This window comes from Bufo bufo, chromosome 9, assembly GCF_905171765.1.
Source record: "Bufo bufo chromosome 9, aBufBuf1.1, whole genome shotgun sequence".
Taxonomy (NCBI): domain Eukaryota; kingdom Metazoa; phylum Chordata; class Amphibia; order Anura; family Bufonidae; genus Bufo; species Bufo bufo.
In genome coordinates, this window is record NC_053397.1 from 18,717,361 (window position 1) to 18,789,449 (window position 72,089).

The following is a 72,089-nucleotide window of genomic DNA, read 5'->3' on the forward strand; positions in this document are numbered from 1 at the left end:
GAATGATGTTTGGACCCTTTAAGTTGGCAGTGTAAGGTCTTCTAGGTTTCGTTGATGTTTATCAGCCTGGAATAGCGCTACTTTTGAATTATCAATAAATTCAATTTATAAGAGTAATGTAAAGTTCAACAGTGTGTCTTGAAGTAGGCTCCTAGTTATGATACATTTCCCTGGTTGGCACGCTTATACACTCAACTAAAGAATTATTAGTGCCCCCATACTAATACGGTGTTGGACCCCCTTTTGCCTTCAGAACTGCCTTAATTCTACGTGGCATTGATTCAACAAGGTGCTGATAGCATTCTTTAGAAATGTTGGCTCATATTGATAGGATAGCATCTTGCAGTTGATGGAGATTTGAGGGATGCACATCCAGGGCACGAAGCTCCCGTTCCACCACATCCCAAAGATGCTCTATTGGGTTGAGATCTGGTGACTGTGGGGGCCATTTTAGTACAGTGAACTCATTGTCATGTTCAAGAAACCAATGTGAAATGATTCGAGCTTTGTGACATGGTGCATTATCCTGCTGGAAGTAGCCATCAGAGGATGGGTACATGTTCTCATTCTGTTTACGCCAAATTCGGACTCTACCATTTGAATGTCTCAACAGAAATCGAGACTCATCAGACCAGGCAACATTTTTCTAGTCTTCAACAGTCCAATTTTGGTGAGCTCGTGCAAATTGTAGCCTCTTTTTCCTATTTGTAGTGGAGATGAGTGGTACCCGGTGGGGTCTTCTGCTGTTGTAGCCCATCCTCCTCAAGGTTGTGCGTGTTGTGGCTTCACAAATGCTTTGCTGCATACCTCGGACTGTTATTTCAGTCAACGTTGCTCTTCTATCAGCTTGAATCAGTCGGCCCATTCTCCTCTGACCTCTAGCATCCACAAGGCATTTTTGCCCACAGGACGGCCGCATACTGGATGTTTTTCCCTTTTCACACCATTCTTTGTAAACCCTAGAAATGGTTGTGCGTGAAAATCCCAGTAACTGAGCAGATTGTGAAATACTCAGACCGGCCCGTCTGGCACCAACAACCATGCCACGCTCAAAATTGCTTAAATCACCTTTCTTTCCCATTCTGACATTCAGTTTGGAGTTCAGGAGATTGTCTTGACCAGGAGCACCCCCCTAAATGCATTGAAGCAACTGCCATGTGATTGGTTGACTAGCTAATTGCATTAATGAGAAATAGAACAGGTGTTCCTAATAATTCTTTAGATGAGTGTATATAAGTGCTTGGTATTTCAAATCACATTCATGCAAAGAGCTTTTCATTCAGTGTCTATATAGCACTTCCTTTTAGCATCTCCTTTTAGCACTAGAGGTTGATTCAGATGCTAAAAGGAAGTGCTATATATATATACTAAATGAAAAGCTCTTTGCATGAATACTTAGAAACTGGACTCTTTGTGAAATAGAAACACATCAACCATGCTATGTCACCCTTGCCACCTCTCCCACAATATCCAGTAGGCTTCTGAAAAAAAGGGTAGATCTCCTAGACTCCCTGAAGAGCTGTCAGATCTTGCCCGCAGCTTGTGGAGGGATGATATCTCAACAGTATTCAGTGAGCTCCCCCTAGTGGTGGCTGCAGACAGGCAGAATTTTATCATTGAACTCTATATCTATACATGTGATTTATGTTCAAAGGTAAACATCAGTTGTATGAATGCGAAAAGAAACACATCACAATGTAGATTTTAATTTTTTTTATTCTTTTTTTATTCTCATTTGTAAAAATGAACGGTTGAGAAAATACAGCAGATACTTTATTTTAAAATCACGAATGCCGTCTCCAATCCCATCCCCATTTGTTCATTTCATAGAACATTAGGTGTGAATACTTATACACTGGATATCTACAGCAGCATACTGCGGCCAGGAGGAAGCAAGATAGATGCTGCGTCGTCAGGTTCACAGACCAATGAAAGAAATGCTACAATCTTCTTGTTGCTGATTGTATTGGCAAGTTTGTTAATGGGGGACTAGAAATAAAAAAAATTTTTTGCTTCCACAAACAGCTCCGTCCTCTTCTACCACCCGTTAAACAGAGGCATGCTACAGTGATACAGAAGGTGTTTCCTTTCTCCTGTGGCAGGCATCAACTGACTGGTCAGAAACAGCGCCACTCTTGTCCACAGGCTGTGTGTGGTATTACCAGAAACATCCAGTAGAGAAATGGACCACTGTTTTAGGCATATAAATAGGCAGACCCCTTGTCTAATGAGAAAACATGGCGTAGCATAGCCACTTGTTATGTGCAACATGGTGCCCTCCAGGGCTTCACAGTACTTGTACTTGCTCTTAACATCCCTTTTGCATATTTTTCCAAAATCATAGCACAGCCAAGTTCAAGTACAGAAATATGTACACAGTTCAGGGATCCAAACTGAGTCCTGTATAATAGCAGCAGTAAGACCTCTAAGCCCTCTGAATCCGCCGTGCTCCCCCCCTCAGACCCTGAGCATAAGTTTTACCTGGACTGTTCCTTTAAAGGGAACCTGTCACCTGGATTTTGTGTATAGAGCTGAGGACATGGGTTGCTAGATGGCCGCTAGCACATCCGCAATACCCAGTCCCCATAGCTCTGTGTGCTTTTATTATGTAAAAAAACCCGATTTGATACATATGTAAATTAACCTGAGATGAGTCCTGTCCCTGACTCATCTCACGTACAGGACTCATCTCAGGTTAATTTACATATGTATCAAATCGTTGTTTTTTTTACACAATAAAAGCACACAGAGCTATGGGGACTGGGTATTGCGGATGTGCTAGCGGCCATCTAGCAACACATGGCCTCAGCTCTGTACACAAAATCCCGGTGACAGGTTCCCTTTAAGGTGACCTTTAGTGTTGAGCGAATCAAAGTTCACAAAGTAGACTTCGTTCCAAATTTCATGGAAAATTTCATTCGCTGCAAAGCCGAATTTCCTAGTGCTTCGTGGTAACAAATCCCTAAAATGTCGGTAAAACAAATAAAAAAATCTTACTCACCGCATCCATTTGCACGTGAAGAGTCCTCCGCGGCCATCTTGATTGAAGATCCCATGCAAAATATCATGCACGATGACGTATGACGTCATCACGCACCGCGCAAGATTTCGCGCTGGATCTTCAAGCGAGATGGCCACGGCGGCCTCTTCGTGATCAAATAGATATGGTGGGTATTTTTTTTATTATAATTTTTATTAACAGATTAACCCCTGATAGCCCTCAATGGTCATCTCAGATGCCACGATCAGCGAGGAACGCGACATTTAAGGGGTTTAATGACAGAGGAGGCACAATTGCCGTTCGCCCGCTACTCACAAGGAAATGTGCTTTGTGACGAAGCAATTTGACGTTTTTTTTTCTCTGCCACTAATTGTCTTAGTGTTAATCAAGACTCAAGAATTTCCTATGTTGGGTAAAGCATCCGTTGCTCCGTTCCGTGGCCCTGCAAAAAAAAATATATAACATGTCCTATTCTTGTCCGTTTTGCAGACAAGAATAGGCATTTCTACAATGGGCTGCCTGTTCCGTTCCCCAAATTGTGGAAGGCACACTGGAGGCTTCCGTGTTTTGCGTATCCGAAATTTGCGGATCGCAAAAAACGGAACGGTCGTGTGCATGAGGCCTTATGCGGCTGTGCTGATGTGAACCTAGCATTACCAGGTCTTGTCGAAATCAGCATAAATCTAATGCAGGTAAAAAAGCAAAATGAAAAGTCAGTCCTGTGTCCCAACACCGACAAATTACTTGCGCTGCTGCTGGTCCCGGAGTAGTGTGGTAGGTCATACACACTGGTGAATACAATATGAAGGGTTTTGGAACCGCGCTGCTCTGGACCAAGTCTCCCGATAAACGTGGATGGCAGAGGATGAGCCCCTTTCTCCCAACACCCAAAGGATCCAATCTTCAAAAGATCTCCTCCTCTAAGGGTTTAAATGGGATAGGCAGAATAGTGAAGCACCCTTTGCAATTTTTTCTTAAAAGGTTTTATTATACTCACAAGAGTTGGTAGACAAAAAGCATATAATACAAGATATCAGAACGTCAGGTTCCTGCCCGACCCGGGTTTCGCTGTCTCGCTTCCTCAGGGGCATCTGCAGATGCCCCTGAGGAAGCGAGACAGCGAAACCCGGGTCGGGCAGGAACCTGACGTTCTGATATCTTGTATTATATGCTTTTTGTCTACCAACTCTTGTGAGTATAATAAAACCTTTTAAGAAAAAATTGCAAAGGGTGCTTCACTATTCTGCCTATCCCATTTAAACCCTTAGAGGAGGAGATCTTTTGAAGATTGGATCCTTTGGGTGTTGGGAGAAAGGGGCTCATCCTCTGCCATCCACGTTTATCGGGAGACTTGGTCCAGAGCAGCGCGGTTCCAAAACCCTTCATAAATCTAATGCAGATGGCTGATGCCAAGGTTTAGTGGCACTTGCACGGATTTCAGTCACATCTTATCTCCCGCCCCCCATTTACCTCTGAAACTGGTTTCAAAATTTTGGGACAAGCTGCTTTTTCTCAAAAACTTGTCACGTGATTACTAGATCTGTAACTTTTACAAATATTTGTACTGATTTTGAGTTATATTATGTATTATACTCTAGTCACATACAGAGCTGCTTGCAAATTGCTTGCTCCGTGAAAGAGAATGCACTTGCGACCTAACAGAGTAAAGTCTGCGGCACATGCGCCAGGTGAAGGCTGACATCACCGGAACTTACACTGTACAGTCAGGCTCTACTGCGCATGCACGTTGTCTAATCACGATTGCACTAGAAGTCAGAACCCAGCAAGGTGATGGCCCTGTAAATCAAATTTGCATATTTTTAAAAAGTCACACTTTTGCACAATGTAGGCCCGGACTTTTCAGATATATACAAGGTCTCATTCAAGTGAATAAAGCCTATTTGCCCATGGCCCTTGGTTTATTACAGCCCCTGCTGATGACAGACTCCCTTTAAATCAGTCGTCTGAACTCTCGCAATCCACTAGGCGCTGGTAAGAATAAACCAACAGAATTTTGAATGCAGCTTTGGATGTGACTGGAGTATAACACGCTTGCATGTAAAACCATTCGAACAGTAGGAAGTTGTTTTTCTTTGCGCCTAGACGCAGCAGCTGTTTACCAGGCTGAGATCAGACTCAGCCCAGCAATCCGCCCTGAAGACAGCTGACACTGGTGCCACTAAAGCCATTTCATCTCAGTAACGGCCGTCCCTCGCCAGCGTCTTGTTTTCCCTATAAAGAGTCATTGTTTTATGATTTCTTCTGAAGACAGAACAAAGTGGGTCCTAATCCCGTTATTTATATACCCTTTCTCCAGCGGAACGCTCTGGCATTTCCATATTTTGTTAAACAGTTTCCTCCGGCTTTGGACACAATATTTCATGTCATCTGAAAACATCCTCTCACTGATCGTGTGCGGCTCTGGCTATGAAAGCTTCCCAATATCCAAATCCTGGGATTTTTTTTTTAAATTGTATCTGCAGGGATATATACCCCTAGCCCAAATCTGGTTAAAAGGATAAAGAATTCTGCTTGCTTGCAGCCACCACTAGGGGGGGCTAATTGCATATGATTTAAGGACTATTCATATGAGTGTATCCGTTTTGTGGTTCACAAAATACGGATGTGGTGCGTGTGCATCCAGCACTGCAGAAGTGGTAGCTGCAAATACAGTGAAGGAGTTTAAGCATGCATGGGATAGGCATAAGGCCATCCTTCATATAAGATAGGGCCGGGGGCTATCCATAGTATTCAGTATATTGGGCAGACTAGATGGGCTAAATGGTTCTTATCTGCCGACACATTCTATGTTTCTATGTTTCGTGGGCCCCATTGTAACAATTCTTATTCTTGTCTGCAAATAGAAAAGAATAAGACATGTTCTTTTTTGTGGGGCTGCAGAACAGACACACGGATGCGGACAGCACACAGTGTTCTTTCTGCTTTTTTTGCGGCCCCATTAAAATAAATGGGTCTGTGTGTGATCAGCAAAAAATGCGTATCAGACTCAGACCGAAAATATGGTCGTGTGAATAGCTCCTTATACACTGAACTCAGCGGCATACTGACCACAGAGAAAGACCACATCACTGCTATGGCACTAGTCTTCTCCTGTTTACGGCATAAAACCAAGGCATTTTCCAACAACTGCCACCAGGGGGAGCTCAGTGCATATAGATTTTACCTCTCACATTGAATTAAACGGTAACTGTATAACTTCCCATACACTGAGCTCCCCCTAGTGGCGGTTGCAGTCAGTCAGTTTTATTAAATTCTGAGAATGGGGGAGATTTACCAATGTATTTAATGCCAGTTGTTGGGTGTAAATGCATTGAGAAAAATGGTATTCAGAACAAGCACCATATTTATAAAGTACCTGTTTAATTTTTTTCCAACATAGAAGTTATGTAAAGATTAAAAGATCTCATTGGGCTAACCTTACTAAGTTTTGATATTGGGGCCTATGATATCTGTGTGTGCCTCAGTGCCCCCAGTGATTAGGGTTGAGCTGCAATACCAGACACAGCCCATGAACGAAAGTGAAGCTGGTTCTAGAAAAAGCCACCAATGTTTTTCTGATGTCATCCAATCCCTTTAGATTTATGGCCACCTAAGGGATCTGGCACAAAGATGGATCGGTGAATTAGCCAAACTGATTTACTCATCCCGCTTGCTCACTTATCACTCCCCATTGATTAAGACGCTGGAGAGTGAAATTTACTAGTCTTAACTTACAAAATACAACCAAAGGCAACAGACAAGAACTCTCAAAAGGATTTCATTTATAAAGAACAGCCTGTCAAGAAAGTCTTTGTCTTTCAAGATCCAGAACGGCTCGGCAGGCAGCGCTGGACATGTGCAAATTTGAATTCTTACAATTTTTCGGTACAGCCTCCAAACACTGAGCTGCCGGCTATAGTTTATGATCTTGGTTGCGAAGAGTCTCTATAGGTTTGTTGGTCAACATGTCTTCTTCCTCTGAACTGTAGAAATGGTTCCTTGGGTTATAGGAGAACAGTTGAGATTTTGTATGAGATGTCATATCAAGCAGGTCGAAAGAATCGCTGGAAAGAAAACTGTCATCACTGATGACACTTGATGGCCGACTTGGACTTTTCGGAGGATCTGCATTAGGTATTACCAGGTCTTCCACCGAGTCCGAAAGCCTGACAGTCGAGCAGTCACCAGAAATGTCTAAGCTGGTGGAGAACCGTCCATTCTTTTTTAGAATTCCCTTTTTTCTTTTTGAGTGCTTGTCATACTTTGCCTTTTCCTCCGGTACTGTGAGGTAGGTTTTCTGAATTTCTGAGTATATTAACCTCTCCGGAGAAGAAGAATAACCCGATTCCCTCTCAAATGTTTTTTTCAGGATTCCTTTTTTTGGCATGTTGAAAGTGCATTCGATATTGACTGACTTGTGCGACTCATAGGCGGATGTGGTTTGTGCTTCTCTGCTGAGCTCCAAGCGATTTTCAGACAGGTTCTCTGAGAAATTAGAGTTTAGAAAGGAACTGTCAAAGCTGCTCCTTTTCTTCAAGATCCCTTTGGGTATTTGCCTTGGAAGAATAAGTTCAGGTTCCTGCTGAGATTGATTAATGTCATTCTCCTTTTTGGATTTTCTCAGGCATACTTCATATTCATCATCTTCCCTTTGCTGGGGTTTGAAATGTTCCTTCTGTGTTCCTTTGAAACCCGGTGTGTTCTGACACTCGATGTACCGAGCCAGCAGCGGAGACTGGCATTCGGGTACCAGATCACAGTCGCAGACCACGATGTCATAGCCCCAATTAACCCACCAGTGGTTGGCGATGTCTTCAATGGTAGCTCTTCTGGAGGGATTTACTGTTAGCATCCAGTCGATCAGTCCACAGGCTCCTAGCGATAGGGAAACCAATCGTTATTATCACCATTAACATTATAATTTAAAATATTACATCAGAATTTATAATATTGCTTCAAATATCCCAATCCCAATAGTCTAGAAGAAGTTTCAGTATAATGACTTCATGTAATGCGCCATGGGGCTGGGAAGAGCAGTAAAAACATATCTTTTGTGATATGGAGCTTTTGTTATCAGGAGTAGTGTGAATATGAACTTTTATTTTGCCAGATTCTGCTCTATGAAATTCCCTGGAGGTGGAGCTTCACTGTGAAGTGCTCTCTACTGTCTGCATTGAAATGCTTCCCCCTCTGCTCTGAGTGACAGCTGTAGCGTCTATCCAGGATACCGCTACAGCTGTCACTCAGAGCAGAGGGAAGGGACTGCCGTTAAGTGCAGAGAACACCTCACAGTAAAACTCTGCTTGAAAACCAGGCAGAATAAAACTTGATATTCACACTACTCCTGATGATAAAAGCTACCGTAAGGTACCGTATGTTTGTCCTGCTTTCCGCAGTCGTTCCCTAACGCTGTCCCTTTAAGGTGGCCATGCACCTTTGTCAGCTGGATGCTGTATTTCTTCCGAACCTCCATACACACACAGCTCAGCCATGCAATGCGTTCTCAATAAGAGCATCTGTCATCGGGGGACAATTAGGCCCCCATACACCTTATACAGTCACCTGCCCTGCTGAAAATAGCAGGTTCGGACAACATTTGTCTACTGTGTACGGCAATGGTCATGTTTTTTCAGAAATGAGATATCAGCATAGTTCGTGAACAAGTAAGAAAGCAAAGTATTCAGGAGACTTAGAAAAATTTTTGAAAATTCCTTGTGGTTAGAACTTAGAAGGATGGCTTGAACATAAGTTTTCCCACTACTAAGATCGCCAGTGATCAGCTATAATCCAGTGCAGCAAGCATCCAATTTTCCTACAGCACCACCACAGGAGAAAACAGGTATTACACAGTTCCTATTGAAGCCAATGAGTTTACTGTGTGATGCATGCATGTGCTTGGTCCTCCAGAGAGATGCGAGCCATTCTGCTCCGACTAGCAGACGGGATCCACTATGATATATAAAAATGTTTTTTCTACACCTGCCATAATTCAATATTTTATAATTGTCACTTAAAAGAGAGAATGCAAAGTTGATATCTTACCGGACAGATGAGGAGGCTGCCTGTACTGTCCGCTGCCAATATGTTCTGCCAGTGTTTTATAATTACTGTTATCAAATGGCATGCTTCCATAGATCAGTGCGTACAGCAGAACGCCCAGGGCCCAGCAATCAACCTGCGGAGGAAAACAGGTACTAACATGAATAAACTAAAGAAATCAAAGGCAAAGCCACCGAGGCCATGGTCTGATAATACAAAGAAAACAATGAATATGATGATGCCTGGCGGACTGGCGTACAACACAGTTGGAGTCCTATTGTGACATTTAAAACGCTGCGAGCCAAAGATTGTTTGGTTCAATGAGACCGTGACGACACTATGGTGCTGCTAGGACTAACCTTATCTATAGGTGGATTGTCTTGGATGAGAATTAACAATGAATTGCTTTGTAACACCTGACATGCTGTGCAGCAAAGCTACAGGTATGTGCAATGGGCAGCTAGTGTTCAACTTCCCTGCAGCGCCACCTCAGGGCAAATGAAGCATTACAGAGTTCTCATTTGTAGATAATTCAATGGACTGTCCATCTAATGAATGGATATGCCGGGTCCTCCAAAGAAAGAGACGCTCTTTGTAACTTTTCTCCACTGTGATAAGGGTTAGACTGGCCCACTAGAGTACCAGAGGATACCCCGTGGGCCCAGTCTCTAAAATCATAGTGGGCCCCAGGAGACAAATCCCATTTGGAGTTAATAATTTCTTTGATTTAAAACTTTTTAGATAATATAGGGGTTTGCCCCTGAGAATAATATCCTCTGTTGGGTCTGACATCGAATGTGACTATGATGAAAGTTCACAATAGGGACCCTTCCCCTCTATAAACTCAGAATTGAGCAGCATGTTATCTGAAAATGACAACACTTTTTAAAGGTGGATTACTGCACTGAAAAATCTCTATGTGTGAGAAGTGTGCCTTGACAATATCAATTCAAAAAGTCACCCCTGCCTGGACCCCCAGTAATCATCGGTAATCTGTAGAGAAATCTGGTAGTAACTATTTATTTTCCCTGCAGCGCCACCACAGGGGGAACTAAGAATTACACAGTGTCCATTCATATCAATGGATTGTCTGTGTAATACCAGACAGGACAGGTCCTCCAGAGTGAGAAGTGCTCTTTGTAATTGCTCTCCACTCGAGAGATGAGGGTCCTGAGCAGAGGACCACCCCCCCTCTATTAACTCACTAATAGGGTGTATGAAAATGTTTTTTTTTTTCTAAATTGGACAACCCATTTAAGTGGTAACCTTAAAATAGTTGTACAGCATAGCATCACAGCATAGTACACAGTATCTACCTCTGGTCCATGGTATGGAAGACCCTTGACGATCTCCGGAGACGCATACAGAGGGCTGCCGCAGTACGTTTCCAAGACCTGATTTTTGTGGTAGAGATTGGAGAGTCCAAAGTCTGCAAGCTTGAAAGAGAGAGAAAGCAAGTCCATTAATGTATAAGTTTTAAAAGTTGCAAAAATATCACATATTGCATTAAAGGGGTTGTCCCACGAAAAATATTCTACAGTTTTCAAACCGGCACCTGGATCCGAATACTTTTGTAATTGCATGTCATTAAAAATGTGCTAGAGCCACTGAGTTATTCAATAAAATCTACCTGTATAGCGCCACCTGCTGTTCGCGCTTTTCCTAATTTCTCTGTCCTGGTCACCGAGATGGAAGCACATGCTCAGTTCCATCTTTCAACTGCCACCAGACATCATATAGTACATGTCCATCTTTTTCTAACAAAGCTAGAACCAGAGATCTCCCCATTTATTACTCTGCTAGATTTATATCAAGCTGGAGTGAATCAATAAAACATATAATATTAGTAAGGGAGCTCATCGGAGTGAAGCTCAGCCTGCTACGACACTTAGCTATAATATGAGTACTATTTAATTAATGGCTAATTAATGGCTAGCTTCATATAAAAAAAAAAAAAAATTAAAAATACATAGCAATTAATTCTTATTTCTCCCTTTAAAAATAAATATAATCCACATGGATCACAAATACCCCTGCAACCTTCATACACAACCTAAAAACTTTAAAAAACAAACATACATACATAAGCATTTAATAATACACATAGTCCTAGTAATTAATAGAGGGACCGTGACTTTACATAATTTCAACTGAAGGACTATGTGTATTATTATATGGTTATGTCTGTTTTTAAAAGTTTTTTAAGGTTGTGTATGAAGGTTACAGGGGTATTTGTGATCCATGTGGAATTGGATTATATTTTTTTTTAAAGGGAGAAATAAGAATAAATTGCTATGTATTTTTAATTTGTTGTTTTTTATATAAAGCCAGCCATTAATTAAATAGAGCTCAAGGGGAGTGTCTGTTCTGCTGCAGCTCAGGGGGCGTGACCATTCTGCTGCACCTCTCTCCTTATCACAACTCAGGAAGCAGTTGAAGGATGAAACTGAGCATGTGCGGCCATCTCTGTCAACAGGACAAAGAAATAAGAAAAAGCAAACAGCAGGTGGCGCCATACAGATACATTTTATTGGATAACTCAATGGCTATGCTACATTTTTTTATTACATGCAATTACAAAAGTATTCAGATCCAGGTGCTGATTTGAAAACTGTAGAATATTTTTTGTGGGACAATCCCTTTAAGTATTGCAGCTCAAGTCCATTGAAATGAATGTGGAGGAACTACAATACCACTCACCACCTGCGGATGGCGCTGTTTTCTGGAAGAAGGCAGCCATGTTTTTTTAATCTTGTACAATAATCCCTTTCATTGGCTTCCTACTAGATAAGCCCTATTGTGAGATCGGATATCGCGGGCATGGTACAGCGCTGCGGAATATGTTGTCGCTATATAAATAACAGGAAATGAATAGTTTACACAACGCGGCTGCCCATGTGTAATCACGTTCTGCCTCCCCCACATGTCACAACGACGACAACAAGACTTAAGAGCCAGCACCGGAGAAATTACAAAGGATCCGGATTGTTTCCTTGAAAGAGAAATTCCAGGAATGCTAATGCATCCTGCGATATACCGGGAATAGAATGAATTGCTGAAGACGGATCCAATTAAACACTTTTTTCCCCCCGTGCAATAGTAAAACACAGACATTCCCGGCATTCTTCTGCACAATGTTAAACCTGCTATACCTTCCATAAAAGGCGCCTGCACCAGCGGGATGTTAGTCAGTGGCAGATTCAGGATATTTTTAGCTATCCCATGAATCTTTCAGCTATTTCTGCCTGGTTGCACTTGAGCTTTTTAATACATGGAAAATAGGTTGATTTTTGGTTCTGGGTGAAAAATAGGTTCACTTTTTTGGCTCCGGAAAGGTTATTTAGTTCCCACAATTTATCACTGCACTTGGACGTTAAGGAGCTGGCGGGGTGTCCGGCTCGGAGTCCATTAGCATTTCGGCTTGTTGCAAGTAATAGTCCTGTCTGGAGGATGGGAGATTGTGAAGTTTTGGCAGAAGAAAATGTTTTGGGGGAGTGGGGGGTTGCAATATTTCGAAAAGCCTCCTTGATTTAGAAAAAGTCTTGATCCTTCTTGCATTATGACAAGGGCAAGATTTAGGTTGTTGGTGGTGTAGACCCCACCTCTGGGTCTCGGAGTTTACCTAATCATTACTGGAGCAAAGATGTATGAGATGTTGATGCGCATGCTCGTGGTCATCTTCATGGCCGTCTACGGGAGTTATGGACCGTGCATGGTCACTTCGGCACCTGGATAGGATCACTGACTCTCATCAAGGAGGTGGGTGGTGGAGGCCAAAAGGCATGTGTCCTCTCCATAATCCAATCCTGGTTATGCCTAAATGATACCATGAGCATTGCCTGCTGCCAGTGGTGTACATTATACTTGCAAAATGTTTGGGAGAGACATCCAGGGTGAGAGCTGTGAGGTGTGTGCCAACATTTTTTCAAGGCATACTATGTCCTTTCCACCTTTTTTCAGAACACCCTTCCTTTAAGGTACCCACACCATCAATGTGTGTTTGGAGCAGGATCGGACAGGCCCACCAGAGTACCAGAGGATCCTCCAGTGGGCTCAAACTCTGACAATAATGGAGCCCTAATAAAACAGGGCCCTTAAGGTCCTATATACACAAAGGGTGGGCACTCAGAATAATTTCCTCTGGTGGGCCCTAGGGACTTTAGTCCAACACTGGTTTGGAGTTTGGGAGTCCAGGAGGTCGTCCCTTTTTCTGGGAGCCTCCCAGACATTCCCGAAGAGTTTTCAAGTGTGGTGGACATACCATAGTAGCAGAGCATGTAGCTCCTATGGGCCCTTGGAGAGAAGGGGACCAGCTCTGAACTATTAAGTAGTGAGGACCTCTCTTAGTAACCCATGTTCGCAAACGGAGAGTAGAGAATTATCTCAAGGGTTGTGGAAAGAGCATAAGAGGGGAAACAAACACTCTTATGTCCTGGGAGGCAAAATTTTGATCTTTGCTATGGGGCCCCATCTCTTGTATGTTCAACACTTACTACACTTACTACATTTCCATAAAGAACATTTTGCCCACAATTCTCCGGTGTTTGAGTTGATCACAGGTTGTTAAGTGGGTTTCATTCTAAAATGAATTTTCCTCGATTCCTCTAGCTCCCAGTCCTCCTTGGATTTTGGTGGTATTTGGGGAAAGTGATATAACAGTGATATCTGTAGGGTGGGATATATCTACATTAGTGGCAAAATCCTATTCCCAAGTCATCTCCATTTGTAGGGCAGTTGGCCGACAATCGATCAGATTGCAATCTGATTGTCGGTCACATCCAAGTTCCAGGCCCCACATTCGGATGTCCTGGGTCTGATGGTTTTAGTTTATTTTTTTACATTTTTTTCTCAGTTTCTCCACTCACCTTTACATTTAGGTTTTCATCCAAGAGGATATTCTCCAGCTTGATGTCTCTGTGCACAATTCCATTCTGAAAATAAAAATATAAGAAGATTAAGAATAATCCAGTAATAATTTTGAATATTATCAGTGCTGGATTATCAAATATTCTCAGATTATCTGTTTCTCCCATACACAAAGACACATTGATCGTGTCTGGTATTGCATCTTAAATCAATTGCAATGAGTGGGACTGATCTGCAATATCACACTCAACCTATGGACAAGTGTGGCGCTACATTTGATAAGAAAGCAACCATGTTTTTCTAATGATGCCTAACTGAGATCTAAAGCCATAAAAATAAACCTTAAAGGGGTTGTCTCGTCTGAGATATTGGTGGCATTTCACTAGGATGTGCCATTGATGTCATATGGGTGCATGTCCCACCTCTGTGATATCTCTAGAATGGAGAGCGCAAAGCACATGTACGGCGTGCACGCCATTCATTTCTATGGGAGTTCAGAAAATAGCCATAAAAAGGAATGGAGAACGCACTGTGCAAGCGCGGCCACCGCTCCATTCACTACTATGGGACTGCTGGAGATATCCGAGTCAGTGCTCTGCTACTTTCGGCAGGCCCATAGAAAAAAATAGAGGCCGTCTGCGCATGTGCGTCCACTCTCCACTCACTTCGGGGGTCTCATTCTAGAGAGAGGTGGGACCCACACCTATCTGACATTGGTGGCATATCATAGCAATAGGCTACCCATGTCTCAGATGAGGCAACCCCATTTAAAGTAAGGGTATACAACTCATAACAACCCTTAACCAGGTAGGGCATTTTGGGGTAATAGATAGGTTACCCCAGTCAGGGGGGCCCTCTACTAGCCACAGCAAGCACAGTGTCCTGTCCTAGAGGGTTGTTAGTATACACCTACAAAATCAAGTGAGCCAAATAATTAAATACCCATCATAGGGCTTCCCATAATGCTCCTTCCTCTTCCTCCATAAACAGGAAGTTATCTACCAGAACATCTTATGTAACTTCCTCTTCCTGTCCCAGAGACCAGAACAGGAAGTAGTAGTCTATATTGTGGTCAAGTCTGACATTTCCAACAATGAAATCAATGGAACAAGTTAACTCAAGAATAATATATATATATAGATTTTTTTTTTCCTTTTATGATGTTCGGCAGTTTCATAGAAAGTCATAACTGGAGAAGGAGGATTTATCGTCAGTGTCGGACATTTTATTATTTCCAGTGGTCACTGCCAGCAGTAATAATGTATTGATTGAAAGGAGAGGAAGCTGAAATGAAGAGCATCTCGCTGGAGATAAACACACACCGGTTACCCAGGAAACAAAAGCAATGTTTCCCTAGACAGCGGCGTGCCAGAGCGGCAGACGTGTGCTGCAAAAAGTCAACCTTATGATGGAGAAAATTCCAGATAATGTAATAACCGCAAAAATATACATGAGTGTACTAATTAGATAATAAGAGGCAAAACCTGGGCTACAGATGCAGCAGAACTGAATAGGTCACTGCTCTTTTGTGCATCAGGATAATTCACAGAAATGGATTAACAGCAGTTTTGTTTATGTAGGACTGTGTGTCTCCATGGTTACAGACTACAAACAATCCCTGTGTTGTCTGACCCAGCAGACATTGTGTTACTTTTTTCCATCTGGCCCCTCTGCTACAGTCTGTAGGTTATCAAGAAGAGAAGTGACGCATGATTACGGAATCAGAATGCACATTTTTTTTTAGTTTATATCCATGAAGACACATATGGGGTCATTTATTATGCCGAAACACATCTATATTAGGCGTATTTCAGGCGCAGAAGGCGGTGCAATGGTTAGTCAGGCGTAGAAAAAGGTCTAGATGTAAGACAGCTCGGAAGCCGTCTTACATTTAGAACTGGCGGAGGATCCACGGATGTTACGTAGAGGCCGGCGCCTCTTCATGACTTCGGCTTAACCACCGCCTAAAACGCTGGTCTTAATAAATGTGCTCTATAGTTCTGCATAGGAGCTGTATGCACACAATAATTTTTAATCAAAACTATCTGTAAAGTTGCTTCATTTTTGTATTTTAGATGCACATGAGCAACGCAAATTAATTAAAAAGTGCACCCACTTCTCATCAAAGACAAATCCTGTATGTGAAGCTACCCCCTTGCAAACAGCTGGAAAATGGCTTTAACTGCTCATTTTCCCTACAGTGGCCACTACTGGAGAAATGTAGTATTACATCTGGACGCTCAGATGAATGGCCACCTATGTAATGGCGGTTATGGAGCCCATAAACTGAGGGGCCAAAACTATTTGCCCCATAGTTCTTTCAAGTAATGTGAAGACTCCAGCTCTACATTAGCAAATATGGGCAGGGGGGGCAGCGGAGGATGACGATCCATGAGATGATTCACAGGTAAACAACTAGCGATTCAGCAGAACTGCAAAAATAGCGAAGAAGCATAGAAAACATGCTGAAAATCAGGGCCAAGAAAATGTATTTTTAGAAAATCAAATCTCAGCCCCTGGCTTTTTATAGACTTAAGTGGCCAGAGCCGAAACACATCTTAAGAAAACATTTCTGCAAGGAAGAAGTTATCATAAGGATTTAAAAGATTTTATTGGGGGTCATTTATGATTTTGTAATATCCACTCATTGACTTACCTTTCAAATCACCCCACCCCATGCACTGATGGTCTCGTGGTCATTGCTGCGGCCACTTATTGGCCACCTCAGTTACATTTCAAGAATGCCATTCATATTTGCCAACTTTCAACCTGCAGCAGAGGGTATGGTGCGGTAACCAAAAGCGACATTGTGCTACCCCTTTAACAGACCCCATCCACTGCGCCCCTTCTCGTACGGCGCCCTACCCCTTTCTTCACAAAGTGGAGCGAAACCGCAAACCCAGTTTAGACCCATTAAACGGAGCTGGACTGTGAGCAGACACCCACCAAGGTTTCCTTTGGCTTCCATCCAGACACCACACCAAGAAAGGATATGTCCTTTTCTGGGTCTATCGCGGTTATAAACCGTGCCGAATTCCACCTAAGGTGGTTTTCATAAATCTGCCACAATGTCACTATGCTCGTTCAGAGCCTGGGCCTACTGGAGGATCCTCTAGTGCAGGCATGGCCAACCTGCGGCTCTCCAGCTGTTGTAAAACTACAACTCCCACCATGCCCTGCTGTAGGCTGATAGCTGTAGACTGTCCGGGCATGATGGGAGTTGTAGTTTTGCAACAGCTGGAGAGCCTCAGGTTGGCCATCCCTGCTATAGTGCTCCGGTAGGCCAGTCCAGCCCTGCATCTAAATCCAGCCTTGAGTCCAAGCATGCAGATTGGTGGATGATAGGGTTTGTAGTCTGTGTGCAGTATACATATCCTAATCTCTGTGGAGGCGGCCAGTTGCAAATTCCTGACTGGCCAAGTCCTAAAATAAACTCCCCACGGCTGTCATGTTATATAAATCCCCTGTCCGCACGCGGCATAGGTACATTCTATACCACTGAATCACCGCGCAGTATTTAATCGTGAAACGTCTCTTCTATAAACCCAGACTCTATCATGTTTGCTAAACTTAAATCAAGAGATAAAAAAAATCCTAAGGTTTTGGAAGTAAAGCAGACGGCTCCATATACACATCTCCCGGTGGCGAAGAATTAGGCATAAATATACAGTAACCCATAGTAACAAATCAACAGCGGGGCCCCCCTTTACAAGGGCCAAGAGACAGCATGGAAACAAGGAGCTTAACTACATCATACCCTCCGGAAACATCCTAATATCAACTATTTCCCTAGTAGCTCGTTGTGACGTCAAGCTATAGCATCAGCTACGGTATTATTTAGGCACTGTATGGTGGTATTAAAGCATGAAGCATCTGGCATTGCTATATGATCACTGTTTTCATAGTATTATTATTTGTCACTGTATAACTGTCTTGTGCTCACTGTATGGCAGTGTTATGTGCTCACTGTATGGCAGTGTTATGTGTTCACTGTATGGTATTGTATGTGCTCACTGTATGGCAGTGTTATGTGTTCACTGTATGGCAGTGTTATGTGCTCACTGTACGGCAGTGTTATGTGCTCACTGTATGGTATTGTATGTGCTCACTGTATGGCAGTGTTATGTGTTCACTGTATGGTATTGTATGTGTTCACTGTATGGCAGTGTTATGTGCTCACTGTATGGCAGTGTTATGTGTTCACTGTATGGCAGTGTTATGTGTTCACTGTATGGTATTGTATGTGCTCACTGTATGGCAGTGTTATGTGCTCACTGTATGGCAGTGTTATGTGTTCACTGTATGGTATTGTATGTGCTCACTGTATGGCAGTGTTATGTGTTCACTGTATGGCAGTGTTATGTGCTCACTGTACGGCAGTGTTATGTGCTCACTGTATGGTATTGTATGTGCTCACTGTATGGCAGTGTTATGTGTTCACTGTATGGTATTGTATGTGTTCACTGTATGGCAGTGTTATGTGCTCACTGTATGGCAGTGTTATGTGTTCACTGTATGGCAGTGTTATGTGTTCACTGTATGGTATTGTATGTGCTCACTGTATGGCAGTGTTATGTGTTCACTGTATGGCAGTGTTATGTGCTCACTGTATGGCAGTGTTATGTGCTCACTGTATGGCAGTGTTATGTGCTCACTGTATGGCAGTGTTATGTGCTCACTGTATGGCAGTGTTATGTGCTCACTGTATGGCAGTGTTATGTGCTCACTGTATGGCAGTGTTATGTGCTCACTGTACGGCAGTGTTATGTGTTCACTGTATGGTATTGTATGTGCTCACTGTATGGCAGTGTTATGTGCTCACTGTATGGCAGTGTTATGTGCTCACTGTATGGCAGTGTTATGTGTTCACTGTATGGTATTGTATGTGCTCACTGTATGGCAGTGTTATGTGTTCATCGTATGGCAGTGTTATGTGCTCACTGTATGGCAGTGTTATGTGCTCACTGTATGGCAGTGTTATGTGTTCACTGTATGGTATTGTATGTGCTCACTGTATGGCAGTGTTATGTGCTCACTGTATGGCAGTGTTATGTGTTCATCGTATGGCAGTGTTATGTGCTCACTGTATGGCAGTGTTATGTGTTCACTGTATGGTATTGTATGTGTTCACTGTATGGTATTGTATGTGCTCACTGTATGGCAGTCTTATGTGTTCATCGTATGGCAGTGTTATGTGCTCACTGTATGGTATTGTATGTGCTCACTGTATGGCAGTGTTATGTGCTCACTGTATGGCAGTGTTATGTGCTCACTGTATGGCAGTGTTATGTGTTCACTGTATGGTATTGTATGTGCTCACTGTATGGCAGTGTTATTTGTTCACTGTATGGCAGTGTTATGTGCTCACTGTACGGCAGTGTTATGTGCTCACTGTATGGCAGTGTTATGTGCTCACTGTATGGCAGTGTTATGTGTTCACTGTATGGTATTGTATGTGCTCACTGTATGGCAGTGTTATTTGTTCACTGTATGGTATTACAATATGTTAATGTATGGTTTCATTATTTGGCACTGCAGGGTAATGTTTTGTGCTGACAGTTTGGTATTGTTACATATATGGCATTGCAATTTGTTCAGTATATGGTAGTACTATTTGGCATTGTGATGTATTCAGTGTATGGTATTGTTATTTATCACTGTAGTGTATTTTATGTTGCTGTCCAGTTATGTGAAAGGGGGGCTTCTGATTCCCCTCAGGCACCAGGGCCCAGGTGCGCGCTTTGTAGTTGGCACTGAATGGTACTGTTATGTAGTAGTACATGCAATTTAATTAAGGTTTACGAGGGAGAGATGTAATGTGTCCTCAAATGACTTCCTGGAAGAATGAAGTCATTTTATGGTATAAAACTGCTTATTTGATGCCTATTTTGGAGAAGCCGCGGCGCAGCACATGTTACAGGATTACTTCTTGCATCCAACCATCCACAAAGATTTGTGGTTGAGCGTCCCGAGGGCTCACACGAAAAAGGAGAGAAGGGGCCCAGCCTCGGTAATATGGCTTTCTAACATTGCCCTCAAATCCAGAAACATGCGCGCTGCAGCTCTGCCTGGTCAGATTGGCTGCTGTGCACAAGCACAAGCCCACCATGAACTCAGCGCCTAGAGAGCTGATTTCTATTACGACATGGCCAGAATGATTACAGGCAGCTTAAAGGTTATCAGTGGATCAGGCTTTTACAGATGACCTCCATGCTGACGGTTTCACCCGTGCTCCAGGCCTCAATAAACATGGAAGTTTTGTGACACACCTGAAAAAATGCTAAACATGTTTACCTTGTGGCAATAGTGAACAGCGGAGACAATTTGTCTGAAGAACCTGCGGGCATCGCTCTCGGGGAGCTGGTGCTTGTTATTTATGAAATCGTACAGTTCTCCATTGCTGGCGTACTCCATGACGATGATGATCTTATCTGTGCTCTCAAACACTGCAGAAGAAGAGGGAAACTTTATAGCGTGCCTATTGTTACATTGTGCCTATAGTGTTTTATTTACAGGCTTCAGCTTGTGTGCTCTCCAACCTGCTGCTCCCTCTCCCCTCTCACAGCATGCAGCCTCACAGAAACTGAATTAAAGGGGCATTCTGGTTGTTACAAGTTATGTCCTTTTCACAACCCAGGGGTTAACTATTATATCGGTGAGGGTCCTATCGCTGGGACCTCCACGATAACGAGAATGCACACCCCTTACCTCTCGGAGCCACCTGGTATGAACGGTGCTGAAGATCAGGCATGCAAACTGCTGCTCTATTCATCTCATAGTTCCGGAAATAGCCGAGAACCGTACTCGAGTGTTTCCAGAATTCCCGTAGTGATCAGTGGATCTGCAGTGCGCATGCTCGACCTGCCGCTCTGTTAATTTCGGGCGGCTCCGAGTTATAAAAGGTCCCCATTCTTGGCGGTAGGACTCCAACCGATCTAATAGATATCTCCTATCCTGTGGATGTAGGATAACTTGTAACAATCATAATAGCCCTTAAAGAAAACTGAAGCTGCATCCCCCTCCTCTCCCATCCTACTCCTAACCCTGTAATTCCTAATAACCCTCTGTGTTTAGAAAAACTTTCAGTTAATAAAATAATATTAGGGAATTGCTATTTATTCAGTTGTCTAATACAATAACTTCTTTTTCTGTAAAACTAAACTCAAAAATATGCAAATGTATCGGTAATTTTATGAAAAATCAGTCACAGCTGTTAGCACTTATTAGAGGAATATACCACACCTGACACTGAGCGATTTAATAGCCGTGCATTGTACATTCGCCATACCAGACATTCTGGTTCGTCCATGATAGACCGTGAAATGCAATTTTACACATCCTCCCTTTTATAATCTTTCCCTGCTGTTAAAATTTGTCATGGTCTTATTCCGTCTGGAAGGAGCCCTGCACGGCCCTGGACACACTGCTACAAGAGCAATAGCCAGTGTTAACAGCCTCGTCTGACATTTACAAGGCACAGGTTTCAAAGGACGTATTGTAGCATCATTTTATCAAACCCTGTGTATATGATAGAATTGTCTGTCATTTCATAGTAGTTATATTCTTGTACATAGGAGGCAGTATTATAGTAGTTATATTCTTGTACATAGGAGGCAGTATTATAGTAGTTATATTCTTGTACATAGGAGGCAGTATTATAGTAGTTATATCCTTGTACATAGGAGGCAGTATTATAGTAGTTATATTCTTATACATAGGGGCAGTATTATAGTAGTTATATTCTTGTACATAGGAGCAGTATTATAGTAGTTATATTCTTGTACATAGGAGGCAGTATTATAGTAGTTATATTCTTGTACATAGGAGGCAGTATTATAGTAGTTATATTCTTGTACATAGGAGGCAGTATTATAGTAGTTATATTCTTGTACATAGGAGGCAGTATTATAGTAGTTATATCCTTGTACATAGGAGGCAGTATTATAGTAGTTATATTCTTATACATAGGAGCAGTATTATAGTAGTTATATTCTTGTACATAGGAGGCAGTATTATAGTAGTTATATTCTTGTACATAGGAGCAGTATTATAGTAGTTATATTCTTATACATAGGAGCAGTATTATAGTAGTTATATTCTTATACATAGGAGCAGTATTATAGCAGTTATGTTCTTGTACATAGGAGCAGTATTATAGTAGTTATATTCTTGTACATAGGAGGCAGTATTATAGTAGTTATATTCTTGTACATAGGAGCAGTATTATAGTAGTTATATTCTTGTACATAGGAGCAGTATTATAGTAGTTATATTCTTATACATAGGAGCAGTATTATAGCAGTTATGTTCTTGTACATAGGAGCAGTATTATAGTAGTTATATTCTTGTACACAGGAGCAGTATTATAGTAGTTATATTCTTATACATAGGGGCAGTATTATAGTAGTTATATTCTTGTACATAGGAGCAGTATTATAGTAGTTATATTCTTGTACATAGGAGGCAGTATTATAGTAGTTATATTCTTGTACATAGGAGGCAGTATTATAGTAGTTATATTCTTGTACATAGGAGCAGTATTATAGTAGTTATATTCTTGTACATAGGAGGCAGTATTATAGTAGTTATATCCTTGTACATAGGAGGCAGTATTATAGTAGTTATATTCTTATACATAGGAGCAGTATTATAGTAGTTATATTCCTGTACATAGGAGCAGTATTATAGTAGTTATATTATTGTACATAGGAGCAGTATTATAGTAGTTATATTTTTGTACATAGGGGCAGTATTATAGTAGTTATGTTCTTGTACATAGGAGCAGTATTATAGTAGTTATATTCTTGTACATAGGAGGCAGTATTATAGTAGTTATAGTCTTGTATATAGGAGCAGTATTATAGTAGTTATATTCTTGTACATAGGGGGCAGTATTATAGTAGTTATATTCTTGTACATAGGAGCAGTATTATGGTAGTTATATTCTTGTACATAGGAGCAATATTATAGTAGTTATAGTCTTGTACATAGGAGCAGTATTATAGTAGTTATATTCTTGTACATAGGAGGCAGTATTATAGTAGTCATATTCTTGTACATAGGAGGCAGTATTATAGTAGTTATATTCTTGTACATAGGAGCAGTATTATAGTAGTTATATTCTTGTACATAGGAGCAGTATTATAGTAGTTATATTCTTGTACATAGGAGCAGTATTATAGTAGTTATATTCTTGTACATAGCAGCAGTATTATAGTAGTTATATTCTTGTACACAGGAGCAGTATTATAGTAGTTATATTCTTGTACATAGGAGCAGTATTATACTAGTTTTATTCTTGTACATAGGAGCAGTATTATAGTAGTTATATTCTTGTACATAGAAGGAACTATTATAGTAGATATATTCTTGTACATAGGAGGCAGTATTATAGTAGTTATATTCTTGTACATAGGAGCAGTATTATAGTAGTTATATTCTTGTACACAGGAGCAGTATTATAGTAGTTATATTCTTGTACACAGGAGCAGTATTATAGTAGTTATATTCTTGTACATAGGAAGCAGTATTATAGTAGTTATATTCTTGTACATAGGAGCAGTATTATAGTAGTTATATTCTTGTACATAGGAGCAGTATTATAGTAGGTATATTCTTGTACATAGGAGACAGTATTATAGTAGTTATATTCCTGTACATAGGAGCAGTATTATAGTAGTTATATTATTGTACATAGGAGCAGTATTATAGTAGTTATATTTTTGTACATAGGGGTAGTATTATAGTAGTTATATTCTTGTACATAGGAGCAGTATTATATTAGTTATATTCTTGTACATAGGAGCAGTATTATAGTAGTTATATTCTTGTACATAGGAAGCAGTATTATAGTAGTTATATTCTTGTACATAGGAGCAGTATTATAGTAGTTATATTCTTGTACATAGGAGCAGTATTATAGTAGGTATATTCTTGTACATAGGAGACAGTATTATAGTAGTTATATTCCTGTACATAGGAGCAGTATTATAGTAGTTATATTATTGTACATAGGAGCAGTATTATAGTAGTTATATTTTTGTACATAGGGGCAGTATTATAGTAGTTATGTTCTTGTACATAGGAGCAGTATTATAGTAGTTATATTCTTGTACATAGGAGGCAGTATTATAGTAGTTATAGTCTTGTATATAGGAGCAGTATTATAGTAGTTATATTCTTGTACATAGGGGGCAGTATTATAGTAGTTATATTCTTGTACATAGGAGCAATATTATAGTAGTTATAGTCTTGTACATAGGAGCAGTATTATAGTAGTTATATTCTTGTACATAGGAGGCAGTATTATAGTAGTTATATTCTTGTACATAGGAGGCAGTATTATAGTAGTTATATTCTTGTACATAGGAGCAGTATTATAGTAGTTATATTCTTGTACATAGGAGCAGTATTATAGTAGTTATATTCTTGTACATAGCAGCAGTATTATAGTAGTTATATTCTTGTACATAGGAGCAGTATTATAGTAGTTATATTCTTGTACATAGGAGGCAGTATTATAGTAGTTATATTCTTGTACATAGGAGGCAGTATTATAGTAGTTATATTCTTGTACATAGGAGCAGTATTATAGTAGTTATATTCTTGTACATAGGAGCAGTATTATAGTAGTTATATTCTTGTACATAGCAGCAGTATTATAGTAGTTATATTCTTGTACATAGGAGCAGTATTATAGTAGTTATATTCTTGTACATAGGAGCAGTATTATAGTAGTTATATTCTTGTACATAGGAGGCAGTATTATAGTAGTTATATTCTTGTACATAGGAGGCAGTATTATAGTAGTTATATTCTTGTACATAGGAGCAGTATTATAGTAGTTATATTCTTGTACATAGGAGCAGTATTATAGTAGTTATATTCTTGTACATAGGAGCAATATTATAGTAGTTATATTCTTGTACATAGGAGCAGTATTATAGTAGTTATATTCTTGTACATCGGAGCAGTATTATAGTAGTTATATTCTTGTACATAGGAGGCAGTATTATAGTAGTTATATTCTTGTACATAGGAGCAGTATTATAGTAGTTATATTCTTGTACATAGAAGCAGTATTATAGTAGTTATATTCTTGTACATAGGAGCAGTATTATAGTAGTTATATTCTTGTACATAGGAAGCAGTATTATAGTAGTTATATTCTTGTACATAGGAGCAGTATTATAGTAGTTATATTCTTGTACATAGGAAGCAGTATTATAGTAGTTATATTCTTGTACATAGGAGCAGTATTATAGTAGTTATATTCTTGTACATAGGAGCAGTATTATAGTAGTTATATTCTTGTACATAGGAGCAGTATTATAGTAGTTATATTCTTGTACATAGGAAGCAGTATTATAGTAGTTATATTCTTGTGCATGAGGGCTAATAGAATTTACTAAGAATTGCTGTACAATGGTATAATCTATGTAATATGTAAGAGCAATGACTGATATAATTTCCCATCTCTCATGCTCTGCTGATTTCCAGCCTTCTTATGTGGCCAAATGGGCCTTTAAACCCTTCAGGCATCAAGTTCTGGATGGAAACTGCTTGGCACCCCATAGATGCTCTTTTCAGATGCTGAACCAGCAGGCACTTCAGATACACTAGATATGAGGGCCTGATAAAAATAAAAAAAAGTATCTAGTAAATTGTGAATGTACTGTGGCTCTGGATGAGACTACAGAATTGTAACTGAACTAGATAAGTAAATTAAACTTTTTGCAAAGCTCAAAAATTTCTCAAAGAATTCCAGTGTGTCAGTGATAATGAGTAGCTCCTTTTATGCATTGGTATGACAGACAGAAGTCTCCTAGAACAATCCAGCTACTTAATCCCATTAAATGGAGGGATCTGTGGTGTCTGGGGAATCCATTGCTTCTGACGTACTAAGTGACACATGCCCCGGGGTATTTACTGACCTTCGAAGACCTGTATGATGTGCTCGTGTTTCAGCAGCGCTGTGATCTCAATCTCTCGCTGAAGATGGACCCTGTCCAGCTCATCTGTGATCTTGTCTTTTTGAATTACCTTCACAGCAACCTGAAAAAAAATCAAGCAGTCATTTATAACTATGGGGTGTCTTTAGAAAAGTCCTAAAATGTTCTCACTTTTCAAGATCTCTGCTTGCTGAAAATTACCCTGGCCTAGTTCTGTTCACACGGCTGATGATTTGCTACAATTATCTCCAGTCTAGCCCTTCCTTTGTATGCTTTTCTGGGACTATTATATTGATGACATAGCCTTGGGATAGATCATCAATTTCAGATCAGTGGGGGTCTGACTACCACCACCCCCACCGATCAGCCGTGCTGCTGTGCTCGGGGACAGGATAGGGGATAAGTGTCTGATCGATGCAGGGTACAACCACAAGAACGGGGACCTGTGTTCCCCCATTGGAATGGTGGTCTCCATGCCCCCTTCTGCTCCTTTCAGCTCTGTGGGATCGCTGTAGATAGCTGAGCGCCGGTCAGAGGATTATCCTGTATGATGTGGATAGGGGATAAGTGTTTGTAATGGGAAGAACTCTTTCATGTTATTCATGGCAGGAAATCAGGCAAAATCCTTGCTCCCATGATTACTTCCTTATCTCGCATATCTTTATACTGTGGTCTGTCAGGTTCTGTCGAGCTGCGCTATTATTTTTTCCCCCGCAAAAGTGACAGAATCTGCGATGCAAATGTGAACATAGCCCAACGCTGCTGTACTGCGATAGGCTGCTGGCACGCGCTGTGCTTACAATATGCAGTGGTATATATATTGATATATACAAACACTGTATATATAGTGACATTAGAGCTGGAATATTTGGCTTCTGCAGATACAATGGAAATCCAGCCCACGAGGCCAGAGCGTTACATAATCGCCAGCAGCCTGATCTAATTTTACCATTTTGCAATCACCGTCCAGTCACAAGGTCCTTGTAAACAGCTCCAGCCCAGTAAACACCATCACATGGTGTCACACCAACAGAGGGGAAACACGTTTATAATGCCCCCCTCACTTCTAACCCCTTCAATTCCAATATCTCTGTTTGCTTCTAGTGAATGCAAACATTCTGGTTAAGGGCTCATGCACACGACTGTTGGCTGTTTTGCGGTCTGCAAATTTAGTATCCGCAAAACACTGATCTCAGCCGTGTGCATTCTGCATTTTGCGGAACGGAACGGCTGGCCACTAATAGAACATGTTCTATAATTTTGCAGATGGCACCGAACGGACGTGCTAATGCGGACAGCATTGCAAGTGGGATGCGGACCCAAACCATGGTCGTGTGCATGGGCCCTAACATCCATCCTAATCTAAGGGTGGGAGCACACGGTGCAGCTGCCGCATGCAGCCAAATCCTGTGTCCCATTCAGTCAGCGGAGCTTTAAAATAGCTTGTTAATTGGCTGCGCATTTCAGCTGGTTTTACTCGCAAAACCACGTAACTAATTGTGGGGTATAAGGGCACTATTGCTAGCAAAAGTGTGACACCAATCAACAAGTTACTTGATAACCCGGGGCAGGGCTCCGGATGTGCAGAAGCCGATCTGTCCGCTCGTACCCTTAGGCCTCTTGCACGCGAACGTTGTGTGCCCGTGGCCATATTGCGTCCCGCATACGGCGAGTCCGCAATACATGGGAACCGGCCCGTGTGCACTCCGCATCACGGATGCGGACCCATTCACTTGAATGGGTCCGCAATCACAGAGATGCGGAACGGAAGCACGGATCGGAACCCCACGGAAGCACTACGGAGGGGTGCCTCCGCACCACAAAAAAATAGAACTTGTTCTATTTTTTTGCACTGCGGACGGATAACGGACCCATTCAGCCGCAAATTACGGTCCCCAATGCACGGAACGGATGCACAACGTTCGTAGTTCCATTCATGTGAATGGGGTTGTTTTTGGGTTGTTTTGGTGACAAGCACATGGATTTCTGCACGTTCCAGAAAATTTCTGCTAAAAAATCTGCAGTATGTGAAGGGAGCCTAATACAATTGAGGATTGTTTTTTTTTGTTTGTTTTTTACAATTGTATCTGGTCTGGACAATCCTCTGTGAGCTACATTTTGATTGATACATTTTATTTGCACTGATACATTGTAAGGCTTCGTTCACATCACCATTCAGCCTTTCCGTTCTCCTGCTCTGCTTAGGAGAAGGCACATAACTGAGCCAAACAGAGCCTAAGGACCCCCATAGACTATAATGGGGTCCGTTAGGTTTCCGCTCAGAAGATGATTTTGAAGCGGAGACAAAAGTCCTGCATGCACAACTTTTGTCTCCGCTCCAAAATCATCTTCTGAGGGGAAACCTAACGGACCCCATTATAGTCTATGGGGGTCCTTAAGCTCCGTTTGGCACAGTTAACAGAGCAGGAGAACGGAAAGGCTGAATGGTGATGTGAATGAAGCCTAACTATCAGAACAGGAGATACAGATTTACACTGCTGGTGTATTGTATTTAGGATTGTTTAAACTGGATACAACTGCAGCAGACCCTCAGATGTGACAAGTAATAGATCGAGATGGATGTTAGCAACAATGTTTCCATTTAATAGAAGCAAGTGGAGTTCTTGAAAAATGGAGCAATTGAAAGTCAAGAAAGTATATCAGACGGCGATGGTGAACAGTCCACGGCAATGGCCGTTTGTCCGCCGTCACATAATCCAGACAATGCCTGAAGGGTTGCCATCAATTAGGCTACGGTCACATGGCCGGTATGTCTGATCCGGCACAAATGCCAGCTGTCGTCTGGACAAAAAACGTTGCGTGCAATGGTATTCGTCCGGTTCAAAGCAGGCATTTATGCAGGAAAGCGGCTGGATCACCAGCGGACCTCAGTACCGTCAATAGGGATCCAGCGGCGGAACCGCAGAATCTGGCATTGCCGGATCCGGTGAAATCTGGCAGGCTGGTATCTGCTGGAACAGCCTGCAGGATCCGCTGCTGCAGATGTGAACGCACCCATAGCTTTTTGTGGATTTTTAATCATTTCATGTCTTATTCTGCTTGTTATTAGGTTTTTACTTTTACTTTGCAGCTGCTTCTGTAGAAAGTGACTTCCCTCCCCCTCGGCGCTGGCACAAGGCTTCTTACTAAGTGCGTCACAAGCAGCAAGGAACCCAGACTAAATAGACTAGTGCATAAATATACACACCGCCGGAGCTGGGCACGAACAGCTGCCCACAAGCAGGTGGTGGCCCATTATCCTGCACGACTACAACACTCAGCATGTTCAGAGTTGTAGTTTTGCAACAGCTGGAGATCGCTGTGGGAGTGGAATCTAATGAACTTAATTCCTCGCCTCTGGGGTTATGCTGTGCGCAGGCGACACTAGTATCATAAAATAGTCACCGACTACCGGATGGTTCGGCCTGTACTGGGGTCTATAGGGGGCGATGACTGATATCACAGACCCGTCCTCAATAAATAAAACATCCCTGGTGTCATTACAGGAAGATCGGTCGGGTTACAAGAGGTAAAGAATCTCGGTCATAAAAAGTTTATTTGACAAGCCTGAGATGGCCGATGACAGGGAACAATAGAGTCAATGAGTTACAAATTACAAAATCCTCGCCGTCAACCGCTTGTGAATGCAGTTCTTTCACCACATCAAAGGCTGGGGTCCGTAAATTTTAGGTTTACGGTTCCTATGTGGTTCATTTACCCTAAGCAATTGCCTGTAAGCCGCTTCCAAGTAGCTCTTAACACCATGCGGTTTTATGTCTAATGTCTTAATATATTTCTATATCTTTTCTAGCAAATCTCATGCATAGAGACAGATTTTAAAGAATAACTTCTTTCTTCTTGGAGCCACCACTAGAGGGAGCCAATTCGCTAGCTGCATACAGTTGTATTATAGAGTTTTGTGTGTAAACAGTCTGCACTAATCTCCTGAGCTCCCTCTAGTGGTGACTGCAGGTAGACAAAACTTGTATCAATTACCTATATCTCTATGCAGGGGATTTGGAGTTCTGTATCTGAACAATTGACCCGTGACCCCTGTAAAGATATATTAGCACTGAATTTTAAAACTAGTTAGGGTAAAAAAAAAAAAATTAGTCTAGTATAATTATTACGTGTGATGATAAAATTGCATAAGCAGCTACTCCCTGTTGGTGCAATCACTCCTGCAGGAATATAGAAGTTTTCATTGATTATTACCTACACCATATTAATAAATATTCAGCAATATCGCCACCGGTGGGCGTTCTGCAGTTTTGCAGTGATAAGACCTAGAACAAGAACTGCTTCTACAGAGATGTTCTTATGGAGAGCTATGACTAGGAAGCTTTTATCTGTCGCCTGATAACAGTGGACAACTCAGCTGCTTCCGACACACTTAACCACATCCTCCCGCACACAATGTGTCTGCTGCATCATCGAGACCATGTGATAAGAGCCGCACATAGTTCACTGCAGGATTCCCATCTCATTCATTAGGAATTTAGGGCTATAAATAGAACGTTAGTACCCCCAGATCAGTATGCTATAACTATTCTTTACAGCCATACTGTACCCTCCAAATGTAATGTCTGTACATAGTGATTCCACCAGCAGAATAGTGAGTTCAGCTCTGGAGTATAATACAGGATGTAACTCAGGATCAGTACAGGATAAGTAATGTAATGTATGTACACAGTGACTCCACCAGCAGAATAGTGAGTGCAGCTCTGGAGTATAATACAGGATGTAACTCAGGATCAGTACAGGATAAGTAATGTAATGTATGTACAGAGTGACTGCACCAGCAGAATAGAGAGTGCAGCTCTGAGTATAATGCAGGATGTAACTCAGGATCAGTACAGGATAAGTAATGTAATGTACACAATGACTGCACCAGCAGTGATGAATTAACACATGTGGAATTATATACATAACAAACAAGTGTGAAACAACTGAAAATATGTCATATTCTAGGTTCTTCAAAGTAGCCACCTTTTGCTTTCATTACTGCTTTGCACACTCTTGGCATTCTCTTGATGAGCTTCAAGAGGTAGTCCCCTGAAATGGTCTTCCAACAGTCTTGAAGGAGTTCCCAGAGATGCTTAGCACTTGTTGGCCCTTTTGCCTTCACTCTGCGGTCCAGCTCACCCCAAACCATCTCGATTGGGTTCAGGTCCGGTGACTGTGGAGGCCAGGTCATCTGGCACAGCACCCCATCACTCTCCTTCATGGTCAAATAGCCCTTACTTTCAACGTTTTCCCAATTTTTCGGCTGACTGACTGACCTTCATTTCTTAAAGTAATGATGGCCACTCGTTTTTCTTTACTTAGCTGCTTTTTTCTTGCCATAATACAAATTCTAACAGTCTATTCAGTAGGACTATCAGCTGTGTATCCACCTGACTTCTCCTCAGCGCCACTGATGATCCCAACCCCATTTATAAGGCAAGAAATCCCACTTATTAAACCTGACAGGGCACACCTGTGAAGTGAAAACCATTTCAGGGGACTACCTCTTGAAGCTCATCAAGAGAATGCCAAGAGTGTGCAAAGCAGTAATCAAAGCAAAAGGTGGCTACTTTGAAGAACCTAGAATATGACATATTTTCAGTTGTTTCACACTTGTTTGTTATGTATATAATTCTACATGTGTTAATTCATAGTTTTGATGCCTTCAGTGTGAATCTACAATTTTCATAGTCATGAAAATAAAGAAAACTCTTTGAATGAGAAGGTATGTCCAAACTTTTGGTCTGTACTGTATATATATATATATATATATATATATATATACATACACACTACAGAGGACAGTATACGGATGGATCTGGATAGATTGGAGGCTTGGGCAGAGAAGTGGCAGATGAGGTTTAACACTGATAAATGTAAGGTTATGCACATGGGAAGTAATAATGCAAGTCACCCGTACATACTAAATGGTAAAACACTGGGTAACACTGACATGGAAAAGGACCTAGTAATTTTGGTGAACCACAAACTAAGCTGTAAAAACCAGTGTCAGGCGGCTGCTGCCAAGGCCAATAAGATAATGGGTTGCATCAGAAGGGGCATAGATGCCCGTGATGAGAACATAGTCCTGCTACTTTACAAATCACTGGTCAGGCCACACATGGAGTACTGTGTACAGTTCTGGGCCCCTGTGAACAAGGCAGACATAGCAGAGCTGGAGAGGGTTCAGAGGAGGGCAACTAAAGTAATAACTGGAATGGGGCAACTACAGTACCCTGAAAGATTATCAGCATTAGGGTTATTCACTTTAGAAAAAAGACGACTGAGGGGAGATCTAATTACTATGTATAAATATATCAGGGGTCAGTACAGAGATCTCTCCCATCATCTATTTATCCCCAGGACTGTGACTGTGACGAGGGGACATCCTCTGCGTCTGGAGGAAAGAAGGTTTGTACACAAACATAGAAAAGGATTCTTTTCGGTAAGAGCAGTGAGACTATAGAGCTCTCTGCCTGAGGAGGTGGTGATGGGGAGATCACTAAAAGAGTTCAAGAGGGGCCTGGATGTATTTCTGGAGTGTAATAATATTACAGGCTATAGCTACTAGAGAGGGGTCGTTGATCCAGGGAGTTATACTTATGCCTGATTGGAGTCGGGAAGGAATTTTTTCCCCTAAAGTGAGGAAAATTGGCTTCTACCTCACATGTTTTTTTTTCCTTCCTCTGGATCAACTTGCAATATAACAGGCCGAACTGGATGGATAGAGGGCTTTTTTCAGCCTTATAAACTATGTTACTATGCACACAGTGACTCCACCAGCAGAATAGTGAGTGCAGCTCTGGAGTATAACACAGGATGTAACTCAGGATCAGTACAGGATGTCATGTAATGTATGTACACAGTGACTGCATCAACAGAATAGTGAGTGCAGCTCTGGCGTATAACACAGGATGTAACTCAGGATCAATACAGGATAAGTAATGTAATGTATGTACACAGTGATTCAACCAGCAGAATAGTGAGTGCAGCTCTGGAGTATAATACAGTATATAACTGACATGTTATAATTTGTGTTTTGTCTGTCTCTTTAAATCCAGATCTGCACGGCTGACCACATTTCAGGGACCACCATTGATGAAAGGGAAAAGTTTTTCTTTCTATCCCCCCAGGAATCACTGCCTCTGATTTCTTTATATAAAAATCTTCCTGTCTACTCTGGGAATTCGGCTGGAATGTTGGCAGTGGCTGAAGTCATCCAGATTCCTTCTAGCACATTCTGGGCTAAGAATAAGGAGAAAATAAAGGTGGGAAAACAGCAAAAGGGAACGGAAAAAAATCTCATGCTGTTAAGATAAACTAAATGGGTCAGCTTTCATTTTAACATCGGGAAAACATGTCTTGGAAAAAAACAAAAAAACAACCATGTGCTGCAAAATTCCGGCATCAATTGATCTGATAACTACTGGATTATAAAACATTCTGGAAAGCTAGAGGATGCTTACAAAGTGAATATCCAGAAAATCTCAATTTCCAGCACAGAACTTCAGTATGCGTAATGCAGAAGACAAAGCAGAAGGAACCTTCTACAAGTGACTATTACATAGATTTGTATGGCCGTCCAATAATCCAGAATGTTTTATAATCTGGGATTTATTAAAATCTCATTGATGCCAAATTACTTAAATATGCACCAGAATGCAAGGACCCTTCAAGGCAAACATGTATTTCTTGCAGAAGCTGGTTAAAGGGGTATTATAGGACTTTGCTATTGATGGTTTATTCTCAGGATAGGCCATCAATATGTATACAAAGCATTGACAGAAGACAACTTGAGACCTGAGATTTTTTTGGATTTTGGGCGTTATACTTTTGCTCTCTGTCTTGTTTTTTTTTACACCATCCAGTAGCAGCTGTGCGGCGGGCACACGTGGGCATGGCCGCAGAGCATGTTTAGACGAGTCAGCACCTCGTTCCTGCACAGCGGATGACACATTTTGAGGAATTCTTGTTTTTTTCAGCATCGCACTCTTTACCTTTATCTTCACATATGAGACATACTGTGTGGTTCATATGTGGTGGGCACAATTTCAGCACGACAACCCCTTTAACATCCCAGACTTGCTAATCTATGAAAACTTAATTCCATTAATTCTGCATCCGATACTCCAAAAATTTCAAAAATCTGGCAAAGTAATCTAAAATCTCACAAAACAGTAGAGTTTGATTACTGTGTACAAGGTGACAGGGGGATTCACAAGTGGGGGTGCAGAGGCTGTAGTTCTGGGACTGAGATGATGACCTATCGTCACAATAGGTCATCAATATTAGATAAGTGGGGTCTGAAATCATGTAAGCCTGCCGATCAGCTATTTCGGGCAGCCACCAGTGCCGAAAGCTATACAATGGATGGAAGGCTCTGACCAGTCCGCGATGTAGCTTCCGGTACTGGCATACTGCAGCTCACGTGAATGAGAGATGAGCTGCAGTACCCCGACACGGCCACTACGCAGTGTATGGAGCTGTCTGCTTCCGGCTCTGTCCACCGCCTAGTGGCGGCGGCTGCCTGAAACGGGTGTTCTGTAGGGGTGCCAAATGTCTGACCCCCAACAATCTTATACTGATGACCTATCTTCAGGATAGGTCATCAATAAATGTACGCGCACCAACCGTAGGGCCGCCGTACGCAGAGGTAGGACCCATTCACTTGAATGGGATCCGAGATCCACATCCGATAGTCTGCACCGCAAAAAAAGTACTTTTTTGCTGTGCGGAGGCACGGACAGAAACCCCACGGAAGCACTCCGTACTGGTTCCTTGGGGTTCCGTGCCTCTGTTCTACACCACAACGTCCGGATTGATGACCCATTCAAGTGAAGGGGTCCACATCCGTGATGCGGTGCACAAACCGCCTGTGCCCGTATATTGCCGACCCGCTGTTTGCAGGTCGCAATACGGGCACAGCCGGGCAACGGCCACGGGGATGAGCCCTTAGTACGAGAAAATCACATTAAGATGGGTGCTGGATGATGGACTCCCACCGATCTGATATTGGAAACTTATCCTGAGGATAGATCATCAATAGCGAAGTTTTCGAAAAAAAAACCTTTAAGAGGACCCAAAAAGTTTACTTTCGCCCCAAATAATGTGTGATAATTTGGAGGGGGGGGGGGGGGGGGGTCCTTCCTGCAGATTTTGCCTTGGGGTCCAGGAGCCTCAAGTAATTGCTCTACAACCAGACCCAGTTGGCATTACTTCGTCACCAGAGCCGTCGCCAGCCCCTGCCCTGCACTGTACACACTTGCCACCTTTTCCGCTGGCGCATAAGGCCCATTTTCTACGTATCAAACAGCTGTTCTGGTCTTGGGCCGGGGGGATTTGGTCTATTTTTAAAGGCACAGCGATGCAAGACTATCGGCTGACTTAATATTTCCATCTGTGCCAAACAGTTTGTTTAACTTGGCGCGGATGAGGCATGCTGCGCCGCAGACTCCCATCGCATTCCAGCTCCGTTCTGGAGATTTTTCAGCTTATAATCACCGAACATTGTAAATTTGAGAATCGTTGACTACAGATAATCCAAGATTGTTCCTTATAAGCCAAAAACCTAAATACAGGCACCCCCCCCCTTCCCCATCATACAAAGCAGTCCAATAGTTCTTCAGTTTTCACAGGTCCAGGAAACTGAGATATAAGGAGCTATTTGCATGGTCTTCATATCATAGATGTGACATATGCATCGCTTCCGAAAAATTAGGTTAGTAGTTCACTCCAGGACTCCATGATATGACACAATGGAGCAAGTTTAGTGTCGCAGGGGACACAAATATACAGGCTGATAAAATTGGTCGCAAAATGTGCCAAATTTTTCAAAATGGCGCCTATGGCGGACACATTAGGTGGCCACATATTAATATTTGGCACTACACATTTATTTTACTCCTCAAAACTGACACAAAATTCACCACACGTAATAAATTTGGCGCTCGCTTTGTACTTTACTGCCTTCCTTTCCTAGACAAATCTAGCGCATTTTCCTTAGTAAGGGCTGCGTTACACCAACAGATTATCTGACCAATATCTGTCCAATCAGACCGATAGCTGGTGTGTATAACAAAAGATCTGCGTGTGTAAACGGCCATCTGACCAATGATTGGTCAGATAATCTGTTGGTGTAATACAGCCCTGAAGGCTCCCTCCATTAGTCCTCGCCTAGACAAGAACTGGAGCTGTTGCCTATAGCAACCAATCAGATGTCAGCTTTTTAGTCAGGTTTGGAAATGAAAGCAGCGATCAGATTGGCTGCTATGGGCAGCAGCTCCACATGCCTATAGCAACCAATCACAGGGCAGCTTTCATTTTTCCAGAACAAGATACAGAATGAAAGCCAGTCTCTGATTGGTTGCTGTGGGCAACAAAGATCAGTTTTTCTTTCGGTTTCATAAATCTCACTTGTTAAATCATGAACAAATGCGACGCCTGCTGTTTGGTGGTCTAGTGACTGTCCAAATCTTGTCAGTCCTGACTTTATCTCTAGGCCGCAGACATTTACCCCCAGGGGCTGCATACCAAAAAACAAAGATTAACACAATTATATGTAAATGACATTATTCGCCACCACACAGAGCGGCTCCCAACTCGGCGTCAACATATTCCCCCGCTGAGATGAAGATTCCTATAAGTAACTCTCCGTAGACACCATACAGTATGTCACATGCGCAAAAATGCAATCCGGAATCGCTACGACTCCATCCAGACATAGCAGTGCTGAGTCCATCAGACGTAGTGGTGCTAACTTTGTCATTAACCCTTACTACTATGGACGTATGTTCACAACACATGGCCAAACCTATCAACCACCGAAAGACGTGTTATGTCTACATAGGAGGATAAGCGTCAGTCTGATGTATCTGATGACGCTTATCCTTAGGGTAACGAAAATTCCCAGCAAACATCAAGGATATACAGTATAACAGACCCCATTGAAATCTGTGGGACCTGCCGTCAAAAATCTCATGGCTATGCACAGTCCCAAAGAGTTTAAATGACAAACTCAGCTCTGCTACATCTGCATCACAGTTTCCCCCTCCGATATGCAGCTACATAGTACAAAGTACAAAAATCAATTCAGCGGCTGTCACTTACCATCATGCCTGTGCTTTTATCTACCGCCCTCTTCACTTTTCCATAGGTTCCTCTTCCGAGCGTCTCCAGGAGCTGGTAGCGGTGTTTAATACTGCGCTTGTGATGGTGTTTCTTCACGGCACCTGACATAGGAGCAGCGTCTGACACCCCGCAGGGGACACCCCTGTCCCAACTAGGGGACCTCTCCTCTTCTTTTCTATGCCCTCTTGCCACTTTGCCACCCAACAGGACCCCATCCCTGGCATTGTCCTCCCTGGTCACCCCCGTCATGGCTTCCGTCTCTTTTTATTACCAGCAATTAAGAATATTTGCCTAATCAGACATGCTAAAAAATAAATAAAAATATTGTTAAATAATCCCAATAAATTAACAAAAAGTTATTATTACCCGGGTGCAAAAGTTGCAATTAGTTTGCAAAAATGATTACTTTTAATAGACTAACCCTGCTGCGGATCTGAGGGGTTTAACTGCACCCTTTTCCTAAGCACCCGAAGCCCCCCTAGTTCTTTGCCCCTCACTGACCAGGATATCACCCCTCAGCAGCTGCTATAGGCTCCAGCCAGCAGTCATTATCTTCTTCTTCCTGGCTGTCAGTGTGCTCTGAGCTGGGAGCCTGGCCTTGCATTCTCATAGTATGCCTGGGAGGAGACAGATTTGGGAAGTGGGAGAGGCCTCCTCCTCCTCCCTGGGCCGGGTGACTGATCTTATAATCACATCTTCTACCTGTTGCTGCAGCTGCTGCGGGGTATTGTGTTGTCTTCTGGGATGACACATTATTGCACTACAGGACATTATAAGATTATATTGTGAATGCAGATCTAATAATGTAATGTGGAGCTGCTGCCCATAGCAGCCATTGACTATAATGGGTTCAGGCGGATTCGGACAGACAAAAACTGGGTAGTGGCCAGATCTCTTCTGGATCCCATTATAGTTAATGGGGCCAATTGCGGTTATATCCAGCTATTCTTCATCCAGAGAGCTCCGGCAGGCGGTTCTCTTCCAAAAGAGCCTGCCAGAGACCTATAATACAAATATAAAAGAAGCCTTATAAGATTAGGGAGGTACAGTATAGGCCCTTTAGGCATGGAACTGTAATTCAACATGTATCAATGGCCTAAAGAGAGGTAGCTAGTGTAGCTACAGAGGTAGTATCCCCTCTAGGCAACCTATTAAGGCATATGGACGTCACAAAAGGACCCTCCTCTACGAGCCAGAACTGAGATCCGCTCTGTAAGAGGAGCTCCTGTTCTGTTGAACCTACACTGTCGTTGTGCTGCATTCTAATATGGGTTGTCTCTGATGAAACAACCCCTTTAAGAAGACACCAATATAATAAATGGCACATGGAAAATGGGGGACCCAGGTACAAATTTTGTATTGGCATCCTAAGTTACGTGGGTACGAAGGTCTAGGATAATAGCAGAGTAGTAACAATATACTGGAAGCCAGTGGGTGACTCCCAGCTGGAGCAGAGAAGGATGACGATGGGCCAGGGTGGATCTGCCTCAAAATATGGAATGAGTCTGAGAAACACAAAAAAATCAAAAATCCAGAAGAACCCAACACAATAGGCCATGTAGAACTGAGCTAAATGGGTCTGAGAAAGCCCCCAAAAAACCTCAGAAGAACACAATACCATAGGTCATAAAGAACTGAGCAGAGACCATGGAAAGCTTTCCTTTGGATTTGTTGTCTACTCTGGATTTCCGATGATGTCACATTAACTTTGCATGGGACTCTGCAGCAGACGCATTGATGACTGATATGTCCCATGTCCTACTGTCCCACATATACTGTACATGATGTCCACATCAGTACATTGCACCGTCTACAGGGAGAACGTCTTTCACATGATAAAGGCTGCCATAAGCAGCACCTGGAGGAGACCTTCACTTTGGAAAGTCCTCAATAAGCTTGGACCTGGGGCCAACACCATGGATAATAGCTGTAGTGAGCTATATCATTAGAGGGGAATTGGTGAAAGTTCTCCAGTCACTAATCATCGTTATCAAGACTAAACACCCAGCGGGATCTCTCTCTATGTGCACTATGAGGCACCCATGGACTGTACATGTAGTCACGCGCTGTCATCCTGAGGACAACCATTTAGCCATAAACAGTCTGGGTCAAATATAACCTTGATGACTTTCCAGCTTGATGGAATGTATCTCTTACTCATACACTACAGGGATCATACCACCCCCCAGCCGCCGATTGTGCAACGTATGGAATTCAGTATGGGGGGAAATGTATCAGAAGAGGATGACTTAGAAGATTGATTGTGGGTAAATCCAGAAATGATGAGGATGATATCAGTCACATCTTGATAGAACACCCACCCCCCTAAAATAAACTATGCGGTAAATGCAATTCTAAACTATGTGTAGCAATGTCTTATCCAAAAATAGCAACTAGGCAAAGTATTCACAGTCCCTATGTTATCAGGGCCCACATTCAGGGCATGAACCCACATAGTCATAGCTAAGCCCTAGCCGCGGCGGGATGTCAGCAACCTACTTTCTACCCAACAAGACCCGCCATCATACCCCTAGTTACACCCGGTTATCTCTTGTGCTAAATATTGGTTCCTGGGAGTAGATCTGAAGAACTGCAGCTACCGGAGCTCCATAGTGATGCAGAACGTGCACTTACATATGCTGGATATATGGACGCCTCCAAAGTAGTTTTATATAATGAATGGAGAACATGGCACTACCTTCACCTGGGACCTCCTTTTCATCAGCCCCCTGTAATACGTATGTCCAAAGAAGGCCCATACAATGGACTTGGCTGCCCGAAGGCTCGTTTGGCCATCAGCTATTCTCCCGTCCCCCATTATTACTAGAAAGAGGACAAAAAGCCACCGCTAGATACTTCTGATGGTGTCTAATCTCCCATGACAACAAAGGATCAGGCATGTTGAGATCCAACTACCTGATCCTTCTGTCCCCGGTAGCAAAGTTGGGACACCCACATACTCGTGCACCCACATATATGTTTCTGCCTTACTGTCAGTAGCTACTATTAGAAATGATTACACTACAGAATGTGCTATTGTAAGAGATCACGCGCTTTTGGGGCACAGTTGACCCAGATGTGATTGTGAGGGACTCACGAATCGACGAAATAGTGTTAAGTGTGACAAAAAGCAATTGTGCATCTGCAAAGGCTATTCTATGCCACAAAATGTCTTTCTGTGCCTGGTGACACATGATGATAGTTGTCACACACAATGACATTTAGTAGCACAACATGTTATTTTGTGTAACAAATGGCAAGCATTAAAATTGGGGTTACAGTGTGACAACTTCAAAGTTGCAGTCATCCTGTTGCAGAAATGTCAGCCATGGTCACTCACAACTTTTTACCTGACACAGACTTACAGGGTAGCTGCCTATAGGTGGCACTAGAGAAAGAGCTTTCTTCCATCTGGAGGAGAGCTAATTTGCATACTTTTCATAGGGAGCAATGCTTGTAAGACTCTCAAAGCCAAGTAGTTCTCCTCAAGGAGGACCAGTATCTGCTGAGAACCACATGGTCGCTTGCACCTTTTTACCTGCCACTGACTTACAGGGTAGCCACCTATAGGTGGCACTAGAGAAACAGCTTTCTTCCCTCTGGAGGAGAGCTCATTTGCATAGATTTCCCAAGAAGCAATGCTTGTAAGACTCTCCAACCAAGTGGACCTCAAGGAGAACCAGTACCCACTGAGAACCACATGGTCGCTTGCAACTTTTTACCTGACATTGACTTACAGGGTAGCCACCTATAGGTAGCACTAAAGAGACAGCTTTCTTCCCTCTGAAGGAGAGCTCATTTCCATGCTTTTCCCAGAGAGCAATGCTTTTAAGACTCCAAATTCCAAGTAGATCTCCTCAAGGAGAACCAGTACCCACTGAGAACCACATGGTCACTTGCAACCTTTTACCTGACATTGACACCTATAGGTGGCACCAGAGAGACAGCTTTCTTCCCTCTGGAGGAGAGCTCATTTGGACACTTTTCCCAAGGAGCAATGCTTGTAAGACTCCAAATGCCAAGTAGATCTCCTCAGGGAGAACCAGTACCCGCTTGCAACTTTTCATTAGGACAGATTCTCAGAGCAATATCGGGAACTCCAAATGATCAGAACAGAAAGGAAGCGATTCCAATATGTTGAGATGTTAAGGAATTGCTAGTTAGGCAGTTCTCTAAGATAACTCTACACCTTGCATTACACCATAAGATTCTGTTACGACCACAAATTTGCTTCCTTTGTTAATAAGGTGCTCCAATAATTACCACAATTTAGGCCTTGGACGCGGAATTAATTTTCGCTAATGTCATGGATAATTCTGTGATTTATCTGGAGCTGATCCCCGACCACAAATAGCTTCTATGCTGCCTTTGTTTCCTAATGATTTCTGTCTGCTGTGTAAGGACAGCTGTAGGGCTCAGAGATAAAAGGTGAATCAGGGAGGGCAGTGAGAGAGGCACCTATTGAGTCACACAGCTGGGTGCAAAACTTTGTCTATCGCCCCAGGGGCCAGGAGAAAATTCCAAACCCCTTTCTCACTGCAGAAGAAAGTGCCCATTGTGGCCGCGGCAGACAGCTGTTCCTGCCAGAAATCAAGGCACATCAAATCACGGGCACATTCTACCGAATGAAGGCATGCGGACCTGTCCTTGCCCGTCCAAAAACTTCTTGGAAAGTTGAAGATTTTGGAGTTACATCCATTGCTCTTTGTGTTCCTGCCTAGGGTTGCATTATTTGGGGAATTTTAAAGGCCACCACCATATTAACATTCCTGGAGCCCTGCTGGGATAATGACTGCTATGTTGTTTTCAGGGGCAAGACCAAGGTTTTTTTTGGAAGGAGGGGGGGACCAAATGGCATTGCAACAGAAGGATGAAGTTGAATGGGGGAAGGGATGAATTTACTCATGGCTGATTTCAGAGGGCTCCTATGGGGATGAAATACCTGGACCTCAATGGTTCTACTGGACTGCACTGAGATCACCATAAAAAACAATGGTGAACGAGGGGGTCCGTCTGTAGCCATAATATCATATCATTATATGAAAGCAGCCAATTATGGCCGTGATTTGTTAGTTTGCAATCATACATAGTGAGACTTGGTCAGTGAAGAGATCAGCGGCTTGATCTCCAGATGCCCCTTATAGCGGCATTTATGTTTATAATCGGGATACTCATCCCTTGACCAAAGAGCGTCTTTCGCTCTTGAGGACCTGTCCTGTCCTCCATCACACGGGCAACCCATTGATTTGAATGGAATCGTGTAATGCTTTATTTGCCCTGTGATGGCGCTGCAGGGAAATTGAACACTTACGGACTGGTTTCCCCACAGTTTACAGATGATTGCCGTGGGCCCTAGCAGGAAGGGACACTATGTTATCATCCCACTTACTGGGACTGAGACTGGGAGCCTCTTTCCATTTTGCCAGACAGAATGTAGGGATTTAAAAACAAAAAAAACAACTCACCTGTCACCTGTGCACCGATCTTCCCTCCCCTCCGCTTCCAGTCCTTTCTGGACTAGAAGTGCGATGTGCCATTTATGTTCAGATCATTGACCCTCCCCGATCAGATATCCTGAGGATAGGTCATCAGTATTAAACTCCTGGAAAATCGCTTTAAAGGGGCTGTCTCATCACAGACAATGGGGGCATATCGCTAGGACCCGCACTCATATTGCCCTGAAAATGGTGGAGAGCGCACTGCGCATGCGCAGCCACCCTCCATTTATTTTCTATTGGGCCGCCGAAAATAGACGAGCGCCGCCTAGGCTATTTCCATCGGGCCCATAGAAGTGAACGGGAGCCGGACCGGAGTCCTCCAGCCATCACTACCTTGCGTGGCTCCGTTCCCAATATAGGTGCGGGTCCCAGCGGTGGGACACACACCTATAAGACAATGGGGTCATATCCTGGCAATATTCCCCCATTGTCTGAGATGAGACAATCCCTTTAATGCTACATTCACACACCAGTGAAAAACTGCCATTTTCAGAGCCGTTGCAGTCTATGAGGCTATTAACATACATGCCCTATTTTTCACAGCCAGATAGACCCCATTGAAATCAATGGGACTGTTTTTAATAGGCACTCAGACAAGAGTGCACCCGTTTAACAGCCGTTAAAAATGGGAGCCTAGTGAAGAATGGCCTTTAAGGAGTTAAAAATAAAAAAATACTCATCTCATCCACTTGCACAGGACGCCCGCAACTCACAGGATGCAGAAGGACCTGATGTTCCCAGCATGGTGACGTCATCATGCAGGGAGCATCAGATCCTTCTAACTTCAGTGAAGGCTAGTGTTGAGTGAACTTGTGTTTTAAGTTCGGCGTCTAAAGTTCGGGTTTGGGTTATCGAAGAATCGCGTTATGGATTCCACTACCACGGACCATAACGGAATTTAGAATCCATAACGCGATTCTTCGATAACCCGAACCCGAACTTTAGACGCCGAACCTAAAACACAAGTTCGCTCAACACTAGTGAAGAGTGAGTGTCCCCACGTGTGCAAGTAGTTGAGATGAATATTTTTATTTTATTTTTGGCATAAAAATACAATTCTGCATACAGGGGTGCACCTACCCTTTCTGCTGCCTGAGGCGAAAACTCAAAATGGTGCCCCTCCCTCCCCAATGCCAATTTCTTAACCTAACCCCTTCCCTTCAGCCCATAACCCATCCGCTGCCCACCTCTCTTTCCCCTACCTGGTGCTGCCTGAGGCAATCACCTCACCTGGCCTCATTGGTGGTGCACCCCTGTCTGCATATTATTAATGCTGGGGGCCACTTTGATGCACATTATTATTGCTGGAGGCCACTATGGGGGACATTATTACTGCTAGTGTAACGCCCCAGAGTGCCGTTACCACCTTTGCACCTTGCTACTATCTCCTATGGTTAACCTGGACAAAGCTAGAGACAGACCAGTTTACCAAACAAAGTACAGCTAAAGCTAAATTCTACAGTTATCCTGTTAGCACGGCAGAGCCAGAGAGCAACTGATGTAGCAATGAGGAGTTTGCCTGCCACAGTTAATGCCAACGCCTGCTGGAAACCAAGAGAAAGTCTGGAAACTGTTTGGAAGGAAGTTTATTCAAGTAAAGTTGCTGTTCAACAATATACATGGTCTGGACTCAACTTATTCTTTATCCCCAAGTTAACTACCCCCTTTGACTGCTTCAGAGCCGACGCCTGGGGTTCCAGTGTATTCAGGAAGGAGCACCGTGACAAGTGAACAAAACATTAAGGGACATTTAAGCCACCCACCACCACTCTGGCATTTCTACACTGGGTGCCATCGATATCACTAAAAGGGGCCCTGTGCCCTTGTTGCTTCAATGCAACTGGCGTCACGAAAAACAAACATTTATCTCTTCACTAAAAGGGACCCGAGTGCACCCCGCGCCTCTGCTGCATTAGCGGGCACTTCAGGGATATTATTACTGCTGGGGGCCACCATGGGGGACATTATTTATGTTGGGTGCCACTATGAGGGACATTATTAATGCTGGGGGCCACTATGAGGGACATTATTAATGCTGGAGGCCACTATAGGGGATATTATTAAAGGTGTTATCTGATTTCTAAAATATCCCCCCAATGCCTAAGCCCCTTGTATGCTCCGGATCCCTACACGGCCGCCGCTGCATCTCCCTGTCGTTCAGATAAAAACATCCCGCGACGGGGGGAGCAGCCAATAGCAGGCCACAACGATGACCAGCCTCAAGGGGGCTCGTCCTTGTCGCGGCCTGGTATTGGCCTGGGCATTGTGGTGGTGGTGGTGGTGCGGGGGGGGGGGGGGGGGGGATATTTTAGATATTTGATAATCCTTTTAATTCTGGATGCCACTATGGAGGACATTATTAATGTTGGGGGCCACTATGGAGGGCATTATTAATGTTGGGGGCCACTATGGAGGACATTATTAATGTTGGGTGCCACTATGGAGGGCATTATTAATTTTGGGGGCCACTATGGAGGGCATTATTAATGTTGGGGGCCACTATGGAGGACATTATTAATGTTGGGTGCCACTATGGAGGGCATTATTAATGTTGGGGGCCACTATGGAGGACATTATTAATGTTGGGGGCCACTATGGAGGACATTATTAATGTTGTGGGCCACTATGGAGGACATTATTAATGTTGGGTGCCACTATGGAGGGCATTATTAATGTTGGGGGCCACTATGGAGGACATTATTAATGTTGGGTGCCACTATGGAGGGCATTATTAATGTTGGGGGCCACTATAGAGGGCATTATTAATGTTGGGGGCCACTATGGAGGACATTATTAATGTTGGGTGCCACTATGGAGGGCATTATTAATGTTGGGGGCCACTATGGAGGACATTATTAATGTTGGGGGCCACTATGGAGGGCATTATTAATGTTGGGGGCCACTATGGAGGGCATTATTAATGTTGGGTGCCACTATGGAGGGCATTATTAATGTTGGGGGCCACTATGGAGGACATTATTAATGTTGGGTGCCACTATGGAGGGCATTATTAATGTTGGGGGCCACTATGGAGGACATTATTAATGTTGGGTGCCACTATGGAGGGCATTATTAATGTTGGGGGCCACTATGGAGGGCATTATTAATGTTGGGGGCCACTATGGAGGGCATTATTAATGTTGGGGGCCACTATGGAGGGCATTATTAATGTTGGGGGCCACTATGGAGGGCATTATTAATGTTGGGGGCCACTATGGAGGACATTATTAATGTTGGGTGCCACTATGGAGGGCATTATTAATGTTGGGTGCCACTATTGAGGGCATTATTAATGTTGGGGGCCACTATGGAGGGCATTATTAATGTTGGGTGCCACTATGGAGGGCATTATTAATGTTGGGTGCCACTATGGAGGACATTATTAATGTTAGGTGCCACTATAGAGGGCACTATTAATGTTGGGTGCCACTATGGAGGACATTATTAATGTTGGGTGCCACTATGAGGGACATTATTAATGCTGGCGGCCACTCTGGGGGACATTATTTTTTGTATACTACAGGGGCTGAGATTTTTTAAAAAGCCAATGAAAATCCTCCTTTTTAAAAAAACAAAACTGATGCAAAACGTTCATTGAAAACAGGCCAGAAAATGGATCCAAAAATGGCTGTAAAATGGCCATGAAAACTGTCCGTTTTTCATGGCCATTTTTTCTCACTGACGCGTGCATGTAGCCTACATATGGTATTTTCCTACTAACGGAGTGATGATTCATGAGCCTATTCAATTCTGCAATATTCTCCATTCAGCTACTAAGCTTAAAAAAAAAAAAACAACAACAACAAAGGACATTTTCCTTGGAATTTTGTTCAGAACCATCTGTTCTCGGCTCCTGAAGAACTGATTCTGTTTTTGTTTGCGCCGCCCGGTTATTTCTGCAAATTGAAGGAGTGTTTATAGAAAGTAGCATCTGCCAAACATGTGCTGGTGCTCTCCTAGGGGGTGACATGGGACCCGGCCAGGCCCCTCTTGCTCTATTTTTGTTTTTCTTTTTGTCGCTGGAATGAATTGGCTCTGGGGTGTATCACTTGTGTTGGACTTGAGGTGTTCCCCAGGGGCACGTCTTCGCTACATACCATACTTTCCTAACTTCATAACATCACACCATGTTCCATCTCCCTTCCTTCCCACACACAGGCCACACTCCTTTTCCCGAATTTGAAAAAAATCCCGGCGGTGTTATTCTCGGAGTCATCAGAATTTTTGCAATACCGCAACATTAAAATTCCACTTTACAATCCTTATTAGTTTGTGGGAACTGTGCCTATAGGATAAGATGATCAATGGGTGTCCTGCTACTGGGACCACCAGCAATCAGTAACTTGGCAGCAAGTGTTCAGTTTCCCTGCAGCGCCACCACAGGGGAAATTAGGTATTACACAATGTCCATTGAAATCAATGGCTGTTTATGGAGATGGTTGGACGTGCCTGCTGCTCCAGTGCAAGAGAGACTCTTTGCAGCTGCTAACTGATTTGGGTAACGGGTGGAAGTTCCTAATGTGGTACGTGATAATGGGCTCCCATTGAAACTGGTCAATCATCAGTGATCATAAGAGGTCTACAGATCAGAGTCCTCACAGCGCGGAGAGTGGCTTCATACCTCTCCTGATAAATGTGAGGAGTGAACTATGAAAAGAATGTGGCAAGACTTAGTTGGTTGCCTTGAGATTTACTCGAGGGGGTGATTACAACACGACAATTACTTTGGTGTTATTTTTTAGGACCTTAAATCAGTAAAAATAAGAAAAGAAAATTAAAGGGTTTGTGTCACAAAACATATTTAACATTTTTCAAACCAACACCTGGATCTGAATGCTTTTGTAATTGCATGTAAATAAAAATGCAGTATAGCCACTGAGTTATTAAAAAAAATTTATCTGTATAGCGCCACCTGCTGTTTGTTCTTTGCCTTATTTTTTTTTGTCCGTCTCACAGAGCTGGCCGAGCATGCTCAGTGTAAATCTTCAACTGTCGCCAGCCATATGTTCTGCTAAAAGCTGGGGTAGTGACAGGGAGAGGATTGCAGCGGAAAGGACACCCTCCCCCCTGAGCTGTTGGAGCAGTGAGTGGGGGCCAAGGTATTTTTCTTAAATGTTGCACCCTGTTAGGGCACCACAATGGTGATGTCTATAGGGGGTTTGATATAGTCTGCACTCCACCTACTGTTTCATTATAAGCACAGTAACGTAATGTATGTACACAGTGATTCCACGAGCTGAATAGAGAGTGCAGCTCTGGAGTATAATACAGGATGTAATTCAGGATCAGTACAGGATAAGTAATGTGATGTATGTACACAGTGACTGCACCAGCAGAATAGTGAGTGCAGCTCTGGAGTAATATTAAGGCTATAACTCAGGATCAGTACAGGATAAGTAATGTATGTACACAGTGACTCCACCAGCAGAATAATGAGTGCAGCTCTGGAGTATAATACAGGATGCAACTCAGGATCAGTACAGGATAAGTAATGTAATGTATGTACACAGTGACTGCACCAGCAGAATAGTGAGTGCAGCTCTGGAGTATAATACAGGATGTAACTCAGGATCAGTACAGGATAAGTAATGTAATGTATGTACACAGTGACTCCACCAGCAGAATAATGAGTGCAGCTCTGGAGTATAATACAGGATGTAATTCAGGATCAGTACAGGATAAGTAATGTGATGTATGTACACAGTGACTGCACCAGCAGAATAGTGAGTGCAGCTCTGGAGTAATATTAAGGCTATAACTCAGGATCAGTACAGGATAAGTAATGTATGTACACAGTGACTCCACCAGCAGAATAATGAGTGCAGCTCTGGAGTATAATACAGGATGCAACTTAGGATCAGTACTGGATAAGTAATGTAATGTATGTACACAGTGACTGCACCAGCAGAATAGTGAGTGCAGCTCTGGAGTAATATTAAGGCTATAACTCAGGATCAGTACAGGATAAGTAATGTAATGTATGTACACAGTGACTCCACCAGCAGAATAGTGAGTGCAGCTCTGGAGTATAATACAGGATGTAACTCAGGATCAGTACAGGATAAGTAATGTAATGTATGTACACAGTGACTCCACCAGCAGAATAATGAGTGCAGCTCTGGAGTATAATACAGGATGTAATTCAGGATCAGTACAGGATAAGTAATGTGATGTATGTACACAGTGACTGCACCAGCAGAATAGTGAGTGCAGCTCTGGAGTAATATTAAGGCTATAACTCAGGATCAGTACAGGATAAGTAATGTATGTACACAGTGACTCCACCAGCAGAATAATGAGTGCAGCTCTGGAGTATAATACAGGATGCAACTCAGGATCAGTACTGGATAAGTAATGTAATGTATGTACACAGTGACTGCACCAGCAGAATAGTGAGTGCAGCTCTGGAGTATAATACAGGATGTAACTCAGGATCAGTACAGGATAAGTAATGTAATGTATGTACACAGTGACTCCACCAGCAGAATAGTGAGTGCAGCTCTGGGGTATAATACAGGATGTAACTCAGGATCAGTACAGGATAAGTAATGTAATGTATGTACACAGCGACTGCACCAGCAGAATAGGGAGTGCAGCTCTGGAGTATAATACAGGATGTAACTCAGGATCAGTACAGGATAAGTAATGTAATGTATGTACACAGTGACTGCACCAGCAGAATAGTGAGTGCAGCTCTGGAGTATAATACAGGATGCAACTCAGGATCAGTACAGGATAAGTAATGTAATGTATGTACACAGTGACTCCACCAGTAGAACAGTGAGTGCAGCTCTGGAGTAATATTAAGGCTATAACTCAGGATGAGTACAGGATAAGTAATGTAATGTATGTACACAGTGACTCCACCAGCAGAATAGTAAGTGCAGCTCTGGAGTATAATACAGGATGTAACTCAGGATCAGTACAGGATAAGTAATGTATGCACACAGTGACTGCACCAGCAGAATAGTGAGTGCAGCTCTGGAGTATAATACAGGATGTAACTCAGGATCAGTACAGGATAAGTAATGTAATGTATGTACACGGTGACTGCACCAGCAGAATAGGGAGTGCAGCTCTGGAGTATAATACAGGAGGTAACTCAGGATCAGTACAGGATAAGTAATGTAATGTATGTACACAGTGACTGCACCAGCAGAATAGTGAGTGCAGCTCTGGAGTATAATACAGGATGTAACTCAGAATCAATACATGATAAGTAAAGTTATTACTAATTGACTCCAGTTTCCAGTCTTGACTTCAGTGTCAGATTACTGTATATTAGATCAGTGTTGCATACCACATAGCTGACTTTATACCGTTATCTATACAGATCTGCTGACTCTCATGGGATATATTTACAGTGGGTAGATGCCGGTAGTTGCATATTCCGAATGTTAATACTAATACATTTCTGATAGATTTGCAGCATTGTCTTCAACCATATTCCTGTTAAAGGGCTCTGGCAGCAGCTGACATTGTTCGACATGTCGACCAGCCATTAACTGGTGGGGACGGTGCCTAAACACGCTCCAGTCTGGATGTCTCAGTGCAGCTGTCAAACCTCCTCGTCACCATGTAATACACACGGCAGGAATCTGCACAGGGCTTTTATGGAACCCGCATAGTTATTGGCATTTTTCTTTCACACATATTTTTGAAGTAAAAGCTTCATCTTGTAAGGCAAAATTCAAAGAATGTGCCAACGTTTCTTAAAGGAGCCTCAACACTTGTGGAATGTTGGAGAACTAAACCCACATATTCAGTGAAAGTGACTCAGGAGCTCGGAGAACAGTAATTGCTGAAATAATCATATAATTATACTCGTGGGATTATTGATGGATTAGGAGGAGAATAAACAATACTATTTGTGTAGGTTCTGTTAACAGGATATACTGGCCATGTATCAAGTGTCACAATGTATACCGCCATATATATGAATACAGATTCTCTGCTGATTCATTTCCTAATAGATCTTTATAAGAATGGGAGCTCCACTTTTCTTCCACAGAGCTCCAAATTCTTAAAATGATCACATTTTCCACCACCACTAGAGGGAGCTTCCTGTACACAGATATATTATTGAATCCAATGGGAGCGGTATACATGAGCTCCCTCTGGTGGTGGCTACAGATAGATACAATTTTACCATTTATTCCTCTGTGTCAAGGGAGGCAGGAGATTCAATGAGTAACGGCATTTACTACCTAAAAGTGATGTCTGGTTTCATATTGAAGGCTTCCAGGTGACAAGATGGGAGCAGTGCCAGGTCGGGGCCTTCATTCTAGATTTTATTATCATCAGCCACATATCCAACCAAGAGAGTGGTACATTGGATTCCTCTGGCTTGTTGAGATGGAGAAGGCTGGGGCCTATAATGTTTTGCATAAGTCATATGGAGAGAGGTGACCATGGTGGGTTCACCCTTTTATATCTGCCGCCCTGCTGCAATGCATTGTGGTCCTATATCCATGAAGAATGGTCCTTAAAGGGTTTTTCCATCTGTCTCTCACTTTCATCTTGTTTGCTTAACCACACGTCACTTATTCATGAAGTCCTAGATCTACATAGATAATGAAATCCTCCTCAAGGACTCCTCCTGGTAATTCTGGGTAGGTAACAGCATAGAGATTAGATGTTTAATATCTAGAATAATTATACAGAGCCAGTAATTATAATAATTAACAGTCGTCAGTCTTCTCTACAACTTCTTACATTTTTATCAATATTATCTACTGTTCACAGAGAAAGTGACTCAAGAAACGGTATCAATGTAATTTATATCTATCTATCTATCTATCTATCTATCTCTCTATCTATCTATCTATCTATCTATCTATCTATCTATCTATCTATCTATCTATCTATCTCATATCTCATATCTATCTCATATCTATCAATCTATCTATCTATTATCTCTCTATCTATCTATCTATCCTCATATCTATCTATCTATCTATTATCTATCTATCTATCTATCTATCTATCTATCTGTCTATTATCTATCTATCTATCTATCTGTCTATTATCTATCTATCTATCTATCTATCTATCTCTCTATCTATCTGTCTATTATCTATCTATCTATCTATCTATCCTCATATCTATCAATCTATCTATCTATCTCATATCTATCTATCTATCTATCTATCTATCTATCTATCTATCTCCTATCTATCTATCTATCTATCTATCTATCTATCTATCTATCTATCTATCTATCTATCATCTATCTATTATCTATCTATCTATCTACTATCTGTCTATCTTTTATCTATCTATCTATCTATCTATCTATCTATCTATCTATCTATCTGTCTATTATCTATCTATCTATCTATCTATCTATCTATCTATCTATCTATCTATCTATCTATCTATCTCACACATTCATTTCTGGCCCTGGTGGTCTTCCCCTTCTACTTCTAATTTCTCGGGGCTGTAGTCAGTGATGTCTCGCACACATCCCGCTTACAATACGATTATCTACACACAAAACTATCACTTAACCCCAATTGTCTCGGTTTCTGTGTTTGATGTGGTCATCTCTGTGCTGACAGATGCGCTCAGTTGTCAGACCACTGCCGTAAGGTGTCAGTAACATTTCTCTGTACCTTCCATTCCCACCTACCTGGATGTCAAACACTTCCCTGAGAGCCCACATGAGAAACCTCACCCCTAGATGAGATGTTGGGGATGGTGGGGAAGATGAATCCTATGATAATTAATATTTAAGGGCTCGTACGCTAAGGCTGTGTCTTCAAGGGGAAATACATTGAGGGCTAATAAAAGGGTACCCCGTCTTAAAAAAAAAAATCTTCAATTTTGATGCAATAAATTAATCTTTATGGCTCTTTTGAAATAAATTTACTACCTGTGGACGTACATGGTCCCATACCAAACTTTTGAATGACATCCAAATTTAGACTGGCAAAGCCATAAGGCTACCATACAAACTGCAAACAAAATATGGCAGCACACTGTTATACATGCAAACAATAGAACCAGGGATTAGAGATTATTCTGGATTACAGAGGTATTATACCTACTGTACATGAAAAATGGAAGCTCTAATGGAGGCCCTATTAATTCTGGGGGGCGCTAATGGAGGCATTACTATTACTGGGGGCACTAATGGAGACATTACTATTACTGGGGGGCACAAATGGGGGAATTATTAATTCTGGGGGTCACTAATTGGGCATGAATATTACTGAGGGGCACTAATGGAGACATTATTCATTCTGGGGGGCACTAATGGAGGCATTAATATTACTGGGGGGACACTAATGGGGGCATTATTAATTCTGGGGGGGCACAAATTGGGCATTAATATTACTGAGGGGCACTAATAGAGATACAGTATTATTTATTCTGGGGGGCACTAATGGAGGCATTGATATTACTAGGGGGCACTAATGTGGGCACTATTAATACTAGGAGCCACATTATAGCGATTTAACACCCTGTGTTAAGCCACGCCCCACAACCACACCTCTTTTGAGGTGTTGCTTAACTTGGCCAGTATTTTTTGTTGGCAACATTATGCAGAAGCCACCTTGACATTGGTAGATAGACCCAACACACGTGTAATCAAACATGTGCGCAAAAAGCTTCCATTTTCATGCATAGTAGGTATAGTACCCCTGTAATCCAGAATAATCCCTAATCCCTGGTTCTATAGTTTGTATATATAACAGTGTGCTGCCATATTTTGTTTTGCTGGTTGTTTCTGTTTAGGCTGTGTTTCTCCACTGCACCCCTCCCACTAGAAGGTTCTTGTTAAGATACAAACAAGCAGAGTTTAACAGAGGCGCGGTGTGCACTGGGGTCCCTTTAAGATGAGATAAGTGTTTTGTGACGCCAGTTGCAATGAAGCAACAACGGGACAGATTTCTTTTAAGGAATGGTGTTGGTACCCAGGTGTAGGAATGGCCGAGTGGTATAGGGTGGCCTATAATGTTCCTTAATGTTTTGTGCACGTGTCACGGTGCTCCTACCTGGATATGCTGGAACCCCAGGCGTTGGCTCTGAAGCAGACAAAGAGGGTAGTTGAATTGTGGGATGAAAAATAAATTGAGTCCAGACCTTGTATATAGTTGAACAGCACCTTTACTTGTGTCTGTGAAGGTTCTCATTTATCCAGGTCATGGTATATCTGTAAATAATAAATCAAGGCAACTGGACTTAGTGTAGATTTCTTGAAAACGTTTCACTCGTTCTTCCAACGAGCTTTCTCAATTCTGAGTGACTGTACAAGAATTCTCCCAGAGAATTCTTGTACAGTCACTCAGAATTGAGAAAGCTCATTGGAAGAACGAGTGAAACGTTTTCAAGAAATCTACACTAAGTCTAGTTGCCTTGATTTATTATTTACAGATAGCACCTTTTACTTGAATAAACGTTCATCAGTTTTCAAACTTTGACTTGGTTCCAGCAGACTTTAGCATTAAAACTGGCAGGCAAATTCATCTCTGCTACATCTGTTGCTCTCTCGCTCTGCTGTACTGACAGGCTGGCTAAATAACTCAGCTATTGCTTTATGCTGCACTTTTCTTCTGTAGTCTGTCTCTTAAGTTATACCAGGGAACTTTCTTCCTGGCTTCTGAGGCTTCAAACTTCTGCCTCCATGTCCAGATGAGCTGAAGGCGCTCCAGCTGGCCCGGGCAACGCACGTCCAACTGGGACGTGCACCAGCTTCTTTCACTTAGCAGGGGGTAAGCTAGACCTTCCCCTAGCAGGGGGTAAGCTAGACTAACTCTCACTAACTAGTCTCCTCCCTTCCCTAGAGAGAGGGTTAGAATGGAAAGAAGGGTTCCATTCTCCCTAAGATAGCTCTGCCATCTTTGTTACCACCTACTGGTGAACCAGGCATATTACATGTAAATATAACAGTTACCATAAATAGATATGCACAGTGTGACGGTCCTGCAATAAATACACAGCATGACAGTAGGTTAACCATAGGGGATAGTAGCGGGGTGCAAAGGTGGTAATGGCACTCTGGGTCATTACAAGAGCAATCAGAGCTCTGCAATTGTCTGCAGACAGGGAACAATGTTAAATAGAGGAGACTCTGCCCGACTGCATGAGTGACCAGAAGAAGACACTGAGATGGGGATACTCTGCCACAGACCCTGGGCCACCAACCTTTGGCCAGGGTACCAACCTTCTGAGACACAGGTACATGCATGCATGACTGTCATTCAGTCGGGGGACCTCAGAACCATAAAATGGAGTCCATGCACATAGTTCTACATACAAGAAACAGTCCCTGTAAATATAGGACTGTTGGCCTCTATGCATTACATTGGAGTGTGATGGTTTTCTTCACCAAGGCTCTACACTTTTATAAACCATTGTCCTAAAGCTCTCCTAGATATGTTTGGGTTATTCTGAAACAATGCGAGGAATGTACTGTTTAGGTTGTGCGACCGTATCAGGGGGGAAACTACAGCATTAGGAAACTATTAAGAGTGAGATCAACCCCATCACTTCTCCGATCACAAGAATTGATGTTCAAAATGAACTAGCGCCACCTGCTGGTATAATATATGGGATACAATAAGCCTCTTGTGTGATTTATAACATTAGCTTCACCAGAGACATTCAAGACCATAAACAGAAGTCCTCGTGCTGTGTATATTTTTACAAGGAGGGGGTACATTATTCCATATGATACAAACCTCAGCTGCTGCATATCTTCTTTTTGAATAGTAAGAACAACATGAAACAGAAGTTCTGCAGCAGCTGAGGTGTGTATTATGAGGTTGTGCAGCAGCTGAGGTGTGTATTATGATGTTATGCAGCAGCTGAGGTATGTATTATGAGGTTGTGCAGCAGCTGAGGTGTGTATTATGAGGTTCTGCAGCAGCTGAGGTGTGTATTATGAGGTTGTGCAGCAGCTGAGGTGTGTATTATGATGTTATGCAGCAGCTGAGGTATGTATTATGAGGTTGTGCAGCAGCTGAGGTGTGTATTATGAGGTTCTGCAGCAGCTGAGGTCTATATTATGAGGTTCTGCAGCATCTGAGGTGTGTATTATGAGGTTCTGCAGCAGCTGAGGTGTGTATTATGAGGTTCTGCAGCAGCTGAGGTGTGTATGATGAGGCTCTTCAGCAGCTGAGGTGTGTATTATGAGGCTCTTCAGCAGCTGAGGTGTGTATTATGAGGTTCTGCAGCAGCTAAGTGTGTATTATGAGGCTCTTCAGCAGCTGAGGTGTGTATTATGAGGCTCTGCAGCAGCTGAGGTGTGTATGATGAGGCTCTGCAGCAGCTGAGGTGTGTATGATGAGGTTCTGCAGCTGCTGAGGTGTGTATTATGAGGTTCTGCAGCAGCTAAGTGTGTATTATGAGGCTCTTCAGCAGCTGAGGTGTGTATTATGAGGTTCTGCAGCAGCTGAGGTGTGTATGATGAGGCTCTTCAGCAGCTGAGGTGTGTATGATGAGGCTCTTCAGCAGCTGAGGTGTGTATTATGAGGTTCTGCAGCAGCTGAGGTGTGTATGATGAGGCTCTTCAGCAGCTGAGGTGTGTATTATGAGGCTCTTCAGCAGCTGAGGTGTGTATTATGAGGCTCTGCAGCAGCTGAGGTGTGTATTATGAGGTTCTGCAGCTGCTGAGGTGTGTATTATGAGGTTCTGCAGCTGCTGAGGTGTGTATGATGAGGTTCTGCAGCTGCTGAGGTGTGTATTATGAGGTTCTGAAGCAGCTGAGGTGTGTATTATGAGGTTCTGAAGCAGCTGAGGTGTGTATTATGAGGTTCTGAAGCAGCTGAGGTGTGTATTATGAGGTTCTGAAGCAGCTGAGGTGTGTATTATGAAGTTCTGAAGCAGCTGAGGTGTGTATTTTGATGTTTTACAGCAGCTGAGGTGTGTATTATGAGGTTCTGCAGCAGCTGAGGAGTGTATTATGAGGTTCTGCAGCAGCTGAGGTGTGTATTATGGGGTTCTGCAGCAGCTGAGGTGTGTATTATGATGTTCTGCAGCAGCTGAGGTGTGTATTTTGATGTTCTGCAGCAGCTGAGGTGTGTATTTTGATGTTTTACAGCAGCTGAGGTGTGTATTATGAGGTTCTGCAGCAGCTGGGGGATATATCTGTAAAATACACAGTAGATAATTAGATAGATAGATAGATAGATAGAAGATAGAGAGATAGATAATATACAGAATATACATATTGTGTATCAAATATATTTATTCCCAGCACAGCACAGTATATACCCTGCTACTAGAGAGTCCAGTCTGCATAGAACTGGATAGGTTTCCCGTTGACCCCCTAGTGGTGGATGTAAGCTATTGCCATATGTAAGCTTCTTGGATCTCAGCTGCCAAAAAACCTAAATTTGGGATTACACTTTATGGACCTGACACAGTTTTGGCACAATTACGGAAGACCTGAACGTATCAACCAGACCTAATGAATTATCCACAGCAATACCTGATGAATGACCTATTCTAGTGTCACTCGTTAATTATTAGTGCGGTTTAATTATGTACCAATTACAACAGATGTGTCTCATTAAACATTGACATCTATTGCTTTGATCATTTCATTCAATTAGTGAAGGCGCTAAATACAGACAGACGCACACAGAGATTGCGTGTTTGCAGACCACAAAACGGATATAGCCATATGAATATAGCGTTATTCTGATACAGAGCTCCAAATCATAGACATACTGTAATTACATGATAAAATTCTCTCTCCTCCTAGTCAACACTAGAGGGAGCTCAGGAGCTTACTGTATACAGTTTATACATTGAACCCTATGATAGCACTGTATGCAGTGAGCTTCCTTTGGTAGAGTCAACATTTTATTATTTACATCAATGCAGGAAATTAGAAAAATAAACCTCTGACCAGTATAACTTATAAGGATACATACGCATGGCACGATCAAGTTACGGATGATGGTATGTGACTCCTGGAATCCTTATTAAGCAAGAAAAGGATCAAAAGGGTCCTAGAGGTTAGACCCCACCTTTTACTCTCTGTTGGCCATCAAGAGTAGGCCATCAATATTTATTCCTGGTTTCCAAAATTTTGATATTGATGGTCTATCCTCAGGACAAGCCCTCAATATCAGATAAGCAGGGTCCCACACCACCTACGACCTACCACCCCCACAATCAGCCATTTCGTTGTATCGGACAGAGCTGCTCCCATTGAATGGAGGCTCCCTTGGAAATTACGTCATCTTTGAATAGAGAAACAGCGCAGAATGCAGCGCTATTATTCCAGCCATGACGGAAATCAGACAGACCCTTTCTGAGCCATCATAGGATGGATCCAGGTCAGCAGTGTGAATACAGCTGAAGATGAGTGGAAGGCAAGGGTTATATTACCAAAAAATAAACTATGCAGGAGCCCGGGGAATCCTCGCTGAATGCCTTTGGTGATGCCTCGAGGTGTTTTTGTTGCAGAACACACAAACATGAGCACAGAGGTTACAAAAACAAAGGCACAATTACTGATTGTCTGAACATCCTCTGAACACAAGGCACCATATGGCGGTATAAACTCCTCAGCCAGTTTTCAGGATCTCTAGACACAACTTTCCCAGGGATCCTAACAAGAAGCAAAGAATGGACTCTCTGAGCTACAGGTGAGCTGCAGAGGTTGGAATGTGTCTGACTCAGCGGGGTCAGCCGTTTGGGTCAAGCAGGCCGGGCCCTAATACAATTTCACCTCACAAGTGCCTGCAGCAAGAAGCTCTCCATCACCCTGACCAGGTGGCATGTTAATGGGTCAGACATTCCTCGCTGATTGCTGCTTCATCAAGTGGAATTGTTATTTTGGTATTTCTACTCTACCACTAGAATCTCTGCAAATGACTACAACAACAACAACCCTCGTCATCCACTAGCAAGTAGTCAGAAGTAACAGAGGCTCCAGATAACATCTTCAGCCCAACCTAAATTTATGGACCTGATGTCTATGAGACCCTTCTAGACTGTCCATTGATCTATACCCCTATCGTAATGTCTTGCCCACATCCACCTATGACAACCTTCAATGGTGCACCAACTTCCATGTTGACTTGTCTATGACATTTCCTCATCTGGCTTCCCATATGATGGAGCAGGGCTGGAGTCAGTCAAAACCGGGGCAAATTACAGGGCCCACTGGGGTCCATGGTGATCATGTGGGTAAATATTCTCTACACTAAGTCAAAGGTGGGGGACCATGTTAACCATGTTGTCCAAGGGCCACAAACTTTGTGGGGGTCACATGTCGGTATAAGAAGTAAATTGGAGTAAGGTTATTTTAGAAAGGGGAGACAAGTCAAAATCCATTGAAAGGTACTCCTGGGGAAGGTCAGATTCTGGGGTAAGACTGTAGGAGTGGGGCCAAAATATTGGGATGAGGTTGTCAGGGCAGTGACTGAGAATTTTTGAACCCCTGGAGGTTGTATAGTTCAAGATTGTCCAAAATTTACTATGTACCTCTGTTAGGTCTGCAGTTCGAGCCCACACCCTCCTGCTGTCCCTTGTGGGCACAGGTGCCGCGCCACTCACCGTGCCATCCGGCGTCCTGGTCACCACCATCCTCTCCATGTTGTAGCTTCTATCATCTTCTCTAGTGTCCCTTTAAGGCTTGCGTTCCCATCCAGGTTTTTAAAGGATCAGGACACAAGCTCACTAAATCTTCCCCAGCCCTAAGGGTTTCAGGGTATTTAAGGCACCGTCTCCCAGCTGAGGGTGCCTGAGCTTTAAGGTTCCCCAGGATCAGCAAAGATGTTTGAAATGCTTATTGGCTGAGCGATTCTCTTCTGATTTCCCTGCGTTGTACCATTTGTGTTCCAGTCTGTGTTACTGCCGTGTACCCATCCTGTGCGCTCCTGTCTTCAAAGTTCTAGTCTGTGGTTTAGTTCTCGCAGTCTGTCTGCCCTGTCTGTGATACAGTCTTGGTTCATGCCTGCCATGTTCCTGCATCCATCATTAGGCTGCCTGCAAGCTCTCCTAGTTTCTCCTGTTCTGTCCAGACTGATGGTTTCCCTGCATCTCAGCCTACAGTCAAGTCAACTACATGATCAGTATAAGTGACTGTTCAGACTGTATCTGTGGTTTGGGTGTATTTTCCATGCATAGAGCCACTGGTGCTTGCACAAGTGTCCCTGACCCCAGTGTGTCAGCTGCCAGCCATATAGAGACTATTACAGGAGGTAGTGGTCTGGTTGCACCCCTGAAGCGAAGTCTAGAAGGCTACCAGGGGATTGCTGGAATAACGCGCTTAGTGTTCAGCCCAAAGCCAAAACAGTTAGTTGGCACAGGGGTTCCACATTTGCTGATCCATATCGACCCCAGCAAATGAATCACAACCTTATTAACAAGACTGAGTAAGGATCTGATGGAGGATGTCTCATCTGCCCTGCAGGCACTTCTTGGTGGTCTTCACCACACCATATCTGATCGTACTATCTCTGACACCTATGCGGCTTCTGTCAGCTAGGTCGGAACAATATGGAGATTTAATTGATGTGTCTGAAGCAAAGACTGGATCACTCAATTTACACGACCACCATTTGTCATACATTGGATTGGCTATGAATGTCGAAGGGCAACACTGCCCCCTAGCGTCAGAACTTGTGCTGACAGTTGTAATTCTCGCTAAATACCAGATGTTTGTCACACAGGGAAGATATTACCGTGAGGGCTGCAGGGAGTCCACCATGGGCCTGTCCAGTTTTGAATTGATAATCTGTTACTTGAATTGATAATCTGTTACTGCTCTGCCTGGACTGGAGCCATCGGCATTACATAACTTTAGGGAATTTACCAACGTGCTCAGAATTTCTAAAAAAGTTCTGCAAAATTCTGGTTTCCATTTGTACATTTATCAGATGATGATTAGACTTTCATTTTCATCTGGTCCATCAGGGCTGGTGGCAGGGGTATTCAATTTCTTCGTGATGGGGCTTAACAGAAAGCCTACCCTTATTACTGTCAATTTTGAGTCTTAAAATTTGGCCAATACGTACATCAGAAACCGGGTTCATATTTCATGCTCTTCACAGTGCATTAATTAACACCCTAAACCAGACCCCTGAACTAATCAAGACCCCTAAATGCAGTATCCTAGAACTGGGGTAACTGTAAATTGATTTATAGTTATGTAATGTTATGTATTTTTTGTAATGGTTGGCAGGAACAGGGCTAACCACTCTCCTTCCCCCTCTTGGTAGAAGTGGGTTGGTCCTGCTTCCTACCAGGAGGGGGAGTTGTTGCATAGACACAGAAGGGAGAGGAAGCACACTTCAGAGCTCCTGCTCATGATAGAGATTCCCCAGAGAGACAAACACGAAGGAGCCTCAAGAAAAGTACTTGAGAGACAAGACTGCAGAGTGAACAGCTGAGCACTGCATTACCAACACTGCTGTACTGTGAGGGACCACGGCTCAGACACCCATCACCCAAACTACCACTAGGCCAGATAAAGTCTGAATCTGACAGTGGACACTTATACCTACAAGTGATCATCTGCAGCCACCATAACCTGCCTCCATAACCTTCTTAACTTCACTTTGAGTCTGCTGCTATCGGATGGACCATAAGTTATATTTGCACTGTTATACACAGGGCCATAGCTATAGGGAAAGTGACTGCTTTGGGGCCCAAACTCAGAAGAGGCCCACCCAGGAGGAAGACTAAAATATTTTATTATCAGGGCCCCCTTTAACAGTATTATAAAATGACATTATGTACAGACACTGTAGGAAACAGACTGAACAGCTGTCTGGCCTGGTCTGAGAGAGTGATCTTGACTACCCACTGGAGTGGGGGTTGCACTGGGGGAGGGGGATGCAAAAAATTTGCTGAAGGGGGGAGCATTCAAAAATTTGCTGTGGTGCCCAATCATTTTTAGTTACTCCACTGGTTATACGTTCACTTCTGGCCTCATCCTTTACCCCTTCCTGACATATGGCGTAATAGTACCATTACGTCATGGTGATCGGGCGGGCACCAGAGCGGTGCGCGCCCGATCACTGTAGGGGCCCGGCAGTCGCTGTACAAACTGATGCCGGCGGATTAACTCCTTCTATGCCGCGATCAGCGCTGACCGCAGCATAGAGGGAATTTGGGGCGGGTGAGGGAGCCCATCAAGTCCCCGCACTACTGTGGCGGGGACCCGATGGGTAGGAAGGCAGTCCGATGCCGTGCAGAGGCTGCCCAATGCCCTTCACAGCATCGGGAGCTGCCTTCCACAGGTGCCCAGGAGATCCAGCCTCAGGCCCGTCTCCTAGGCAACCTGTTAGTGTATTACTCTGTGTCATACACTAACAGGCAATGCATTACAATACAGATGTATTGTAATGCATTGCAGAGGGGATCAGACCCCCAAAAGTAAAGTCCCAGAGTGGGACAGAAATAAAGTTTAAAAAAAGAGTTTTTAATTTAAAAAAAATAACGTTTAGAGTAAAAAAAAAAGCCCCTTTCCACTGATTTTATATACAAAAAAAAAGAAAACACACACATATTAGGTATCGCCGCGTCCATAACGGCAGGCTCTATAATTATATCACATGGTCCACCCCATCCGATAAACACCATAAAAAAAATAAAGTAAAAACTGTTTAAAAAAAAGCAATTTTTGTCATCTTACATCACAAAAAGTGCAACACCAAGCGATAAAAAATGTGTATGCCCCCCAAAATGGTACCAAAAAAAAGTCACCTAATCCCGCAAAAAAAGAGCCCCTATATAAGACAATCTCCCAAAAAATAAAAAAAACTATAGCTCTCAGAACATGGAGACACTAAAATATTATTATTTTTGGTTTAAAAAATGCACTTACTGTGTTAAAGTGAAATAAATAAAAAAAAGTATACATATTAGGTATCGCCGCATCCGTAACAATCAGCTCTATAAAAATATCACATGACTTAACCCCTCAGGTGAACACAGTAAAAAAAAAAAAATTTAACGGTGCCAAAAAAAGCCATTTTTTGTCACCTTACAACACAAAAAGTGCAACACCAAGCGATCAAAAAGGCGTATGCCCCCCCAAAATAGTACCAATCAAACCGTCATATCATCCCTCAAAAAATTAGCCCCTACCTATGACAATCGGTCAAAAAATAAAAAAAATCTATGCCTCTCAGACTATGGAGACACTTAAACATCATTTTTTTAGTTTCAAAAATGCTATTATTCTGTAAAACTTAAATAAATAATAAAAAGTATACATATTAGGTATTGCCACGTCCGTAACGTCTGGCTCTATAAAAATATCACGCAAACTAATCCCTCAGGTGAACGCTGTAAAAATAAATAAATAAAAATTGTGCCAAAACAACCAATTTTTTGGGTCACCTTGCTTCATAAAGTGTAATAATGAATGATCAAAAAAACATATGTACCCAAAAATGGTACCAATAAAAACATCAGCTCTTCCTGCAAAAAATTAGCCCCTGCACAAGACAATCGGCAGAAAAAAATAAATAATATGGCGTTCAGAAAATGGAGACACAAAAATATTTTTTTCAAAAATGCTTTATTATGTAAAACTGAAACAAACAAAGAAAGTAGACATATTTGATATCAACGCGTCCGTATCACCCTGCTCTATAAAAATAGCGCATGATCTAACCTGTCAGATGAACGTTGTAAAAAATAAAAACAGTGCCATTTTTTGGTTACCTTGCCTCACAAAAAACGTAATATAGACCGATTAAAAATCATATGTACCCCAAAATAGTACCAATAAAACTGTCACCTTATCCCCTAGTTTCCAAAATGGGGTCACTTTTTGGGAGTTTCTACTGTAAGGGTGCTGTAAGGGGGCTTCAAATAGGACATGGTGTCTAAAAAGCAGTCCAGCAAAATCTGCCTTCCAAAGACCATATGGCGTTCCTTTTCTCCTGCGCCCTGCTGTGTGCCCTTACATCAGTTTATGACCACATGTGGGGTGTTTCTGTAAACCTCAGAATCAGGGTAATAAATATTGAGTTTTGTTTGGCTGTTAACCCTCGATGTGTTAAAGAAAAAAATGGATTAAAATGGAAAATCTGCAAAAAAAGTGAAATTTAGAAATGTAATCTCCATTTTCCTTTAATTTTTGTGGAACAAGGGTTAACAAAGTTGGCAAAATCAGTTTTGAGTAACTTGAGGGGTGTAGTTTCTACAATGGGGTCATTTATGGGTGGTTTCTATTATGTAGGCCCCACAAAGTGACTCCAGACCTGAACTGGTCTTTAAAAAGTGGGTTTTGGAAATTTTCTTAAATTTTTTTAGAATTGCTTCTAAAATTCTAAGACTTCTAACGTCCCCAAAAAATAAAATGACATTTGCAAAATGATAAAAAACATAAAGTAGACATATGGGGGATGTTAAGTAATAAATATTTTATGAGGCATCACTTTCTGTTTTAAAAGCTGAGAAATTAGAATTTTGAAAATTGCAAATTTTTCAAAGTTTTTGGTCAATTTGGGATTTTTTCATAAATAAAGGTTAAATATATTGACTCAAATTTATGACTATTATGAAGTACAATGTGTCATGAGAAAACAATCTCAGAATGGCTTGGAAAAGTAAAATCGTTCCAAAGTTATTACCACATAAAGTGACACATGTCAGATTTGCAAAAAATAGCCTGGGCAGGAAGGTGAAAACTGTCCCGGGGTAGAAAGGGTTAAACTACATTTCCATTTCACCGATTCCCGGAGAACTATAGGCTAAGGGAGTACACCATGAAACAACATTTTATCAGGGCCACTACCACTCCCATTCTCTGCTCCGGCTCCTCAGGGGCTTGCTGCCCAAACAAGACTCTAAAGTTTCTTCAGACCTCAAAGTAAATGCAGACCTCAGAATAAGTACAGACCACAGACTAGACCCCATCTAAACAAATACAGACCCAAGAACAGAACCCTAACCAGGCTCTAAATAAATACATTCCCAGGCCCTTATGCACAGTGGCGCACACTCCCTTCCTCTGTGGAGCATTCTCTGTCCTCTGGCTTCAGTACTTGCATACATGTGACCATATCTGTGCAGGTCCTCCATACATGTGACCATATCTGTGCAGGTCCTGCATACATGTGACCATATCTGTGCAGGTCCTGCATACATGTGACCATATCTGTGCAGGTCCTGCATACATGTGACCATATTTGTGCAGGTCCTGCATACATGTGACCATATCTGTGCAGGTCCTGCATACATGTGACCATATCTGTGCAGGTCCTGCATACATGTGACCATATCTGTGCAGGTCCTGCATACATGTGACCATATCTGTGCAGGTCCTGCATACATGTGACCATATCTGTGCAGGTCCTGCATACATGTGACCATATCTGTGCAGGTCCTGCATACATTTGTGCCTTCAGGGATCCCTGCAGATTGCAGCCTTGTCATGCGAGCACCAACCACATCAGAGAGCTAACTATGTATTTATGTAATTGCCATTCGGAATAACTCACTATAATGTCTTGTTGGCATTGAAGGGCTGGTAACTTGTAAGCCATGGCTGAGATTCTGTTACCAGTAGACTAATATTCAGGCCCCATTCACACGTCTGCAATTTTGTTCCGCATTTTGTGGAACGGAATTGTGGACCCATTCATTTCTATGGGGCAGCACGATGTGCTGCCCGGATACGGAATTGCGGACCCACACTTCCGGGTCCGCAATTCCGTTCCCGAAAAAAATAGAACATGTCCTATTCTTGTCCGCAATTGCGGACAAGAATAGGCATATTCTATTAGTGCCGGCAATGTGAGGTCCGCAAAATGCGGAACGCACATTCCTGCTGTCCGTGTTTTGCAGATCTGTGGATCCGCAAAACACACACGGATGTGTGAATGGACCCTCACTCTGATCTGAATTCTCTGAACTTGAGAGACTAAAACGGACTGCCAGCTCACTGAAGCATCAGATTACAGGTGACCATAGAAGTCTATGGAGAGGGGGTGAGTTGCAGTGAAAGAGAGCAATGAGAGCAATATTGTAATGACTGTGGTTGGGGGACCATGTGTAGTCAGCCCTCTGCTGGAAACTGGGGACAAGGAGCCCCCGTGCTCATGATTAGGGGGGGGGCCCTAGCAGCTGGATTCTTGCCAGTAAAACATTACTCTATAGCTGTACAATGGGAAAACATGTTTAATAGTGAGAATGATGTCCACATAAGAATTGGGTCAAAAACATTTACCTTTCTTCCTACACAGACAGTACATATCTCTATATACATGCTCTGTGCAAAATAGAGAATTGCATGTTCTTTAACATTATGTTAATCTAACAATTCCCACAACTTTGCATAAATCAGATGAATATAAGAAACTTTGTAATATATCTTATCAGAGATGAAAAATGCCTCTTTCTTCAGATATCAGCTCTCTTCCTCCTTGCCCGTCTTCGTAAACTAACATTTACTCTGATTTCTCTGCTGAATCCATCTTGAGAGACCAAGACTGACTGTCAGCTCACTGAAGGACCAGATTACACCAGCCCATTGATCGGAGTCCGACACCCCGCACCCCACTTATCAGCAGTTTGGGGAAGTTATTAATGCCAGAGGTAAGACTGTAGTTCGAGGGGCCATGATATTGGGCTGAAGTTTTCTGGGCGGTTACTGAGAATTTTGCAACCACTGGAGGCTATATAACTCAAGAGTGTCTAAAATGTACTATGTACCCCTGCATAAGTCCAAACTGAGCAACAAGACTGAATAATGATCTGATGGAGGATGTCTCATCTGCCCTGCAGGCACCTCTTGGTGGTCTTCACAACACCATATCTGATCATACTACTGCTGACACCTATGCAGCTTCTGTCGTCTAGGTTAGGACAAAATGGAGATGACTTGATATGTCAGGACTTGATGTGTCTGGAGCAAAGACCGCATCATGCGAGTTACATGACCAACTTTTGTACGAATGTCGAAGAGCAACACTGCTCCCTAGTGTCAGAACTTGTGCTGACAGTTGTAAGTCAGGCTGAATAGCAGTGTTTTGTCACACAAGGGAAATATTACTGTTAGAGCTGCATGGAGTCCACCCATGGGCCTTCAGAGATCTGGGGTTGTGCTCAATTTTGAATTGATAATCTTTTTCCCTGACTCTCTGTTACTGCTCTGTCTGGAGCCATCGGCATTACATAACTTTAGAGAATTTACCAATGTGCTCAGAAGATCTGGTAAAGTTCTGCAGAATTCTGGTTTTAATTTGTACATATCAGATGACAATCAGACTTTTCTTCTCATCTGGTCCGTCAGGGCTGGTGGCAGGAGGTATTCAACAATTTCGTGATAGGGCTTAACAAAAAATTGTACTGTTATTATATATTGTGTTCACAGAAGCATAAAAGATAATATGCCTTTAAGATTCATTATATGGATGTGAGGTAAGCTCAATGACACAGCAGAAACAACAGAAATCATAGAGTTATACTGTTGTTGCTGGGCAGGAGTCTAGACCAATCCTAGCCAGCCTTACACAGCCAAGGAGTTTTTACCAATTACAGGCAGCCTCACACACAGCTTGTGTGGGAAATTCCCCTAGCAGGAGCTGCTAAAAATTATTATTCACCAGAGACAGAAGCTGAACAGACATGAACTCCACTAGGAGCTGTGTTTTATGGAAGCAGAGAGGCCAAAATAGGTATTTAAAACTGTTATATAATGTTCCTACTGTTAATATAGTGATTAGAACTGTATACTGAACCAGTTATATGTGTGTTTACTTACAGTTCCAGCAAATTCAATTGAAAACTACAAAATTCACAGTCCAAATTCAAATTCCATATTGCAATCCAAAATGCATACAACCATACCAGATCATACTCAACCAATCTGCAAATAGTTACTTCTAACTGCATACTGCAAATTGAGACCAAATTCAGCAAGTGAACTATTAGTTAGACCTCAGATATACCTCTCAGAGAGATCATAAAGTGCTTAAAGAGGACCTTTCACTAGTTTAAAAACTAAAAACTAACTATATCAGTGGGCAGAGCGGCGCCCAGGGGCCCCCCTGCACTTACTAGTATGTCTGGGCGCCGCTCCGTTCGCCCGGTATAGGCTCCGGTGTGTGCAGCTCCCTCTGTTGTACGGGGCAGAGTTTTTGTATCAGGGTTGTCCCTTGCTGCAGCGCTGGCCAATCGTAGGCTATGAGCTGTGCGCTACGATTGGACAGCGCTGCAGCAAGGGACAACCCTGATACAAAAACTCTGCCCCGTACAACAGAGGGAGCTGCACACACCGGAGCCTATACCGGGCGAACGGAGTGGCGCCCAGACATACTAGTAAGTGCAGGGGGGCCCCTGGGCGCCGCTCTGCCCACTGATATAGTTAGTTTTTAGTTTTCAAACTAGTGAAAGGTCCTCTTTAAATAACTTAAAGTGAGAGTACAGATACTGAAGAGAGAAATATATCCACCATTTTATGTTGAATGACAAGATTGAACAGTTGAACCACCATCTTATGCATACCGCCATTTTGTGATATCTTTTCATCACGTGTTATGTACATGGACTATCTGCTGCGGAGGCGGCAGTGTTATATATGAAGAAAAGTTAAAGTTAATAAAGAAGCTATCTCAAGCATTTGGTGTGCTCTTTAAACCTACTGTTTCCATAGAACGGCGCTAGAGGAATTACAGAGTAATAGACAGTTTGGTTAGACTAAAAGTCAGAGATATCAGAATTCTTCTAATGCCACAGCGCAAAAGGCACTTCATAGTGCTGCGCCTGCCACAGTGGAACTATTACCCTCAGGAGGCAAAGTGATAGCGCTCCTCAACTTGCATAGTAAAGAGCGCATTAGAGCAGCGGAGTGCCAGCATATACCACCACGCAGCAACTGTTCCCTGAGTGAGCAAGCAAAGACACCTCAGCGGAGCTACCATAGAGGCCAGAGAACGTGTGCATTAGTCAAACTGCAGCCGACTCTTAAAGTGGCAGAACGGCAAAGGCAAGATAGTCAGATAAAGAGCGCCAACCCTCCTGCGATCCCTAGAGAGAGAAAGAGACAGCGCATTGCAAGTCTGCACAGAGCATCGCAAGCCATCACAGAGCATCGCAAGTCATCGCAGAACATCGCAAATCAGCGCAGAGCATCGCATCATCAAGAAAAGACACATCTTCTTTAAGACTGACATTTGTTCCTGCTCTTCAGAATTACTTACGTATAATTGCATATAGGCTTTGGCATAAGGAGACATTTTTTGTGTTCAGAAATAAGACTTGAAAGTAAAAACAAAGGGCAGTTTGTAGTATAAAGTATCTAAAGTAAAAGTCATTTATTTCTGCATTTTGTCAGTATTGCATTTAATGTGAAAGGCATCTTATTATTTGTATTGATTAGTATAACCATGCCACTGTTAGAGGATGCAAAGATAGATAGAGTAGTTGAAGAGCAAGGGAACCTGTCTGAGGTAGAAGAGTCTGATGCAGCACTAGTCTTGCCTCAAACAAATATAGTCCAAGCAGATGAACTAAGACGTTCATCACGTGTCAGAAAACCGACCCCAAAGATGCTGGAAAATTTGGAGCAAGAAGCAGCATTAAAAGAGAAAAAGTTTGCCAGAATGTATGATAAGTCGAAATTATACATTAAAGACATTCGTAAAAATCTAAAGCAAGAAAGTATAAAAGGGAACTTGAGTGATATGGTAGAGACGGTAGAAGAATCTGAATCAGAGCTTATGGCAGCATATCTCAACCTGCGGTCGTTTACAACACCTTCCCAGGAACATAGACACATGTACTGCAGTCACTAAAGATTTAGTAAAGCTCATGAGAGAGCTTTCATCTGCAGCTAACTATGATGAAGTTAAAGCAAGTAGAATGAATGAGCTTTTTATGAGAGACTATGCTAGGTCCTTAGGGGGAACCACAATCTCAAGTGTGACTTCCTTCGCTAGCAGAAGTGCCACCCATATATCAGAGTCCTCGAATACTTCAGCCAAAAGAAAGGAATTAGCTGAACAACTTGCTTTCAAGAGAGCAGAAATTTAAATGAAAGCTGCCATCGAGGCGCAGCATCAACTGATGGCTGAAAAAGAAGCTGAAAAGGATGCACAACGCCATCAGATGGAAGCTGAAATGGAGGCACAGCGCCATCAGATGGAAGCTGAAATGGAGGCACAGCGCCATCAAATGGAAGCTGAAATGGAGGCACAGCGCCATCAAATGGAAGCTGAATTGAAAAGTCTGGAAAGGCAAAAAGAAGTTAAGAACATAGAAGCCAGACTCAGAGTACACGAAGAGGATATAAATCAGAGTAGTCATAGGTTCAAATCTGTACTAAGTGAAGAAGCAGACTCCTACTTTCCTACATACACCCAGGAGAATGGAGGGAAATCTCCAGCACTTAGTGAGGAAATAAGTCAATATCCTTCCATCCCTGCTCAGAAAGACAAAGAGAGGCCTAGTCGAGTGTTAGGAAAAAGGTGGTTATATTAACCATAACAGATAGTGGAGAGGTGTAAAAGGTGGTAATGCACCTCAGGGGTGTTACAAAACCAGACCCCTAAAATAAGGGTCCTTTTACATGGACCAATGATCTGACAGTTTATCAGTAGAGATGAGCGAAGTTTTAAAAAATTTGATTTGGCCGATTTGCCGAAGTTCCCCAAGAAATTTAATTAGTTCTGAATTAATTTGTCACGAATCGCTATAAATCAGATATACCCAGGCCACTCTGCCTAATCATATTCTTCCCACTTGGTGGCCCAATCTCAATGTGAAGGTTAGGAAGTTAACCCTTTCCCAACCACCGACAGTAAATTTACGTCGACAGCCCGGCATTTAAAAATGGTGCCTGCTGGCATGTGCAGCGGTGTTTGCTGTTCTAAAGAGCAGACACCCAGCACTAGTGTCTGCGATTGGTGGTAATGCCGGTCATGGACTTTTAACCCTTCAGATGCCGTGATCATCTAGGTGTGCTCTGGCTCCCCCTGACAGGGATCAGTGGAGCCGGAACAAGTATGCCACAACCCCTGTCCTCTTGTATGATGGTACCAGAGATGGTGCACAGGATTGAGGCGGGAAAACCTTTCTCAAAGCAATAAAATGGAGGGATCCACAACAGGGATGACCATAATCCCATGTGGATCCCTCCCTGCTATGAACCTAGTGGTATTTTGCTTTTAAAATTATTAGGGTTAAGACCAGATAGCTGAACATGGTGGATGTGTAAAACATGGCTTCTGGATTATTGCAGCAACACTGTCCCTAGCGCATGAGCCCTTGTCACGTCTCTCCCTATGCTTTGCTCACAGTGAAATGGCAGAGACCGCATGGGATGAGGCTTTTATAGGACTGTGACATCACAGGGGGTGGCTACCTGCGGATTGGCTGGCTGCGCGGCATTATGGATCATATCGTGTTCCTGGGCTTCTTACTTTCACTTTGTAACATAGGCAGCTGCCATTTTAGGAAAAACTGATACCATATAGTGCGAGGAAATTTAGATTCATGTCAAATCAAATTTTTCCTAAACTTCGGACCGAATTCACTTTGGATGCTTCAATTCACATACTATTTATTAGGAAGGAAGCAGACGTTCCCGATCACATTTACCTTCTGCAATCACCTCCACCGTATGTGGACAAGCAAAAAACCCAGTGATCACTTGTCCCCATAGGGAACCATTGTTTCAGGGCAGCAGATTGTTATTTATACACCACCATCTGCTGCACAGGAATGATGATTTTTCTATGCTTGCAGAGCGACACAATCACCCGATGAACAAGCTCGTTCCTTGGTTCATTGCCGGCACTTTTCAAACTGGCGGATTATTGGGAATGAGCGTCTATACAAACATTCATCCCTGATAATTTGCCTGATTACCAGTCCATGTTGAAGGGCCTTTACTTAAACCCTTTCAATGCCTTAGATAAATTTTGACCCTAGACCAGACTCCTAAATTAATCAAGACCCCAAACCAGACCCTAAAGTTACTGCAGACCTAAGAGCAGAATAAATACAGATGTAGAAGTGAATACATACCCCAGACTAGACCTTCTAAACAAATACAGACCCCCTAAATAAATACTGACTCCCAAATAAGACCCCCTAAATAAATACAGACCCCAAACCAGAACCTCTAAATAAATACAGAACAGTATAACCATAAGCCCAATTGGAGGTGCAGCCACGTGCTCCTGCACTTATTTTGGGCCGGTGATGCTACTATTCTACAGTCCTTCAGCCCACCTTCCTAAACTAAGATTCACTCTAATCTGAATTATCTGCTTTTGAGACACTAAAACAGACTGCCAGCTCACTGAAGGATCAGATTACAGGATTACAGGTGACCATAGAAATCTATGGAGAGGGTGTGAGTTGCAGTGAGAGAGAGAGAGAGCCATGGGATCAATACTGTAATGACTGTGGTTGGGGGACCATGTGTAGTCAGCCCTCTGCTGGAAACTGGGGACAAGGAGCCCCTGTGCTCAAGATCAGTAGGGGTCGCAGCAGCCACACTCCCGCCAATAAAACATTACTATATATCTGTACAATGGGAAAACACGTTTAATAATGAGAATGATGTCCACATAAGAATCAGGTAAAAAAAAAGTACCTTCTACCTTTCTTCCTTCCTACATAGACAGTACATATCTCTGTATACATGCTCTGCACAAAATAGAGAATCAT

General features: G+C 42.6%; 1 protein-coding gene across 1 annotated transcript; it reads right to left on the minus strand.

The window, feature by feature from the left end:
- Positions 1 to 6,882: 6,882 nt before the first annotated feature.
- LOC120979029 (NUAK family SNF1-like kinase 1) lies at positions 6,883 to 37,579 on the minus strand. The gene is made up of 7 exons (XM_040407540.1): positions 36,970 to 37,579; positions 25,840 to 25,960; positions 20,201 to 20,352; positions 13,906 to 13,971; positions 10,357 to 10,476; positions 9,044 to 9,176; positions 6,883 to 7,876 (listed from the first exon to the last, which is right to left on the minus strand). Exons 1-7 carry the CDS (start codon positions 37,237 to 37,239, stop codon positions 6,915 to 6,917), a joined length of 1,824 nt encoding a protein of 607 aa, XP_040263474.1. The 5' UTR covers positions 37,240 to 37,579; the 3' UTR covers positions 6,883 to 6,914.
- Between the last annotated feature and the right edge of the window lie 34,510 nt (positions 37,580 to 72,089).

Bases quoted from the DNA above. Each gene is read 5' to 3' on its own strand.
- LOC120979029 (XM_040407540.1), bottom strand. From the start codon at position 37,239: ATGACGGGGGTGACCAGGGAGGACAATGCCAGGGATGGGGTCCTGTTG. The intron at 10,477-13,905 runs GTGAGTGGAGAA...CTCTCTTTCAAG, and splicing joins ATGAAAACCTAAATGTAAAG to CTTGCAGACTTTGGACTCTC. The intron at 7,877-9,043 runs GTAAGATATCAA...CCCTATCGCTAG, and splicing joins GCAGCCTCCTCATCTGTCCG to GAGCCTGTGGACTGATCGAC.